Below are 72,089 nucleotides of genomic sequence, written 5' to 3'. Positions count from 1 at the left end.
GGGGTGGGCACACCCCTCTCCTTCCTTTATCTCTGGGTCTCTTCCTGCAGGAGTGAGGGCCCCTTTCCTGTATGAAGGGTGAACAACCCTAGTGACTCCATGGGGCTGTTACCCTCAGGAGCCAGGAGCTGCTGCGGGGCACACCAGGATGCTCCGGTCTACACTGCTTTCCTTTGTCTCCCATTTTAGGATCAAAATTCTTCTATTGAAAACCCTCTGGGTTTTCTGCTTTGTCTTTCAGATTTTCTTTGTCTTTCTCGATTTCCTAAGCTTATCCCTTGTGTCTGTGTCCTGTGGAGTCAAGGGCAGGTGGAGTCCCACTCTGAAGTGAAAGACCAAGGGAATTCTGAAAGAGGCTTCAGAACTCAGGCCGTCTTCCTGGGCTTCTGAGTTCACAAAAGTCTTTGGGAATCTGGGGAAAGTGTGGGGAGAAAGGCACACTCACACACTGCTGGTGGACTGCAAATGGGTGCAACCACTCTGGAAAGCAGTGTGGAGATTCCTCAGAAAATCTAGAATGGAACCACCATTTGACCCAGCTCTCCCACCCCTAGGTTTATTCCCCCAGGACTTAGAATCAGTACACTACAGGGACACAGCCACATCAATGTTTATAGCAGCTCAATTCATAATAGCTGAACTCTGGAACCAACCTAGGTGCCCCTCAATAGATGAATAGATAAAGAAAATGTGGTACATATACACAATGCCATATTACTCAGCCTTAAAGAAGAATGAAATTATGGCATTTGCCAGTAAATAGATGGAGCTGGAGAATATTGTGCTAAGTGAGATAAACCAATCCTCCAAAACCAAAGGATAAATGTTTTCTCTGATATGCAAATACTAATTCACAATAAGCAGGGGGAGAACAGAGGTACTTTGGATATGATAGAAGGGACTGAAGGGAGGGGAGGAGGTGTGGGGGTAGGAAGGATAGTGGAATGAATCAGACTTTATCACCCTCTGATTCTACGCCACGTACAACCAGAAGAATGAGAAGTTATTCTCCATTTATGTATGATGTGTCAATGTGCATTCTACTGTCACGTAGAACTAATTAGAACAAAATTCTAAAAAGGTATTTTAAAAAAGATGGATATTTTAAAGCACCAGCCACGAGATGCCGCAGTCTCAGTTTCTTATCCTGGTCATGCAACAGTTTGCTGTGAAGAAAACCCCGCCTCTGTTTCCCCATCTGCAGAAAGGGAGACCTTGTTAGCAGGGACGATCTAAGGCACGTCCTTGCTTGGGGGTGGGGTGGGGACAGAGCCATCCAGAAGCAGGCTTTGGTGTTGGGGATGTTGAAATCGTGCCTGAGCCCGGGTTCCTGGGTCACGTTCCCACAGCCCTCCCCTCTGGATCTTTCCGTCTGGCTCTGGGGCCTGCCCAGGGAGCGGGTTATGGAGTTCAGGGCTGTTTGGGTTCTTGGCGCCTAATGACAGTTTTCCACCAGCCGCTGTTGTTGAGCGCGGTCTGGCCGGGGGCGTTCACCGGCTGATGAATGTGCTCACCTGGCTCCTTCAGCTGCCCGGAGATGTGGGGCCAAGTTCACCGCCGGAGACTGCGAGCCCTGCTTCCAGACTCTTCTCCAAGTGCGGCCTGGGTCCGTGGGAAGGTGTGGTCCTCTGATTTTTTCCCCAGGCTACTGTAGCTCCTTACGAAAAAAAAAGAAAGAAAGACGTTAACCCCAGGAATGAGGTCCCTAGGACAGTGCTGAGGGCCACAGGGCAAGGCAGGATGAGCCAGATGTCACCTAAACACCCTGGGTCTCTGCAGATGGAGCCTGGCTGGGTCCCTGCCTGCCTGGGTCAAACCCAGCCTGGATGGGGCTGGATGGGCAGGGAAGTGCCCAGGGTGGTCATGGGGGTCCCCTCCTCCTGACCAGCACAGTCCTGCCTCCTGTGGCCATTTTGAGTCTTCGAACAGTGGCAGAGTGTTGGATGGGACCTACAGGAGCAGGTGCAGCTGAAGGCCACCTGGATGGTGGGGGGAGTGTGAAATGGATTCAGAGAGCCGGCTTCTCTGGACCCATGCCTACTGCGGCCTGGAACCCCACGGGGGATTCTGAGTCCAGCTCTGCCCCTTCCCCTGGCAGGACCTGAGGTCTGGCTCTCCTGAGATCATGGGGGGTGGGGCATGCTTCTCTTGGTGGAAATGGCTGGGGAGGGAGCTGAGGCCCGGGACTGTGAGTGGGAGGTCAGGGGACCTTGGGGATGCTGGGTTCACAGAGGGCGGGTGGTTGGGAGTCAGGCCGTGGCAGAAAGGTGAAGGGGAGCATGTCGGAGGCAGAGGCCAGACTGAAGAGGGCCCTTCTGCTGGAGCTGCCGTGATCCCTGAGTCTTGGCCTGGGGGGTCTCCCAGGAGGCCGGCGCTGGCCCAGTCCAGGCACAGAACAGGGTGCTCATCCCACCCTGCGAATGACTCCAGACCGTGGGTGACATGGCGGGTGGACCAGTGCCCAGCTCTGGAGCCCTTGATGGAATGAGCAAGGCACACATTCTCAGGCTCCACCAGAGGGGCTGCATCCAGGTCCCTTGCAGGTGACATGCCCCTCTGGGCACCGTCAACCAGGGCTGGGCCCCCAGGCACCCCGACCCGCTCACACTGGAGCTCTGAGCTGTAGCAGTGTAAACCCAGGATCTCCCCTTCCAGAAAGCAGGTCCTGTGAGGTTGCCTGGTTCTCATGCAAGGCCGCGGGGCCTGGGGTTTGGGCAGTGGAGTGGACTCCTGCAGACTCCCTGGGGGATGTGGAGCAGCCACCGTGAGGCCCGTCCTGCCTCTTGAAACCCAGCCGATGGAGGAGAGCTGGCCCCACTCCAGTCTCTAATTCTCCTTTCCTGGGGAAAGGCGGGGCCTCTACAGCCATGACCAACCAAGGCCCAGAGGTCAGCATGCAGCCCTGCCCGCCTGGGCCTCCAGTCCGGGAGCCTCTATCTGAGCCTCTCAGGGTTAGGGTAAGCCAGGGCAGAAGAAGCTGTGTGTCTGAGGGAGTGTGTGCACATGTGTGTGAGTCTGCCTGAATGTGTGCAGGTATGCACACACGTTTGTATGAGAGAACATGACTGCACGTGCAAGCGTGTATGGAGGCAGGTGCACGTGTGTGTATAAGCAGGTGTGAGCACTTGGGTGGTGTAGGAGTGTGGGATCGTATCAGTGTGTGAGTACGTGGCTGAGCGTGGGCGTGCACATGACCACACAGCGTCTGATCTGGTGAGTGTGCGTACGGGGTAGGAGCACGTGTGCGTGCATGAATGTGTGTTCACGTAGGTGCGTGAGTGGGTGCAGGTGTGTGGGGGGGGAGTGGCAATGTCTCTGTCTCCAGCACTTGCCCCCCACTCTTCTTTAGACCCCTGCACAGCTCCTGTGGTTCTGGAGAGCTGGTCAAGGTGGCCTGAGCCCCTGGGAGACCTGAGTCCCTGAGACCCCGCAGGGCAGCACAAGGTCTCAGCCGCTGTGGCAGAGGCGGCGAGACCAGAGCCTCCCCATGTGATCCCCGGGCCCTTCCTGAGACAGAAGCTTCCCACTGTTGTTTTATAAATTCCCTTCCTTCTTACATCAGCTAGAGTAAGGTGGGTGGTTTTCAAATATTGACTCTATTAAGTGACCGTGGTGAAGGTGTCCCTGAAGGTGGCCAGGAGCAAAGGGCAGGTTAGGTCCTAGTCCCTGTGGGGGATGGGCAGAGGCTCAGCTTGTTGCTCAGAGACAAGCTTCAAGGACAGCGGTCAGTAAGATTCCTCCCTAGGACTGGGGCTGGGGCTCAGGGGTAGCACACTTGTCTGGCATGTGTGAGGCACTGGGTTCGAGTTTCAGCATCACATATAAATAAATAAATAAATGCCCATCAACAACTTAAAAAAAAATCATAAAAAATAAAAAGATTTCTCCCTAGATGTATGTATGGGGCCAAGAACCAGGGAAAGGCTGGTGAGGACAGATAAATGGAACAGCGGCCCCCAGGGCATCCAAGAAGCACGTGACACTGTATACAGCCAAAGCAACCACGTTCGGAGCACTTCCTCTGTGCCAAGCCAGTGTCACTCCATCACTGAGCTCTCCAGCTCCTGCAAAGTAAGTGAAAAAAGCCATTTGTGTCCCTGGACTCCAGGTGACACCTTGAGCTCCAGGCCCCTCAGGTGCACACTGTCTCGCTGTGACAGTCCGGGCCCTGGTAGAGCCAGGGGTCAGAGAGGGTGGCCCCTCTCCACAGGCTCCAAGTCTGGATCCCTGGGGGGAGAGACCCAGAAATCTGTACCCAACCACCACGCACAACAGAGGCTCCAGTGCGCACGGTTTATGTGGAGAGCCTGATCTCCACGTGGTGAACTATCTGTGGAGAGTTCTTGGTCCAGGTCTAACAGGGGGTTTATGTACGTGGTGGACGTCTGAGGTCTCACAGTGGAGCTTCTCTTTCTGTGTCTTCGCACCTGACTTCCCAGGGATACACCTGGCATATTAAGGAGCCTAAGCAGGCTGTCCTGCCGAGCAGCGAGGCCTTGCCTCCCCTCCCAATCCCAGAGGCCTGGAGAGGCCTCCCCAGCCAGGCCTGCAGCCCCTGAGCAGCAGTCTGGGCCCCCCCAGCCTTCCCCTAGAAGGAGTTCTCGCCCCACCCAGGCTGCCTGCATGGGGAAGTCCTGCCTGGGAGCTGCCCACCCTGGAACATGTAGTGTGTGGTCCAGCGTTCCCAGTGCCAACCTTGAATGGACACCCATGGTCCAGGGTCCCCCATGCTGAGCCCTGCACCCGCTGTGAGCCACCCTGTGACACCTGGACAAAGAGCCCTCTGCAGAGACGGCCCACGGTTGCACTGTTTGTTTAGTTTCCAGAGCCAAAGGATCAGAACACACAGGGTGAACAGGACATTCGAAACTTGAAGATGTGACATCCGGAACGGTGTCACCTCTTCCTATTGGCAGAGGTCCCTGAGCCTTTCTTCAAGCCTGTCTGTCTGGCCCAGGAAGGAAGCATTCCACAGACAGGTGATGAGATGGAGGTGGGGCCTCTACGGTGGAACTTCCGCTTCCCCTCTGCTACCTTCGGCTCCCACATGTCTGAGGGGCACACGTGTCAAAGGCTTGGTCCCCAGCACAGTGCTATTGGGAGACGGTGGAATGTGTAAGAGGCGGGCTTGGGTCTTCAGGCTGACGGGGCAGTGTCCTGGAGGGGACCGTGGGACCGCAGCCCGCTCGTTCCTCTCTCTTTTGCACCTGGCCAGGAGGAGAGAGCTCTCCCTCTGCCGTGATGAGCTGCCTCTCCGCGAGCCCAGCCTCCAAGCCTGTAGCCCAGGTGAGCCTCTCCAGGGATCCTGGGCTCGCGGTCCCAGAGCTGCGCTCAGCCTCTCGCTGGCATCCTCCTGGTTCACAATCGTGCTTGTGTTTGGGGACTCTTCTGCTGAGGTGATTGGAAAGGCCAGGCGTGGGGGTTGGGGGGGCACAAGCAAACAGTAACCTCCAGAAGCCCTTTGGATGCGACCTTGGGCTCCTTGAAGGGGCCCTGATCAGTTTTGACTGAGGACAGGGCGGGGGTGGATAGACCTTCTGTCCATGGCTGTCTGTCACAGCCGCTGGAATGGACTCCCTGTGGGATGTCCCTGTGTACTTGGTCTCTTTCGCAGATCAACCTCAGCGTTTGGCCTTGGCTTCTGCCCTGGACCTGCCCCTCTGCTCCTGAACCTTGTGGTCAGTAGGAACCTGCTGGGAGTGGCCCAGGCTGCAGAGTTGGGAGGGAGGTGCCGGAAAGACAGGGTAGGAAGTGCAGTGTCCCGGAGGCCAGGGATCCACGGCAGGGCCCTGGGGACCCGTGAGAAGGGGCTCCTGAGCTGGGCCTGTGGGTTGGGGGCATGGGTGGGGCACCTGGGAGAAGCAGAGGAAGGGCAGACCCAGTCTGCCTGGGAAGGACACAGCTTTGCAGACCCATCCGTGCCTCTCTGGGGTGACACATGCTGGGGGCGATCCCGGGACCTGACAGGCAATGGGATGGATGGATGGGCAGAGCTGCCTTCCACAGGCAAACAGAGAGTGTAGTGGGCACCCTTGAATCCAGACTTCTAGAACAACAAGGCACATTGGCGTTCTCAGAGGGGAGAGGGGACAGTCCTGAAGTTGTTCCAGACAATTCTCAAGTCCCCAAAAGTGTGTCCCCAACTCAAATCCATTAGCTCTGCAGGTTAAGGGCTCAGAGCCCAAAGATTCCCTAGCGAGCTTCCCGAGCCCCTTCCTCGGCACTTCTGCACAGCCAGTTATAAATCCAGGTTTCCCCCAAATCCCTCCCATTTGGTCACTTGCTGGAATGACCCGCAGAGCCCAGGAACTGAGCTTCAGTATAGAGACAGGACTCAGGAACTGCCCAGGAGAAGAGATGTGTCGTGCAAGTCCTGAGGAAAGAGGTGTGGGAGGTGTGGGGCTCCCCTGCCTTCTTGGGGCACCCCCCCATCTGACACGTGGATGTGTCACCACCCCAGAAGCTTCCTAAGGTTTCCACACAGGTGTCATTGTGACAGCACGATGGATGACGTCATTGGCCATGGTGACCAACTCAGTCACCAGCCCCTCTCTGGAGAGCAGGGTGCATCCTCAGCCCCCACCCTGAACTGTCTAGGGCTCTGGCCACAGTCACCTCAATGGCACACAAGAGACAGGAGATCCCTAGGGTTTCAGGATCTCTCTTTCCGAACCAAGGACAAATCTCAGCTCTGGATCCAAAAGCCACCAAGAGGTGAATGAAGAAGCGGATGGTGGTTTTCTGGTCTCATCCCAGCACCAAGCAGAGATCCCTTGTCACCAAGAGGGGGGAGCTTGGACCATCCTCAGAAGCAGTGTGGCCATGGCAGAGGCAGAGCTTGGCTGGGCATCCTTCCCAAGCCACCCATGCCACCAGGGGGTGGGGATTTCAGGAGATGGTGTCCAGTGGCTGCTGTCTGCCCGAGGGGCCTGGGGTGCAGGGCTGCCCTGTTCAGAGGGGCTTCGAGTTCTCCTGGCCCCTGGTCAACCTTGGCCTCCATCTGCCCAGGGCCTCCCATCTCTGGATGCTGGGTGAGACCCTCCAGCTCCTCTCAGATCCTGGGGTCCCTCAGACCTCTGGTCATGAAAGTGGGCATGATGGACCCTGGCTTCTAGTCCTGAATCTTCAGGGGCTTGAAAAGGAGCCGGTGGTGTGGGGTATGTGTATATGTGAGTGTAGTACATATATCCTCTGAGTGTGAGATATGTATATGAGTGTGTGTGTGTGTGTGGTGTGTGTGTGTACGGTGTACATAGTGTGGTGTGTGTTTGGTGTGTGTTCATGTGTGTGCACATGTGTGATGCGTGTATGCATGCGATGGAGTGTTTACGTACTGTGCTTTATGCATGTCTGTGTGGCACATGTGTGGTGTATAAATGTGTGTGGTGAGTGTGTGTAGTGTACATGGAGTGTTTGTGATATGTGTATGCATGATATATGTGGGTGGTCTAGGGTGTGTGTAGGTGTGTGGTGTGGGGGCTATATTTGTGGGGTTGGTGTATGTGGCTGGTGCCAACTTCTATGACGTGAACACTCCATCTGTGTGTGTTTGGTGTGTAAATGCTGCATCACACTTAGTGTTAGAAAGGGCCCTGCAGCAGTACCAGACCTTAGATTATATTACAGAGCTATCCTAACAAAAACGCGTGGTACTGGCATCAAAGCTGACATGACAGACCAGTGGAACAGAAGAGAGGACATGGAGACCAGTCTCCTACTAGACAAAGGCACCCTCAACACACATTGGAGAAAAGAGAGCCTTGTCAACAAACGGTGCTGAGAAAACTGGAAATCCGCACGTAGCAAAATGAAATAAACCCCTCTCTCTCACCCTGCACAAAACTCAAGTTCATGTGGATCAAGGACCTAGGCATTAAACCAGAGACCCTACGCCTACTAGAAGAAAAAGTAGACCCAAATCTCTTGGCTTGGGACCCAACTTCCTCAATAAGACTCCTAAAGTGCAAGAGGTAAGATAAAGAATCAATAAATGCGGTGGTATCAAACTAAAAAGCTACTTTGCATCAAAGGAAACTATCATTAGTACACCAGAATGGGAGAAAATCTTTGCCACCTGCACCTCAGAGCATTAATCTCCAGGATCTAGAAAGAACTCAAAAAGCTCAACAACAAAGAAAAAAAAAACCAATCAATAAATGGGCAAAGGAACTGATCACACATATCAAAGATGAAGAAATACAGTATATAAAAAATGTTCAACATCTCTAGCAATTAGAGAAATGCAAATTAAAACAACACTGAGATTCCATCTCACTGCAATCAGAATGGAAACAACTAAGAGTGCAACTAACAATAGGTGTTGGTAAAGATGTCGGGAAAGGCACACTCCTACTTTGCTGGTGGGACTGCAGATTGGTGCAACCACTCTGGAGAGCAGTATGGAGATTCCTCAGAAAACTTGGAATGGAACCACCATTTCACCCAGTTATCTCTCTCCTAGGTTTATACTCAAGGGACTTAGAATCTGTGTACTACAGGGACATAGCCACATCAATGTTTACAGCAGCTCAGTCCTCAATAGCTAAGCTATGGAACCAACCTAGAGGCCCTTCATAGATGACTGGATAAAGAAAATGTGGTTATATACACAATGGCATATTACTCCGCCATGAGAAGAAGGAAATTATGGCATTTGCCAGTAAGTGGATGGAACTGAAGACTATCGCCATAAGTGAAATAAGCCAATCCCCAAAAACCAAAGGCCACGTGCTCTCTCTGATATACAGATGCTAACTCGCAATGCAGGGCGGGGTGGGGGTAGAAAATAGAAGTCCACTGGATCAGACAAAAGGGAATAAAAAGAAGGGAGTGGGGATGGGAATAGGAAAGACGGTAGAAAGAACTGAGCTTCACTTTCCTAGGTTCATATAGTTTCATGGGAACTTACGTATGTATGGTATGTCAAAATGCATTCTGCTATCATGTATAACTAAAAAAATTTTGAAATTAAAAATAAGAAAGTGATGTGTTGTTACCAGACCCGACCAATCTGAAAAGCACGGAGATCAGTCTACGGTGGTGAAATGGAAGAGAAGGGTGGAATTTGCTCCCTTCCATTTTAATACAGCTTAGCCTGATGGCAGGGTCCTGTGCTTTTAATTGTTAATGCTGTGCCTGGTCCCCACATTCATGAAATTTTGGCAATTGTCTCCGACGAGGGGGTACGAGTGGGTCCATGCTGCCCACACGGACTCCCACTGCGGTGTGACCGGTGCCCCCACTTCTTGGAGATGGTGGGAAGCTGGTCAGAGTTGGGTTTTATTGGAGTCCCTGGGAGGGAACACTCAGGGATCCATGGGCTCACGTGGAGATCAGGTATGGCTTTGAACTTCAAGGAACTAAATCATGGTCCTAATCCATAGGTGTCCTGGCTTTCCCAGGGACGGCCTGCAAGGGGTGGGAGCTTTCATGTTGCTCTGAGCCCATTGTAACATCTGTACACATCTGTACTCATGGGTGTGTACACGTGTGTGTGATCTGGGGTGAGGGCTTACTGACTTACACATGTAATAAAAAAAGGAAATATAGGTAAATCTAGGCATACCCCTGCACCAGAATGCACACTTGGGTAATAATATGTTAAAAAAAATAAAAAGAGTGAAATGATGACCTTAGAATTCAGCTCCAAGGGAGCAACTTGGGAGTGGGTTCCTAGGGGCAGTGAGAGGTACCCTTCTGGGTGCTGGGGGTGACGAATACATCTTCCTTATAAGGCTTCACTAGGCTACATGTTTGCTTTATGCAGCTTCCTGTCCTTGTGGTATATTTAACAGTAAATCTAAACACCCATTTATCTGTACATCCATAAGTCCTTCTTAGTACCTACGTGCACGTATGTGTCTGTGTCTGGACACACGTGCAGACGTTGTGAACATGTGCTTTCTCTTTCTGATCTGCGTTGGCAGAAGCTTTTGCAGCTGGGATCTGCCAAGAAAACCGGTTTGTCCAGGGGGTTCTCCACCTCTCAGGGTGGTGCTGGGCTTCATTCTTTGATGCCAGGCGGGTGCCACTGGGGTTAGAACCGGTCTCGGAAATTTAAGGTTTTTCTATTTTTATTTTTGCTGTGCTGGGGAAGAAACCCAGGTCTTCTCAAATGCGACCTAAGTGCTCTACCACTGAGTTACACCGCAGCCCCTGCTTCGAGAGTTAAAGGGAACAGGGTGATCTGGTGCAGGGCCAGAGCATCAGCCCTCCCACCGCTCAGAAAGGAGGTCAGCTCAGAGTTACCAGGTGCTTCCCTGTCTGCAAACTCACTAGGCCACAGCTGCAAAAGGGTTCTGACCAGAAAATCCCAGGGGATTTGTGGTCTCCCCCGGCCTGAATGTGGGCCTGAATTCCTGGGAGGTGCGGAGGAGCTGGCTTGGGGACAGTCTCCGCAGACCTGAAGAATTCTCTTAAGATGAGGCTGGACAGAAGGCATTGTAGCTGGTCCTCAGCACTTCTCAGGGCTCTCTGAGTTCATCACCCTTCCCAGGAGAAAAACAGGGCTGAGCCTGCCCTTTTCCTCTCCCAGGGAGGCCGCGCCAGGGCCAGCCAGCGGGCACATGCACATAAACGCACACATGCACACGCTCGAGCATGCACTCTGCAGCCTGTTTCTAGTTCAGGGCTTGGGGTGATACAGCTCCTTCCTGTAGGTGGGAACAGTTCTCAGAAGTACACTTTCACTTTCTAGCCTGGGAGTCACTGTGGACAGCTGAATGAAGGTCAAGGAATAGCATCAGATCTCTTAGGGTCCACGGGCTCCACCTAGAACATGGGCCAGAGGATAATGTCGGAAATCCAGCTGCCGACAGACCTGGCCTCAGCCAATGCTCTGGACGGCAGCATTTGGATTAGGAATCTACTTAAGCCACCTAAAAAACGTGAATGAGCCAAATATCCTTTAGAAGGAACTGTCGTCTGAATTGCTAACTTCTCAGGGTTCTTGTGGAGGTGAACAGAGAACTGTTTTGACTTTTTCAAGAGGTGAAATGAATTATAGCCTTGTTGTTTTAATAAGTCACAATATTTACAAGGTCCTTTCTTGGAATCTTTGGGCGGGGGGGGGGGGGGGGAAGGGTGCTGGGTTTATTTTGTCTGTAATTCTGAAGGTGACTAATTTTCTGCGACTTCTGAGGTTGTTTTTTTTCTTTCTTTCTTTCTTTTGAACTCGGGGTGGAAACTAGGGGTGCTCTATCATGGAGCCACATCCTTAGTCCTTTTTATTTATTTATTTATTTTATTTTGAGACAGGGTCTCACTCCATTGCTGAGGCTGATCTTGAACTTGTGATCCTCCTGCCTCAGTCTTCCAAGTTGCTGGGATTACAGGCCTGCACCACCAGGCCAGCTTGGTTTGGTTTTGAAAAGCAAGAGAGAGGATAAATCAAAAAACATAAAGGGGTGATACACTTTGCAGGTCATCTCGAAGCACGTTAGCTGGGGTCCCTTCCGACTTTTGGAACTTGAAATATTTTGCAAGGAAGAAAAGTGCAGACAGAAAATTCCTATGCATGGATTCAAAATAATTGTCACAGCGTAGAAAGAGGCTGCATGCTCCCCGACTTTTTATCCCTACAGATGCCATGGGGTTGAAATTCCCTTTCCCCCATTACACGGTTAGTCAATATTTGAAGGCCTATTTATGTAAATCTCAGGAACCATCAGAACTCCCTGCAACAGGAAACCTGACCCCCAACATGCATCGTTATAAACAGTCACTTGCCAAAATAACAAACCAACTTCCTGGAACAAGGCTTGCTCAAAACCAGGGAGCGACCTCAGCCTGACCTCTGCCTCGTGCGCAGGAAGGCCAACCTCCCAGATCAAACATTGTCCAAAACACCTTGCCACCCGCTCCCTGCTATCATGGCCCTGGGCCACGGCGTCAGTTATGTCAGAAGACGGTGGGGACAGTCCCCTGGCTCTTTCACCCTGTGCTGGTCTACACACTGGGTGTTCCGCCAGGTTGGCCTATTGAGTTTCCTCTTGCATCAGGACTTTGCCAAAGTAAACTAAGACGGACTTGAAAACAAAGCAAAATGTTTTATTTTTCTGTGCGGAGCTAAAGATACACAAGGGTGAGGGAACAGCTTTTTAAAAAGACAGGAGCCTTTTAGTGCTGGATCGTAGTAGCCGTCCTAGGGACAGGACTGATAAGACATCGAGGTTAGCCTGTCACTTGCTCTGTGGGACATAGGAGCCACATCTTGGTCACGTGTGGAGGCAGCCGAGCTGAGCTCTGGCCACCCCAGTGCTAGGATGTCATGTGGTGTTGAGCGTCAGCCTCTGGGGTCATTTCCAGCACGGCTTTACCATTTGGTTCTTTCTGACAAAAAGCCACTCCCCACGCTTATCTGTATCTGCATTTGAGTAGCAGACCAGATGCTGATCAAAAGAAAGAACACCCTGGGTCTCTATGGGGTCCGTTGGCAATGCTGCTCTAGATATGTCTGAGCAGAAGAGGCTCAGACATTCTTTTAGGAAATTCCATAATAAAAACCTTTTCCATCAGGCAAGTAATCCAACAGAAAGACCCACCATGGTGGAAAGCATGAACACGGTGACTATGAACCCACGACAAGCTGGTTTGGGTCCAGTACTGACCCCCTCAGCCCTCCCCAATGTGCCTTCAACTCCAAGTCTTTGCACCCTCCTTTCTGGGAAGAGGAGAACGCAAAGGATCTCAGTGGCTCAGCAGTCTCATTCCAGGGCACATTCCTCATATCTCAGCCTCCAATGCCAGGGGAAAGCATGAGGGTGGAGGATGGGTGCGCAGCCTCTGATGGATGTCGCAAATCGGTGTTTGTTCTACACTTAGAATGAACATCGTCACCATAGAAACTCCAGTAGAGAGAGACGTCCAAGAGTCTGGCCGACCCTGTCAAATGAATGTTTTGTTATGATGATTTGCAGCAATCCTATTAAATCATGTGGGGCTTTTCTTTCTCTCTCTCTCTCTTTGCTAGGGCAGCAGGAACTGTACGAAAATACATTTGTTATCCTCTCCTCGTGCATCCGACTAACCAGGTCCTCTGTGCAATTGCTCCCTTGCAACAGGTGTGTGTTTTAAGAGCCCAGCCCCCAGAACCTGGATGGGCGGGGGGAGGGGGCCAGCTGCTTCCTTTGGGGCTGGCTGCTTTTCATCTGTGGGTAGGTACCCCCCTAAAGAGACTGGGGTCGTGGAAACCCTATCCTTACCCAAAGAGCGCTGTCATGATTTTCCTTTTGCTGGAAGCTGTTGAGATCAGCCAGAGAGAATAAGAAGGAAAGGCTTTGGACCTCTTGCCCTGCTTTAAGTCTGCAATGCCCCCGGCCCCTGCCCCCATCCTGGGAACGGCTGGCATTCCAGGAATTTGTCAGCTGAGAGTCCAAGTGTTGAATGGGTTGGACCAAGAAATGTGTCCTTACCTCCACTGGCAGAGTTTGGGTTACAAAACACAGAATGGCAAACAGATCAGGCCTTTTTTGTGCTCAGCTTTGCAGAAGGGAGGACATCAGCTCAAGAATGTCAACAGGGAACATCGTCAGACAAATGTTCTCCCCAAGAAAAATATTGTGGGCCGTTTCTATTCTGGGAGAAACGTTTGGTGAACAAAAACCTACATTTGGTGCCACCCATGACTATATCGAAGTCAGAGGGGAAGGTTTTAATAGCAAAACAGCAGCATTTTGTAATCTTGTGACTGATTCAAAACCAGGATTCTTTAACAAGGTTTGGAACAATGGTCAGCCACTGTCACTGTGCACTCTGGGGACTTCCTAACAAGGGGCCATCCATGCCACCAGGACAGAGCTGAAATATGTATTTTTTCTTTTGCAAATATAAAAATGACTCAAACTTTGAGAAAGCCCAGAAAGCATGGGAAAGTAGTAAAATTAAAAAAAAATGTGTAATATATACATAAACTCCCAATCTGAAAATTAGGCTTCTAAAAATTGAGGGATGTTAACTTCTCTGGGGTGGGGGACACTTAGGGATCAGGAGGAGACTTTGGGAAATTAGGTTCCCATCTCAGTTAGGGACAACTAGGGACAGAAGGAGTGAGGGCAACTTTGCTGGACACTTTCTAAACAGCCTGGGGCTACCTCAGCTTTGCTTTATCAGTGGACCCTGGAAAAAGCCACAAGAAGCACTGGCCTGGGAAGGCACATCTGGTCCCTGGGGAGCTGGAATCTCAGGGCCTCTGACTCCCAAGAGGGCATCCTTCCCTTTGGATAACAAAAGCCTTGGGAATTACATGAGAAATCACACCTTGGCTTCGGATTTGTTTTAAATCAGAGACCCAGAATAGCTAAAGCAATCCTTAGCAAGAAGAATAAAGCAGATGGCATCATATACCAGGCCTTAAACTACACTACAGAGCAATAGTAACAAAAATAGCTTGATACTGGCACCAAAATACGCTGGTAGTCCAATGGTACAGAATAGAGGACACAGAGACAAACCCATATAAATACAGTTATCTTACATTAGACAAAGGCTCTGAGAACATACATTGGAGAAAAGATAGCCTCTTCAATAAATGGTGCTAAGAAAACTGGAAATCCATATGCAACAAAATGAAATTAAACCCCTATCACTTATTATGCACAAAACTCAACTTGAAATGGATCCAGGACCTAGGAATTAATCCAGAGACACTGCTTATAATAGAAGAAAAAGTAGGCTCAAATCTCCATCATGTCAGATTAGGCCTTGACTTCCTTACTAAGACTCCTATAGCACAAGAATTAAAATTGAGAATCAATAAAAGGTATGGATTCATACTAAAAAGCCTCTTCTCAGCAAAAGAAACAATCAGTGAAGTGAATAGAGAGCCTACATTTTGGGAGCAAATTTTTTACCACATGCACTTCAGATGAGCTAGGATATATAAAGAACTCAAATATATTAACACCAACAAAAAAACCCAATCAACAAATGAGCCAAGGAACTAAACAGACACTTCTCAGAAGAGGATATACAATCAATCAACAAATATATGAAAAAATGTTCAAAATCTCTAGCAATTAGAGAAATGCAAATCAAAACTACTTTAAGATACCATCTCACTCCAGTCAGAATGGCAGCTATTATGAAGACAAACAATAAGTATTGGTGAGGATGTGGGGAAAAGTCACACTCACACACTGCTGGTGGGACTGCAAATTGGTGCAGCCAATATGGAAGGCAGTATGGAGATTCCTTGGAAAACTTAGAATGGAACCACCATTTGACTCAGCTATTCCTCTCCTCGGTCTATACCCAAAGGACTTAAAACCAGCATACTACAGGGACACAGCCACATCAATGTTTATAGCAGCACAATTCACAGTAGCTAAACTGTGGAGCCAACCTACATGCCCTTCAGTGGATAAATGTATAAAAAAATGTGGCCTATATACACAATGGGATATTACTCAGCACTAAAAGAGAATAAAATCATGGCATTTGCAGGGAAATGGATGACATTGGAGAAGATAATGCTAAGTGAAGTTAGCCAATCCCCTAAAACCAAATGCCAAATGTTTTCTCTGATATGAGGATGCTGATCCATAATAGGGGTGGGGAGAAGCATGGGAGGAATAGACGAACTCTAGATAGGGCAAAGGGGAGGAAGAGAAAGGAGGGAGCATGGGGGTAGGAAAGACAGAGGAATGAGAAGGACATCATTACCTTAAGCACATGTGTGATGATAGGAACATTGTGACTCTATTTTATGTACAACCAGAGACATGAAAAACTGTGCTCTACAGGTGTAATATGAATTGTAATGCATCCTGCTGTCATATATAACGAGTTAGAATAAAAAATAAATAAATAAACTGAGAGAGAGCGAGAGCGAGAGCGAGAGCGAGAGCGAGAGCGAGAGAGAGAGAAGGCAGGAGACCTGGGAAGGGTCCCCCCATGCCATGAGCTCCTGTGGGTCCAGCTGGAGGGCCCTGTGGTTCAGGACACCAGACACAGGGCCCTTGGCGCCCAGCCAGCAGGGAGGAAGCTGCCCTGGGCTCCTGTCCCCCTCTCCCTGCCAGGGGCCCTCTCCCCCTGCCAGGGGTCCCCTTACCCAAGGGGAAGGAGTGTGACACCTGAGCTATGGATGAGGCAGGTGTAAACTCAGCTGCACACAAGAAGGTGCAAGAGGTGTCTTATAATCTCTCTCTCTCTCTCTCTCTCTCTCTCTCTCTCTCTCTCTCTCTCTGTCTCTTCTATACTGGGGCTCAAACTCAGGGCCTTGCATACACTGTGCTGTACCACTGAGCTACACCCTGGCCCCTTATTTCTATTTCATGAAAAACTAAATTGCAAGTCTGAATTAAGTCTCCATCAAACTGGAGGATTCCTCTCTGCACACACTTTCTAAGACTCTGGGTTTGGACAAAGTATTTGGAACCATAAGCCCACACTGGGCATCCTTGAGAGACCCCCCACACTGTACCCTCAGAGGGACTTAAAGCCCTCCAGCAGAGCTTCTATTTAGTCACAGGAAAGGTTTTTCTAGCTGGATTTCTGTGCGCAGGGACTCCTTTTCCGCAGATCTCGGAGACACAAGGTTGAGTAAAAGGTAGGAAGGGCCTAGGCATTTGGAAGACTTTCTATTGAGGGGAGATAGACTGTGACACAGCCAAGGGACAGCAGCTTCCTTGGGACCCCGTGGTGTGGGGAGGGAGTGCTTTGGAAGAACCCTCACCTGGTCTGCCTTCCCCAGCAGGAGAGAGTTCGTCCCCAGCCCCAGGATCTCCCCTCACTTTTTCTGAGAGGTCTTCTGGCATGGGCAGAATGTGCCAGAACCTTCTGTCACCTTCTACTGTCTTCTCTGTAACCCCAATTGTCCCCTGGGTAAGGGAGCCCAGAGAACTGGTTTGAAATGGAGGAGGGACAGGACTGCCACATCATTTGCAGGAGCCCTTTTGATGAACATTCAGCCAGTGGATTAATCCACCAGGAAGGTCAGAGTTCTCACGAGGAGCCAATCACCTTTCAGAAGTTCTACCTCTAGACATTGCTGCCTTGGGGACCAAGTCTTCAACACAATAGCTTTTGGGGGACATTCCAGATCCAAATCATAACAGAGTATCTGGGAGGGAAATATACAGTGAGGAAAAGTCAACCAACACCACAGATTAATAACCCCATCAGTTACACTGACATCTATTTCCATACGAACATACAATTTTAGCATAATTCATCTAATTTTCATTCCCCGTTTTAAAAAAAGAATGAATAGAGTGTGATATTGTCTGTGGAACCTGAAGCCAGACTCAGTCGAGTCACAGCTCTGTGGTCACCCTCTGTCGGACTTTAGCTTCCCCTGGGACCCCTGTGCCATCTGTATCAGGAAGCCGTCCCTCCTGTGATGAGGTGGGCTGCAGGCAGGTAGGTAATGACACCTGCTGCTTTGGACCCAGACTGCCTGCAACCGAACCTTGAAGTTGACTGTGGTGGAACGTTGAGGAAATCAACCTGCAAGGCCTGGCTCCCTCATCTCTAAAAGGCAGTGATGTGAGTGGCTAGTGCCAACCCAGGACTAATATGACTCTGTCCTAGAAGCAGTTTACTCCAGAGCTGACCCTCAGTATTGATGATTATTCAGAATGTCGCCTGATCATGGCCCCAGTCTCCCATGACTTGCTGGGAAGGTTGGCAGTGGTACTGAAGAAGAGTAGGTTTGGGGTCTTGGAATCCTTTGTTAATCTAATGAGTATATAAATTCTCCAACTAGAAAAAAAAAAGCAAGTAAATATGGTTTCTAAATTCATTTAAAAGATTCAAATTCTAATGAAGAATCTGTGGCTGAATGGATTCACGATTCACGATTCCTTCTTCTCCATGTCCAGATTTTAGGATGACTCTGCTCCTAGGGTCCCATCCCCTGGCACTCTGAATCGGGAACAAGTACTGCATGTGCTTTGATGCACTTGAGTCCAACTTCCTCTCTTGCTAACTTCATCTTTGTGACATGGGACACCCCTGCCTGACTTCTTCTGCTTTGCTTAAGTTCCTCATTTCTCTTTTGTTCTCCCTGGAAACATGGTTCACCGTGTGTAGAAGCAGTCTTCAATCCCTTTGTGGGGACTGAGAGTGACCATGTGGGGTATTAGACAAAATTCTCAACATTCCGCAGCATCTGTGGGCAGGGCAGGTGGAGCTGACAGTTGTTCCCTTTACCACGAGACTGGGCAGCTCGAAGCTGGGCTTGGCAAATCACGGAGCTATTTCTCCTGCCTTCCTGCTGCTGCTGACACCACTTGAGCTGCCCAGAAGCAGCCGCTGAGGATTCTGGCTGCTGCCTGGCTTTATCTCGTGTTTGATGGGGGATTTGTGCTGAGATCCCTTCAGAGACCAGGGCCTGCGGGCTGCATCCCTGCACTGGTTTGGGGGTTTGGGGGTCCTACCATTTGTCCCTGGATAAAGGACACACAGGTCGGATGAGATGTTCCCAGGGGTTGGCCTTTAGTCAAAGCAGGCTGAAGAGTCGGATGGACTATGGGTTTTTCTGGTCATAGAGCAGCTTTAGAATCCAATCATTCCTCATGTGTTAGTTGGGTTCTTCAGAGCGACAGAGAGGCAGATTAGAACGAATTGACCTGCATGATTTCGAAGGCTGAGATGTTCTGTGACCTGAAAAGCTGATGGTGTAATGCGGTTCAATTACAGAGTCTGAGAACCAGGGCAGCCAGGGTCATAAATCCCAGTCCAGGGCGGGAGAAGACTGATGCCCCAGCTCAAGCAGGCGGGAAGCAGAAAGGGTGAATTCCTCCTTCGTTTGCCTTTATGACCTATCCAGAGCCCCTAAGGATTGGATGATGTGCATCCACAGAGGAGAGAGAATTTTGCTTTAGTCAGTTCACCCTCTCCAATGCTAATCTCCACTGGAAACACTTTCACAGACACATCCAGAAATAATGTTAAGTCAAATATCTGGGCACCCCGTGATCCAGTCAAGTTGACACGTGCAATTACCATATCTCACTTAAAGTCTTCCTCCATATTCCAGGCCGTCTCTTTAATACTCTATGGTTTAAAAACATGTGATGACTCATCTTGGTCACAGAGTTAAGTATTAATTGAAAACAAATAGTTCAGTTAGGTATTCAAAGCCACAGAGGCTCCAGTCTGCTCTCCAGTGAGTCTGCTGTGCCTTTGGCTACTTCTCACTCCACTTTAGCTGCTTTTGCTCTGGGAGTGTGGGGTGGGCATTTAAGACTGTTGGCTTCCCTTGAAACGGTCTTAGGGAACCTGATAAGTGCTTTCTTCAGAAGTGTGGTTGTTCTTTTTCAGAATACAATGACTTCCTGAAAATCCTTGGGATGTGAAGCGGTGCCATGACTTCAAGGATCACCGATAATTCTATGCCAATGGAAAGTCCTCCAGAGTCTCCCCCTCCCCATCATACCTGCTCCATGGATCACACAAGTTCACTGTCCACACACAGAAGGGGTGACACAAGGAATTGTTGGAACAACTCTCATATTCTTTTTGCACATTTTCCTGGTATAGTAATATTAACCCTGTGTAGACTGCAAATGCTTCCTTTTCCTAAGCTGGTTCACCATGCAGGAACCCACTTTGACTTAGCACGTGATGTGGCTATGATGTTGCCTCTTCCAGTAGCCAATGGAGGGTCATTGCATTTGGAAAGTGTCCTGTGGAGTGACAGCCCTTTTCTTCCCTTGGGGCCCTGTACATGACCCAGGTATGGTCAAGAAGACGCAGACAACGAGATGTGAGGACATGCAACACAGCCAGGCCAGCTAGTGTAGAGGGACGTGGCTCTGAGCGAGGTCTGCAGATAACTCCCTGTAAATACAGGTGAGTGTTTCCCAACAGATGAGTGAAGTCAAGTTTGGGTCTTCAGCTAGGAGGTGCGAGGCACAGAGTCAAAGAGATTCCACAGAGAATTCAACAGTGGAAGCAGCCACCCCCTGCCCAGTGGACAGCTCATCCCACTTTGCTGGGGCCTGCTGCTCCCTTTTCTGTAAGCAAAGTGGGTGAACCATGTCCTCTGACAGAACACATTATAGAAAGAGTGTCGCTTCAATTGCCTGCAGCATTTTGTTACGAACATTTTCAAACATGCTACAAAATTGAAGTAATTTTGCAGGGAGCTCCCAATTCCCCACATCCTAAATCTCCTTGTTATTCGTGCACGGCCAATTCCCCACATCCTAAATCTCCTTGTTATTCGTGCACGGCCAATGCTCTCTGACCTTGGGTGGTTTGACTTAGCATCTTTCAGTTCAACGGGAGAACAAAAGTGACACCTACCCAGTTGAAACCAGGCTGCGAATTTTGAATTCGCATCTTATCCCTGGATAGAAATGCATGCTACAGTGTCTCTCACCAGGCTGGGCAGTGGCAGTGAACGGATGTCTCAGTCAGCCACAAGGTCCTGAGGGATCACAGCAGGTGAGGAGGGCCTGACCGCATTCCACGGTGGGAGGTGGTTTAGCCAGGGTGGATTTGGGGGATAAAAAACAGATGTCAGAGGGACCATCCAGGAGGGGACCCAAAGGACAAAAATCATAAAATGAAAATCAGGCTGGTGATCCAGTGAGGTTTCAGTTTGGAGGGCATGAGCCAAGAACAGGGGTCTGGTGTGAGAAAGAATGAAGGAAATAGGGTCTGTGACCCTGGCCTGAGACCCAAATTAAAGGGAGGACTGGGAAAGATCTGGATCCTCCGGACAAGCCATGCAGAACGCCTGGGCTCCTGAAGCTTGTGGGCAAGCACTGCACCAGACACCCGTGTCCAGGAGTGGCTGCAGTGTCCTGGCCTCTTAGCGGGGAACATGGATTTGTGGTGGCATCGCATCCTCTGAGCAGAACGCAAAGACCACTCTGCATTTGGGTCTCTAGGGTGAAAGATCTGCTCGTTAAGTGGGAACCAACACTATACCAAAGAAGGTTTCCGTAATTATAAGTCTGAGAGCTTCTCGGGTAAACAGAACGAGTTTCTTTACTATGGAATTTCTTAGATGCTTGAATCAACATTGTGTGGGTGCCTTTGCAAGAGGTGACCAGGAAGAGGGAGAGATGAGCTCCAACTGGTTGGTGCAGAGGACAGCTGTTCTGGAGGGAGACTGGAACTCCTTAATGAAAAATGGTCCTGGGATTATTTGTGTATTTCAATCCCATGTTACCCTGTAACATTCCAAATTCACCTCTACAATTTCTTGTACACAGGTTTGTTTTTTTTAAAGAGAGAGAGAGAGAGACAGAGAGAGAGAGAGAGAGAGAGAATTTTTATTTATTTTTTTAAGCTTTCAGTGGACACAACATCTTAGTTTGTATGTGGTGCTGAGGATCGAACCCAGGTCACACGCATGCGAAGCAAGCGCACTACCGCTTGAGCCACATCCCTGGCCCTGTACACAGGTTTAAGTAGATAAATATTTGTTGCCTAAATGAATGCTTCCAGGATCAAAAAAAAAAAAATTGAAACATGGCTAGCTACTATTAAAGTAGTGTACCTGGGCTTGGTGGCCCACACTTGTAATTCCAGCTACTCAGGAGGTTGAGGCAGGAGGATCACAAGTTCAAAGGCTCAGCAACTTAGGGAAACCCTGTCTTAAAAATCAAACAAACAAACAAACAAAAGGATGGGAATGTAGGATGGGAACACCTCTGAGTTCCATCTGCAGCGTCACACACACACACAAAAATAGCATGAATATTTTCTATTATTCCCTTGGTGATGCAAAGTTGATACAATTTCTTTAAAACAAACAAATCAGACCTAATATTCCTGGGGGCAGGGGCAAGGATAGGAAGAGATCGTGAGGATCAGTCATCTTATTTTGGGCTCTAGGTATCTAGAAGAACATTAAAGTAGTGTCGTATATACAGTTGTAGATGGACACAATACCTTTATTTATTTATTTTTTAATTATTTGTTTATGGTGCCGAGGATCGAACCTAGTGCCTCATGCGTGCCAGGCGATCGCTGTGTCACTGAGCCTAGCCCTAGCCCCTCAAGTAGTTTCTTTGAGGGATGATCCCAGGAAGCTGGGTTGTGAAGACAGGCGTTAAGTTGCGTGTTTTTTAGCAATTTGAGCACCTAGGTAACTGGAGCCTAATCCCACTGGGGAGCTCTGGGAACCAGCATAGGAATTCCCCCACCACAGGGGCAGCTGGGTGTTCACACACCGGCCCCACCCATCTAGGGCTGAGGGCGGGTCCTGCCTGCAGGGTTGTTGATTTCCTGCCACTTGGCCACCTGCTGCACATGTGGGTGAAGTGGGCTCCAGATCTGTGTGGTGCAGGACGTGAGGGAGCTGATCAGGGTGCTCAGGAGTCTTATAAATCCAGACAAGACATTGCTTATTGATTGATCGATTGATCGATTGATCGATTCATTCATTCATTCATTCATTCATTCAGGTCTTGCTGTGTTGTTCAGGCTGGCAAAATCCTGGACTCAAGTGGTCTTTCTGCCTCAGCCTACCAAGTACACATTGCACGTGTGAAATGCTTCTGTTGCTCTAGATTTATAGCGTAAAATTTGGGAGACATAATCTCTTGAGAAAGTGCTCTGCCTCTCAGTTTCCTTTCTTCTCTGTTCTCCTCTTCAAAGGAGCAGTGAGGTGCAGGGGGGCCTTCAAAGGAGAAAGGAAATAGCATCAGGTCTGATAGTTTTAAGACCCCACCTGGCCTCTCATTCTTGTGTGGCCTGTGTCCAGACACGCACCTGCTAGAGTGTTACAGGGCACTTTCAGCTTCCTCAGTATGTGCCTACACCCCCCTGGGGTCCTTGATTCAAACTCCTTGCTGCTAGTTCCAAGGCTCTGGTGTTTTTGAATGTTGCTGATGGACTTACCTCTGGTGTCTATGTCCCACCATCTCCCTCACCTCTCCTGTCACCTCTCTAGAGCCCTTGGGGACTTCTGAATCCTTTTAGGACTCACACAAGCCATGAGAAGGCAGGTCACCATTCTGGCTAATTAATCTACCTATCTTAATCCAGCAGTATGGGGCACTTCCTTTCTGCCCTGGCACTAGGCTGAAGGAGCACCACCCTGGGACTCCAAATAGAGAATGAGGAGATGTTTTCTTTGTTTTGAGGTTTCTCATTCAATGCCTGCTGTGCCTGATGGCATCCCTGTCTATGCACCTCAGGGAAGAATAGCTGGGCATGTGACTTTTTGCTACATTTCTACCCCCCACCCCCATCATCACTTTAAGGAAATCTGAAAGGGTAGATCTTTACTTTGTATCATATCCTTCCCTTTACAGCCCTAGCTCATGCTAAGCTTAAATTTTGCACTGTCCAGACCTGGCTATTAATGGAAACTTAAAAAGGAAAAATTGGAAATCTTTCCTTTACAAAAGGAATGTTTGCTGCAGATTTGAAAATGCTGTTCTAGATGCTGGAGTGTAATATTGAATCTTTCTTCCTATTCACATGGTAGCAAACTTAAGTATCCCGGAAGCAAATAAATGTTTCTGCCATTGTAAGGGGGAAATCAGCACTAACAAATATAAAAGAGAGGAAAAAAACCATAAATATTGTCCCTATTTTGCTAGAGCCTATATTTTTTTTAAAAAAAGCAATTTTATGTTCAGGAAAAAATTCAATCAATCTTGTCTATTCTCTCTGTCATTCCCTCCATCCATCCCTTGAATGTTCCATAAATTCAATTTTTCAAGTAGCATGTATCAGTCACAATGCTATCCTCTTTAAGAAAGAGGAAACCAGCTCAGACTGGTTTCAACAGGGTCTGCTAGCTTCAGCAACATGGATTAAGCAGCCCAATAGATTGGCCCAGGACACAGGGTCTCTCCATCCCCTGCCATCCTCACGGGGCATCCTTCTGGGGCTCTTGCCATTCCAGGCACTATATATCCAGATGCAGAAATTCCAGAGGAAGGAAGGAGTCTTCCCTTGCTGCATCTCCCTCCGAACAGGAAGACCTCTGCTGCAGACATGGGTGCATCCCAGTTACCACCTTTCAAGATGGCGGCCTTCGTCTTCCAGATGTCAGGAGTGCTGGTAGACAGTGGCTTACTGCAGAATCTCTCCAGAATCTGCTGTCACCTGAAAAAGCCATTGTGCTGAAGGGCATGCTTGGATATGGGACATCCCATAGCCTGCCTCCTACGGAGGTCAGGTGGCTCAGTCCCCTTACCTCAATTTAGCACAGTTCTGCAGGGTCCTCCCAGTCCCTATGTGACAGTTGTTTCTGTAGAAATTGAACAGAGTTTATCTTCCTACCCTTTGCCACCTGCTTTTTTATTCCCTTATATAGGGGGCTCTCTGGCTTACTCCTCAGTTGCTCTCCAGAATACAAAACCCTGCTCCTGACTCTTTGCCTAAAGAACACTCTAAAAAAAAGTTCCTCTGAGGGGTGGTTCTAACCTGCATGTTTTAAATGGTATATTGGGTATAGAACAGCCGCTGTCATCTGATGTGAAGACTCACTGGTCATAAGGTAACGGGGCACAGTTAGCTTGTGCGAATCTGTTGAAATTTCTCCCAGTGGCAGAGTAAATGGAAAATAAGCAGGTAAATACATGCCCCTCTCGTGATCTCTTCCCTCCTCTCTTGTGGACACCAGACTAATAACCAGTGTTAAGTCACAATATAATGTGTCTGGGGAAGCCCTGGGTTGCAAAAGGAGGGAATTAACTGTGAGCTGAAGGAACTGGTGGTTCTGGGAAAACGGAAGTGCATGTGTGTGGATTCTAGGGGTGTCAACTCAAAGAAGTCAATCTAAACATTTTACAGAGCCTCACACTGTCTACACATTGGTAGCATTACGTTCATAATAAGCAAAAAGTGCAGAGTATGTTGGAGATCTTACAAGTCATGCATGATCCAAAGGATGATATAAACTCAATGAAGACCCAGAGTTTTATAAGATCTGGCATCGAGAAATCTCCTTAAAGCTTGTACATTACTGATCTGTGATCTTCTCAAAACTAAGAAGAAAGCACAAAGTTTGGAAGTCCTCTGTAGCTTTTGGTAGCAGCATATGCTATGTCTAGGAACGATTTTCTGACCCAGATATGATTTTCTGACTCTTTGTGAGGGACAAAAAAGAGTAAAGTTGAATAAGAAGAACTATTGCTATAGAATTATTACCCTCTGTCCAGGATCTAGCACCCTGAGAAAGGGCCCCAGCATATGCTACTGTTCCTCTGTAGGATGTCTCTCAGAAATTCCAGAGGAAGGAAGGAGTCTTCCCTTGCTGCACTCTCCTCCAAACAGTAATACTTCTGCTGCAGACATGGGTGCATCCCAGTTACCACCTTTCAAGATGGCGGCCTTCGTTGGAATCTCAGAAAAAGTGATGTCAACATGAAGCCAAGTGACGATACCAGAGCTGCCATAGTAGGTGGTAGAAGGGGTTGATGGGCTCAGAGAAATGGCCATGATAGGGACAAGCCATCATCTGACAATGTTTCATGGAAGAGTCTGGAAGGAGTACCTTTTTCAAAAGCAGTCAGAACTGCCTGGGGGGAAGGGCATCATGGAGGAGGCTCAGGAGAGGAGATGCTACCATGGAACTGAGCTCCCTAAAGTCATGGAAATGACAAGATAAAAAGAAATCATGGAGACCAGGCCATGTGGTGCTTACTGCAAAAAGCAAGGTGGGTGCAGTGGTCATAACAAACGATGAGGGTGGAAGGCAGCCTGTGGGGGCCCTCATCTTCAGAGAAACACGGTCTTCCTGGGAACAAGAGAGAGGGGCAGCCAAGAAGCAGATTGCTTCATTCATGAATTCAAAAGAAACCAAGGGTCATGAGAACATGACTGAGGGTAGCTGCCCAATACAAGTTATAATCCCTTGCACAGAATTTGGATCTAAATGACCCCTTAGCCCCAAATCCATGCCCAGGGACCCACAAAACCTCACGTATTTAGAATAATCACCCCCCTAGTTCGGGGATGACCAACCTAGAACCTGCTCACCAGCTCCAGCCCATGCCTGATTCTGTGTGTCCTGAGCACCTAGTCACATCGTGGGCTGCCTCGGCGCTCTCCCCATAGAGCTGGACTGGACAGCCCACACCGCCAGCAGGAGTTACTACTGGACCTTGACAGAACACACCGCTGACCCTTGTCCTCCTTCTTTCTCCAAGGGATCTGTGGCAATTCACTCAGTTGACACTACTCAGGGGAAAAGGGAATATACGTGGACATATCAGGCACTGCTGGACACAGCGTCAGATTTGACGCCGATAACCAAAACCCGAATCATCTTCCTGCCCCTTCTATTAGAGGTGAGGCATATGGCCACATGGAATTCTGGCTGGCACCCTTCTCACGGGGCCCCCTGGGGCTGCAGATCCATTTGCTAAACATTTGATGGGTCCTGAAGATATAACGGAGCCATGTAGTTGGCAGAATCCTCACAGTAGGTCTCTGTCTGGTAGAAACCGCTGCTGCCAGTCACCCCTATTTCAGCCAAGATAGCAAATATCATAATCCTGGGGAGAATGGCAGACTAATGTCACCTCTAGAGACCAAAAGGATGCGTAGTAATGATTACCGTCGTGTTTCTATTTAATTCACTAACTGTTCCCTACAAAAATAAGATGGTTCCTCACAGATGACAGAGGAATACCCCAAATATCCCCCAATAGTATCATCAGTTAAAACTATGCTAGATGTAGTTATTTTCCATGAACAAAAGAGCTGCAGTACAAGATATGCAGCCAATGTTCTGGTGAAGGCTTTCTTTTTCCATTCCTAGGAAGGAAGAAGGCCAGGAGCTATTCCCATTAACGTGGGATGGAGAGCAGCGCATGAATGAGTGGTAGGCTAGCAGACTGCTCCTGAGGACATCTGGGGAGAAGACAGATGGATGAATCAGTAGGGTGGGCATGGAGCGTGCAAAATCTCTTTCTCACCTGCCAATACCCACTGCAGAGCGTGCCCGGCGGCAACCATCAGGGTAGCAGCACGATCCTGTTAGCGTCACCTAGCTTCTAATATCGGCCACCCTGGGTTAGTGCCCTGCACGTATGAAGGGGGTGGAACTGACACATGGGACTAATGGAGCTGGCCTCTGCCTTAGTCCTCACCAAAGAGGACACTGTCCAAACAGCAAGCTGGTGCTAGAACACAGCACGCCCCTCAAGTAAATCACACAACCACTTGGTGTCAGGTTGAGTGCGTTTGACCCCTTTCCTTCACGGAAAGAGACTGTTCTTGACAAAATTGGATTTATATTCTTGTGAAGGGCTTGACTTTGCTGCCTATAACACCTTTCCCTGCATGAAGGTATGTTGGCTTAATGCCACACAACATTCTCTCAGACAAAGGAAACCACTCCACAGTGAATGGTGGGGAACCAAGGGCATAGGATCCCATCACCCAGGAGATGTGGCTAAGTCAGAACAGCTAAAGAGATTTGAGAAGGCCCAGAGAGTGCCACTTTGGAGATGGCTCTCAGCAGGAATGGACTCTTCCTCCAGACTGTGCTGCATGCCCTGAGTCAATGATCATCTCATGATGCTGGATCCCCATGAGGTAGGACACAAGTCTGGGGACCAAGAGGCAAAAATTGATGTAAATCTGCTTACCACCCCTCTCTGGACCCACCAGTGGAATGATTTGCATTTCCTTTCCTAGCATCTTTGGGTTCTGTGGATCTAGAGATATTAGTCCTACAGGGAAAATGTCTCCACCAGGGGTCATGCAGAAGAAGAGTCCCAAGAATCTTAAGCTTTGCTAGCTGTCTGGCCAAGGTGAATTTTTCCTGCCAATGGACCAGGAGGGAAGTAACAGAGTCAAATAACCTGGCAGGGGGTGATTGGCCCTGACTGCCAAAGGGAGTAGAATAACACCCATGATAGGAGCAGACAGGACCATGTTGGCATCCACATGGAACTTCCTACCTAGTTTTGATGGTAAACAGACAATGCATTGGGTGAGCACAAGTTCAGAACTCGTGGGATGCCACATGAGTCGGGTCACCTAGACTAGCAGACACAAGCAAAAAGGGTAAAGGAGTCAGGGTGGACAGTGGAGTAGGAGATGAAAAGTGTCAGTTGGGGCCTGGAGACAAGGTGTAGGGGCTGAAGCTGTGGTATTCCTTATCCTTTGGCTTCTTCCCTAGGAGGAGATTGTCCTAGACGGAGAGAACTTAACCACACAGCAAGTGAGGCTGAGCAGAGCAGAGACACACTGCAGAGCCCCGTGGCACCCAGAGCACCTCAGCACTGAGTTACTTCTTCCCCAAGCTACTGATGGTCCTAGCTGTGGATGGCTTGGAGCTGAGCATCTCCTAAGGATGGTGTCTCTTAATCCAGGTGGTGTCTTCAACCCAGAGACCCCTCACACTCATGCTTCCTCCTATCCACCAAGTGAATCCATGCATAAAACAAGACCTGGCCATAGCCATGTTCAAAGACACAGGGGGGACATGCTCACTCCTGCTTTCCATTTGTGATGGCCCGCAAAGGGTCACCACAGATCCACTGATGCTTTGGGGTTGGCCAAGGTCTTTGTAGAGATTACATCCCAGGTGAATTCTTCCCTCCACCCATTCCTACTTCCCTCACTTGTTTATGGTGGTTATTCCCAATCAATCAGCTGCTTGTGAACCTCTATTTCTGACCCCTTTTCCAGAGAACCCAGCTGAAGCCAAAAATCCCACCAGAAACATCCCCAATGAGAAGTCTCCCCCTCTCGTGGGATAGAATTGGATCATACGCCCATTCTCCAACAAGTGACCCACAAGAAGAGTAAGTTTTATTCTTGGATCAGACCAATTGTCTGGGGGATAGAACAGATGTTAGGAGGTGACCAAACTGACCAGGTGTTCAGGGAAGTGTTGGGGAGTCCGTGACTAGCACATCAATCTCTCCAGCAAAACTTCCTGCGCCATCATGGAACTGGGATGCACCACATCTGCCCTCCCTTGATCCTTTGTGGCATTGAGCAGCACAATGTGCTGCTTGCTACCGTGGAGACCGGCTCCCAGCACAGCTGAGCAGCTGCTCCAGTGGTCCAGAGGCTTGCGTCTGTAAGGGCTTTGTGCCTGCAAACCAAAACCTACGTGTGCACATTTCAATTCCTAAACACACAGCCACCCTCCGTCCAAATAAACCTCAAACATTTAATGCTTTCCTTTGAAAATGAAAAAGAAAAAAGAATTCAGGACTCCACCCTTCCTGCCCAGTGAGACCTTTAACATCACATGGGGATTTTAAGAGGACAAAGCTGGATGGATGTCTGTTGGTGTGTGACACAGCGAGTCCCACTGTGTGTAACCACCCTGGGACTCTCATGTAGAGGATGTCACGGGAGTTTTAGAAGGTGAGACAGTGCAGCCAAATGTGTGCCGTCGTGCTGGCTGACAGGATAAATGGGTTTCTTTGCTCAGGGTCCTCTGAGAGCATCTGATTTCACGTCTCAAAAATGCCTGTGGGAGACACTGCCTGCGTGACCTCAGGAAACCTCTGGTAGTGAACGCTGTGCTTCCCTCTTATTTGCAAGTGGATGCTGTGAGCTGTTCAGATGATACAGCAGAACCCAACCGGCCAATGTGCATGTCATGTGATTTGAAGATTCTAGTGTTATATAAACATGCACCAAGTGCTTCCTGCCACAGAACAAGTTTTCTGCATGGGGGGTTTGTTTCTCTTTCCAAGTAGGAATCAGAATTAAAAGGGTTTTTTTGGGTGTGTGTGTGTGTGTGTGTGTGTGAGTGAAATAGTGTGTCTTCTTGTGCTTGATGCAAGGAAAAGGAAGAAGGTCAGTGAGTCATAAGAGGTGTCAGGGCTTCTGTCAGGTGGGGTAGATCCGCCCCTGAAAACTGAGCCCGCCCAGGTCAGTATTCTGTTTTGCTCTGAATGCTTACCAGAGTCTCTATTTTAGGATTATCCTGTTTTCATTTCTTGGCAAACTGTTTCATTAGGAATATTCATGGTCATCGGTTAAAAGTACCTAAGAAGATCAACCACAGATTACTTGGAACATCTCAAAGATCTAGTGATAATACCTTCATCCCAAATGGTAAGCAATGCACTATTGACCATGCAGATTATTATCATCAGAGGCAATGAAAACTGAGTCCTCTTACAGGCAGGCTTTCGGAGGCTTAGCGTCTCCCGATGACCTTCTGATAGTTTGTGTTCCTTTTGGGGTTGTGAGTTTGCAGGCTTTAATGGCCCCGATGAGCCAGGAGCTAGAGGTGCCTCCAAAGGGTGCGATTTCATGAGGATTGTCCAGGAGGACAGAAAAATAGGCATCATGGTGGGTGTGCACAATCCAAATAAAGTCCAAAGCCCACGGGAATCAAAGAGGCTTGGAAGAAGAGGAATCCAGTTTCCAGTGAAGCTGTTCACTGACCTCTAACCAGTAGCGCCTAGGAGCACACAAGCCACGCGGCTGTACTAACATCTTGTGACCCGTGAAGGTGCCGTGTTGCTGAATACTTGAAGGTCCTTCTCAGCTCTCATGCCAGGACACTATTTTAAGAAAAGCCTAAACAGTCTTACTGCTTTGCTGTGAAGGGCACATGGCAAGATGTCCAGGTCCCACCCATGTGCATGCCAGGTCTCCAGCTTGGTTGGAACTAGTGTTGATCTAAACCTTCACCTAAGGGCTCCTTTGGAGTTAAACATTGAAAATGTTGCTTTTCCCCTCATGCTTAGGGAGTGTGTAGTGGCTGCTATGCAGGGGCGAGGCACATATTTAAGGTTACAGTGTGCTAAGATCTCCTAGAGCCAAGACTTACCAGCGATTAAAGCAATTAAGCTACAGAATGTCTCTCTCTCTGGGCATTCGCTCTGAGAGAAATGCAACCTTGAGGGAAATAGCTAGGAGGCAAGAGGTAAATATTTCCAAGTGGACAAGGTCTTAGAGATATCAGAGGCTTCAGCTATGCCTTGCTCAGGAAGATTTTCAGTGGACCAGAGAGGGAATACGGCATCAGGGTGACCAGGTACGGAGGATCAGTAAGAATTCAGTGCTGGGGTGTGTGGCCAGAACCACGACCCCTGGGATCACCCCATTCCCCATCCCCGTCAGGGAGATCTGCAGGTACAGCAAGGGCTGACAGTAGTCGCATCCCCCAACCACAGCCCGTGACCTGGATTTCCACAGATGGCCATCATCACCTATGTTGCCCTGCTTTTGCAAGTTGCAAAGATGATTCCGTAATCAAAATCCAGTTGATAGTCTTCACAGAATCCCATCCTATTCTAATAGGATTTCTAGACAAATTTCCTTCAATGATGGCTGCCTCGTTGGTCTGGAGTCCTAGAGACAAATTGGGAATTCAGTGTCACCACATAGACAAAGGTACCCAGCACTGAATAATTTAAGGGCAGTGCTACTGGGTTGTGCCGACGAATCATAGACTGTTATATCCACCTTCAACCATCCTCTAAGTTTGTATGTTTCAGCCTGATCCCAACACAATTCTATTTGAAAATAGGGTCTCTATGGAAGAGATTACAGCTGAATAAGGTCATAAGGGTGGGTTCCTGATCTAATAGCATGAGTGTCCTTATAAAAGATACCAGAGAATTCTCTCTCTCTCTCTCTCTCTCTCTCTCTCTCTCGCTCTCGCTCTCGCTCTAGCTCTCACTCTCTGTGTATCTCTGTCTCTCTCCCCACACACACATTGAAGAGGTTGCATGAGCATCTTGTGAAATGAAAACTGTCTGTGAATCAAAGAAGAGGATAAATAATGAAACCTGCTTTGTCAGCACCTCCATCTTGGACTTACCAACCTTCAAAACTGAGAACAATTCTCTGTTGTTTAAACCATTCCGTCTCGTGGTATTTTGTTTCAACACCCCAAGCAGACGGATACCTTTCCCTTCAGTGGCTGCGGTGCTCATGATAATTAGGACAACTCCGGTAAGAGATGGGCCATTTAGTGATGACTTGCTATGTGCCCGGCGTTGCTAGTAACTTCTAGTTTTTATTGGTTCCTCCTTTTATGGTGGGTGCTTTTCCTTCTGTGTGCTTGCTGTGTTGGTCTGGAATGAGCAGGGAATCCTGTGTGCGACTACAAGGACATGTGCTGGGCTCAGGTGGACTGATGTGACATCACTCGGTTGAAGCCAGGACAAGGAAATCTGGGTGGCAGCCTCAGTTTGATATATTTTAATTCCCTTTGGATTCACATACATTTGGCAGATCTTATTTCTCTTTCATTCTAGCATTTCGGAGCATGTGAGAATCATTTGGGTAAAAGTTGATGCTATAACTCTCTTGGGATCAAGCGTCTAACCATGCTGTCTTTGGAACAAGGCGTCCCAGTAGGAAGTTGTGTCATGAGTCTCCCTGTCCATGGGAACTGTGGGGCAGGATGAAGGACGTCCCACCGGCACACCTTGCATGCTGTGACTCTCTTGTGTCTTAAACCATTTTCCTCAACTGAGTCTGGAGAACCCTAGAAGATTCTGTCTTCAGTAGGTGATGTCTTACCCACTAAGCACCTTGGCCCACCTGAATGAGGAGGTGAGGTACAACAGGGACAGGATTCTGCCACACAGGCCTTGGGACAGGTGCCCAGACAGGAAACAAGGCTTCCGGGATAGGATCAGAGATGAGGGAATGAGAGAAAGGGACCATTCCAAGCCACTTCTTTCAGCAGGATTTGGATCTGGATTTGGAGAGCATCTCATGGCATTTTCCATGTGACAGGCTCATGCACAGACCTGAGTTTCCCCTGCTGGGGTCCCTCACTTCCTCTCTCTTTATTTTCTCCTATCACAGTTCATATCAGTGATTGACCACACGGTGTAGACTGCATATGTTGCTACTGGCCCGCGGGCAGAGGAAGGAGCTACAGCTTCCATTTTGGCCCTGGGAATTTCTTACCCTTAAAAGGTGCCAAGTTGGCTTCGCCTGTTGCCAAGACAAAAGGTCAGGTCAGAAAAGCAGCACACGCTGACATTCGAAGTGCAAGGTCTCTTTTTTCAGTCCAGACAAGAAAGCAGGGTACACGTGGTCCTCGCTGCGTGGAGTGTACTCTCCACCCCAGGACCACAGATGGGCACATTTGGCATGTCCTTGTAGCTGGCCTTTTATTAGGATCACACTTTCCAGGCACCATGCTGTAGAAGTCACATCTCTACACAGAATGTAAACCCACGGCCCACTGGGATTCAGGTGGTTCCCCTGGGAGAAACAGCAGTGCCAGGAATTTCCCAGGTGTGGACTGAGCTTCAAAGCAGATTCAATTTGCAGGAGGGAGCCCTTCATCTTCAAGCAAAAGAGCTGCTAATTTCCCCTTTCTTTTCTGAACATAGTCTGAGTGACAGCATGATTATTTGGAAGAAACCAGTGTGGGCAGGTCAATATTACCTCATTGAAGATGCCAAGTTTGATAGTCGGCTTCCCAACCTGGCATGGTCCTGACACTCCACTGGGTTCCGCTCCTGGGTCTAAGACTAATAATCTGTCTGCTGAATTTCAGGAGCAATTGCATGGGGATTTTTTTCTTCTCTTGATTTGCACTTCCACAAACTTCGAATAGGATCTAGAAAGGAAGAAAAAGAAATGACAAAAAATTAATTCTTAGGGAGGCCAGAAAATTGTCAGCGGTCACCTTAGGAACCAAAGAGATATCTTTCGTCCATCTGTGCCAATCACCATCATTTTTCCTTGTAAGTCTATACCCCTGACTTCCTGCCTTGCTCCTCCCCCCTCCTTCCCTCTCAGACCGTGACTTCCTGCTATTGCTCCACATCCCTGTTTGTGGCCTTCACCCCCCATCACCCAGGAAGGAGTCTTTGCATTAAGGGCTCTTTGTTTGAACCATCTGGGGTGAATTCTGTGTCCTGCCAGAAGTCTGCCCTGCAGTCTTTATTAAAAGTTGGGTGGATGTGTCTACTGCCTATTTTGCTAATTAAAATATTTAAGGTTATGTCCATATAGATGCAGTCAGTGTTTATGACATTCCTAGGAATGCTGGGAGACAGGATGGGAACGGAGGAACGTTTCCACCATACACCTGTGTACCTTGAAATGAACGACCCGACGGAACTCACCTCTGCCCTGGTCTCCCCAGAGCTGTGCTACTGCTGTGACCATCGACCCTGTCTTGACTTCCCTGGAAATGCCTCTCTCTCTCTCTCTCTCTCTCTCTCTCTCTCTCTCTCTCTCTCTCTCTCTCTCTCCAGCTTCAGCAGCCCCATAAACCTAACTGGACCTAACTGCATCCTCTTAGGTGCAGTTAGGTTTATGGGTCAGCTAGAAGGCTCCATCTCCTGAAATGCACGGATCTGCTTTGTGACACTTAAACCGTCTCACTCTCTGCAGTTCGAGGTGTGACTTACAATGAATATTCACTTGAGAGGTGCATCCTGTTTTCAAATGAGACGGAGAAAATGATTAATACAAGATGCCTTGAAACTGGGAAACAGAGAAAACACAACATGACTGACTTCTAGAAGGTTCAAATATAAGGAAGCAAATTAGGAGAAGAGAGACTTCAGCCATGGGGGTGTGGGTTTCACAAAGACCACGTCAGATGGGCTGGGTGGAGGGTGTGACCATGCATGACACCTGGGTTGGGTACAGACCAAGCTTCTCCAGGCTTCTTCTAGTCATTTGATCCAAACAAGGGCTTCCACCTCAGTCCTTGCAGTATCCTTCCCGTGAGAACTCTGCTAAGTCGGGTCAATCAGAACCCTCTACCCTCACGTACCTGATCCCCCTCCATACCTGAGCTTGTTCCTTATCTCACCCCCACCCTGGGTGATGTCTGGTCACCCTGACCGCAAGAATCCTCTTAGGTGCGGTTAGATAAAATTCCTCCTCCCCACACCCCATGTCTCCTCTTACTCATTTTCTAATTGTTTACCCCATTCCCACCCTGCTCCTCTGCTACACATTCCAACTTTTCCTTGTTGCAGTCAGAGTTGAGCCCCCAAATCTCTCTCCTACTGCCAGACCCCATTACAGAAGCACCTGGAATAAAGACTGCCTTACTATTCTTTAACAAATGGTAGAATATTTTTTTCTTCAATAGTTGCCCATTAGTCCAGAAGCCCCCATGGAGCATTAGAAAAACCAAATACGAGGTATCTTTTATGGTTTGGACGTGAGGTATCTGCAAAACTCACGTGTGAGACAACACAAGAGGGCTTAGAGGAGAAACCGTTGGGTTGCAAGAGTCTTAAGCCAATCAGTGAATTGGTCCCTGATGGGATTAACTGAGTGGTAACTGAAGGCAGGTCAGCTGTGGCTGGAGGAGGTGGTCATTGCAATGGGCCTTTGGGGTACATATTTTGCATCTAGTTAGTGGATTTACTCTCTTTCTCTCTGTCTGCTTCCTGATCATCATGTGAGCAGATTCCCTCCACCACACTCTTCCACCACGATGTTCTGCCTCACCTCCAGCTCTGAGGAATGAAGCTGGCTACCTTTGGACTGAGACTTCTGAAACTGTGAGCCCCCAAATAAATTTTTACTCCTCTAAAATTGTTCTTGTCAGGTCTTTTAGTCACAGCAACAGAAAAAAAAATGAATAAAATAGTATTCTTATTGCAGCTACATGCCATGCAAGGTCGGGCCAGCCATGCTCTTTGGCAGTACTGAGTTTCTCCAAATCTATGTGCCACATCAAGGGACTAAGCTTCAAAGTCAATTAATGAGTTAGTTGATGGTGTACATATCATGGAGCTATTTTTGAATAGTGCTTCTGATAGTGATGGTAATTAATTGACTAAGTTATATTTGTATGTTTAAATGGTCATTATAATTATAGTGACTCATAGAGAAGACAATGTGACAGCAGAATTGATTTAAAAATTAAAATAGTGTTAATTATCTGAGCCAGGTGATGAAAGTTAACATTCTTAGCCATGTATTATGGATATTGTGCACCCTGCATGTGATGAAATGGAGAAAGGCACCTCTTTTTCCAAAAGCACAGTCCAGTCATGAGAAAAACATCAGACAGACACAAACTGAGGGGCATTATACAAAATATATGCCTTCTCAAAACTGTCAAGTTCATGAAAAACAAAGCTAAAAACCTCACCGCAGATCTAAGGAGACTGGGAGATAGAACAGCTGTATCTGACATGGATCCTGGAACAGAAAAAAATACATTAATGAACAAACTGCATAAAGAATAAACACAGAGCTGGGCACAGTGGTGCACACCTGTAATTCCAGAGGCTTTGGAGGCTGAAGCATGAGGATTAGGAGTTCAAAACCAGCCTCAGCAACGGTGAGATGCTAAGCAACTCAGTGAGACCCTGTCTCTAAATGAAATACAAAAAAAAGGCTGGGGATGTGGCTCAGTGGTCCAGTGCCCTGACTTCAATCCCCTGTACCACCCTTCCCTCAAAAAGAAAAGAACACACACAATCTGGGGATTAGTCAGTAGTAATGTGTAAATGTCAGTTTCTTAGTTTTAACTAACAAGCCAAGGTGACATAATATATGACAACATTAGTGCTAACTGAAATAGATTGAAGGGTGTAAAGGGACTCTCTGCACTCCCTTAGAAGTTTTCTGTAAATCTAAAACTTTTCTTTCCAAAAGTTTACTTTAAAAATAAATCCGATATGACTTTCCTATGTTCATATATGAATACATGACCAGGGACACTCCACTCATGTACAATCACAAGAATGGGAAGTTACACTCCATGAATGTACGATATGTCAAAATACATTCTACTGTCATGAACAAATAAAAAAAGTTTAAAAATAGTATTTTCTGATTCAAATGTTTGGTATAGCATAAATGAGCTTAGAAATCTTCACTCTGTTCTAACAACTGAAGAGCAGAAGTGGGAATAAGCTCTTCTATAGATACCTAAGTGAACTGAAGTCACAAAATTGGAGAGATAGGAAGATACAGAGAATCACACCCTACAGGTGCAGAAACCCCCAAGTATCCACCTCTGTGGGAATCGCCGTGGCGGGGCTCAGTAATATGGAACAAGTCTGAGAGTTAAAAACTTCCGGGGAACCCAGCTATGGGGGGTGTGGGAGGCACTTCTGTTTGTTCTACCGGCAGGAGTTCAGCCAGGATCTTGGAGTAAATATCAGAGGAAAATCCCCTCGTGATTGCTGCCGGGAAGGAAGAAAAGGAACGATTTTGGAAAATGCCGAGCACTGTGTTCTGCTGAACAAGGCCTACCCTCAAGCTAGTCAGCCAGAGCCCAAACTATTGAGGATCAGCAGAGCAGAACTTACCTGTGATGAGGGAAATACTCAACTCCAATCTCTTACAGCATTTTATCCCACCTAAGAATCACCTGTGAAGGCCACAGGCCGGGGGTACAAAGCTTACCAAAAGACTGAGATGATTTGTAGGACTACAGGGTGCCTTCATATCTCCCATAATTCAACACCAAATCACCCAAGGCTTATTTACTGGGTTTCCTTTTACCCAGTCCATTATGTTTATTTTTAAACAACAACAAAAATAAAAATTACAAGGCCAACTCAAAGGCAAAACACAGTTTGGAAAGCCTGAACAAGTATGAGATTCAGAGTCAGATAAGGCAGGAATGTGAGAATAATCAGGCAAGAAATTTTTTAAAATCTATGATTAATACACTGTAGACTCTAATGGAAAAGTAAGGCAATATGGAAAAACAGAAGGATGATACAAGCAGGAAAATAGAAATTTTAGGGAAAAACAAAAAAAGAAATGGCATAGATCAAAAACACAATAATAAAGAACATGTCTTTGTCATTATTCAGTTTTGATTACTGTATATTGTGGAATGCTTTGAAGTCACTTAGTGTGACTCCTCTCCGTTTGTTCTTTTTGCTCAAGATGCTTCAGCTCCTCAGCATCTTTTGGGTTCCCATGAATTTTAAGATGTTTTTTTCTGATTCTGTGAAGAATGTCATTGGTGCGTGGATGGGGATTATACTGAATTTTTAAACCACTTTGAGTATTATGAACATTTCAGCAAAGTGAATTATTATGCTTCACAAATATTGGTGAACTTTTCTTTTTGTGTGTGTATCCTCTCAAATTTTTTTCATCAGAGGAATTTTTGTTTGTTTGTTTAAGTTTCATTAAATTTCATTAAATTAAATTAAGTTTCATTAAATTTCATTCTTTGCTTCCTTGGTTAAATTTTTTCTCATGTTTGTGTGTGGGGTCCAGGTGTGTATTTGTAGCTATGGAAAATTAGACTGCTTTCGTGATTTCTTTCTCAGCACTATTTTGGTTATTGTATAAAATGGTACTGAGTTTTACATGTTGATTTTTTTTATCCTAAATATTTATGGGTTTATGTATCAGTTCTAATAGTATTTTGATGGAATAAGTTGTTTTTTTTAATATACTGAATCATCTGCAAACAGTAATTTGATTTCTCTGTCCTTATTTGTATGCCATTTATTCCTTTCTCTGACCTAATTTTTCTGGATAAAGCTCCCAGTAGAATGTTGTAGAAAAGTGGTGACAGTCGACATCCTTGTCTTGTTCTGGATCTTAGAGGAAACACTTTTGGCTTTTCCTCATTCAGTACGATTTTGGCTGCAGATTCGTTATACATGCTCTTTATTATGTTGAGGTACGTATATTCTTTCTATACTTAATTTGCTCAGAGTTCTTAACATAGGATAATATTTAATTTTAATAGGTGTCTTCTCTATGTATTTCGAGACAATCATGTGGGTTTTCTTTGTCCTTATGTTGCTGAGACGGTGCATTACATTTTTGCACAGACCAACAGAATATACTAGAATGTCCAGAAACAAACCCATGCATTTATAGGCAGCTGATTCTGAACAAAGGTGCCAAAAAAAAATACATTGGAGAAAAGACAGTTTCTTCACTAAATGGTGCTGAGGAAACTGGACATTCACATGCTGAAGATTGAAACTTGACCCCTATCTCTTGCCCTGCACGTAAAACTTGAAACTCTGAAACTACCAGAGGAAAATGAGAAACACTTCAAGATATTGGTACAAGCAATGACTCTCTGGATAAGACTCCAAAAACACAGAAACAAAAGAAAAAATAGACAAATGGAATTATAATAAACCAAAAGACACTTGTGTACAATAAAGGAAATAATCAATAGAGGGAAAAGTCAACCTAAAGAATAGGGAATATATTTGCTAAAGTTCATACCTGGATTATATAAGGAAATTAAAATCTCAGTAACAAAACCCCAGATAATTCAAAATGGGAGAAAGGTGTGAATAAACACATCCCCCAAAGAAAGAATAAGTTCCAATGACCAGCAAAAGCTTTGGAAAAATGCTCAACCTGTCATTAGCCATCAGGGAAATGCAAAGCAAAAGCACAAAGAGATTTAATCTCACTTCGGTTAGTATGCCTATTACCAAAAAGACAAAAATAACAAATGCTGGCAAGGATGTGGAGGAAAAGGAATGCTTCGCGACTGTTGACGGGAATGTCAATAGTACAGCCATGTTGCAGAACACGACGGAATATCCTTAAAAACTCAAATTAGATCTACTGTATGGTCTGATCTAGCCATCCCACTTCCGGGTGTCTATCCAAAGGAAATGAAATCAGCACATCACAAAGACAGGGGCACACCCACATTTATTGTTGCACTTTGCACAGTAGCCAAGATATGGAATTAACCTAGATGCCCACAAGCAGATGAATGGATAAAGAAATCCCTTCACATATATATTCCTTTATATATGTTTATATGTATGAATATTATTGAATCATGAAATGTTGCTATATCACTTGCAGCAAAAATGGATGGAACTAGAAGACATTATGGTAAGTGAAATACCTCAGACTCACCTAGCAAATACTGCATGGTCTCACCCATATTTGGCAGCTTACAACAGTCAATCTGAATGTCGAAGGACAATAACTAGAAGCTGATAAGAGAGGGTAAGAAGGAGGGGAGGAGACTGGATTATGAACTTCAAAGCACATTCAGATCAAATAACTTCTACCTCTGTTCTCCAGCGCAGTAGAATGACTACCGTTCATAATGACTTACTATATATTTAGGAATCACGGAAAGAGAGGAGCTCAAAGTCTCCTAATGTAAGGTGATGATACGGAAGCATTGATTACCCCGATTTGATCATGTGTTGAAATATCACACTGTACCACATAAATATGTAAATTATTGCATGTCAGATTTTAAAAATGTTTAAGGAGATGAAAATATTGACTATCCTGACTTGATAATTGCATACTGTATGCATGTATTGAGTGATTACACCGGACCCCATAAACACATACAATATAATTTTTTTTTTTAAATTCAAAAGAGGGCTGGGGTTGCGGGCTCAGTGGTAGAGTGCTTGCCTAGCACGCCTGAGGCACAGGGTTCCATCCTCAGCACCATATAAAAATAAAATAAAGATAGTGTGTCCACCTAAAGCTAAAAAACAAATATTTTTAAAAAATTTAAAAGAAATAACAAACACTTTCTTGGTAGGACTGGAGATTGAACCCAGGGGCTTGTGCATGCAGGGAAAGCACTCTGCTGCTGATCTACATCCCCAGAGTCCTTTCACTTTTAATTTTTAAGACAGAGTTTCACTAAGTTGTCCATGTCGAACTTGTGGCCTCCTGCTTTAGCCTCCTATGTAGCTGGAATAACAGGCATTCACCACCATACCTGGCATCAAAGGAGATCTTTGATATGTTCATGAACACACTGGCATAGCTAAAGGGAGGTTCGTAAACCTAAGGCTTTGATTATATTAACTTTTCAAATTGAAAGGCAAAAAGACAAAACACACACTGGATTTTTTTTTTTTAAATCTAGAACAGAATATCCAAGAGCTATGGAACAATAACAGAAATTGCAACATATATATAATGGAAATGCCAGAAGAAGAAAGTGAAAAAGCAATATCTGAAAGAATAATAACCGAGGATTTCCCCCAAATTAACAACAGACACCAAAATATAGTCTCAGAGAACACTAAGCAGAATAAATGCAAAATTATGTACATGTAGGCAGACCATATTCAAATTTCAGAAAATACAAATAAAGAAAAAAAGTTTAAAGAATCTGGAGCAGAGGAGACAGGGGCCAATCCTTAGCTAAAGAAGAGCAAATAGAAAAATTGCATCAGACACTTCTCAGAAATCATGCAGAACTAGAGTGGACTGGTATAGTGGTAGTGTGAGAGAGGAAAAAAAAAACTAACCTAGAATTTTGTACCCCGACATTATCCTTTAAGAAAGAAGAAATCAGTATTTTCTTAAATAAGAATTTGAAGGAATCTTTTCCTATGGAATTCCCTGAGAGAAATATTTAAAAAAAACATTATTTGGAGAAAAGAAAAATGAATGATATAGACCAGAAACTAAGATCTACGTAAAGAGTGGAAGGTCATTTGGAGAAAAAAATAAGTGTAAAATTTTAAAAATCTAATATTTTTATTCTTCATTCATCTAACAAATACCAGATTGTTCAAAATATTAACAGCAACAATGTGTTTGATTGTGTGTGTGTGTGTGTGTGTGTATACATACATACATACATATAAAAATTAAATGAAAGATAGCAATAAGATAAGGAATGAGAGGGAGGAATTAATGATACTTAGTGGTATTTTGTTGTTCTAAGGTTCTCATACCACCTTTCATGTAGTACAGTATTATTTGAAATTAGACTTGGATTAGTTGTAAATACATATTGCAACTAAATTGAAAGCCAAAAAGTCAAAGGGCAACCGCTTAAGTAAATAAAGAGAAGGATGATTGGTATGCTGAGAAGAACAGCATCTTACAGAGTGCTCAACTAAAACCACCCAAGACAGCAAAAGTCCGGGAGGCAAAAATAAGAGCAGAGAACAAGGAGAACAAAGAGAAAGGAGTAATAAATATGTTGGATATTAATCCAACTTAAATATCATGCATCAAAATGAGTGCGATTTACCTCAGTTGTTCAAGCTCTGTTCAGCACTTGAAGTCAATTAATGGAATCCAGCGCATCAGCAGGTTAAGGAAGAATAATCACATGATCGTATTCATAGATCATTGATGAAATCTGACGCCATTGATAAAAGGACACTCCGTAAACAGGGGCTGGGGGAGGGGCTTCCTCAACCTGCTAAAGAAACTCTACAAAAAACTTCCTGCTAAGATCAAGAATAAGGCAAAGTGCCCCCTCTCACTCGTGCTCTTTAATATCACACTGGAAGTCCTAGCTGATGCAGTAAGACAGAAAGAGAAATAAAAAGTGTACATATTGGGAAGAAAAAAATAAAACTCTTTTTGCCCATAGAAGACATGATCATCTATGCAGAAAATCTGAGACAGCTGACAAACTCTTAGAACTAAGGAATAAATACAACAAGATGTCTGGATACAAGGTTGATATACAAAAGTTGATTGCTTTCCTCTACACTAGCCATGAGCAAGTGGAGTCTGAAATGAAGAACACCTTCCTCTGATGAATGGTATCGAAGAAAAGCCAAACAGAAAGAGAGGCGTCCCGTTTTCATGAAGACCTAACAGAATCAAGATATCGGTTCTTCCTAACTTGATCTAGATTCAAGGTATTCCCAATAAAAACTCCAGCATGTTATTCTGTGGATATCAACCAACAGATTCTAAAATGTATCTGAAGAGGTTAAAAAAAAAAACACAACTCAGAAGGGCTAACTCAGTGTGTAGGGAGAAAAACAAGGCTCTAGGACCGACTCTATCTGATTTCAAGACTTACCCAGAAAGCTACAGTGCCTTAGCCTGGGTTACTGTAACAGAATACTGTAGATGGGGTGGCTTAAATAGCAAAACATGTATTCTCCTAGTTCTGAAGCAGGAATTTCAAAATCAGGGTGCCAGCATGGTTGAGTTTTGGTGAGGGCTCTCTTCCTGGCTCACAAACATCTCCTCGTTGCATGGAGAGCAGAGAAGGAGAAAGCAAGCTCTTTCACGTTGCTTTTCATAAGGGAACTGAATTCACCATGAGGGTTCCACCCTATGAACTATTTACCACTAAAAGGCACCCTCTATCTCTTGATAGATGAAGATTTCAACATAGGAGTCTTAGAGGGACACAAAGCACAAATATTTATTCCATAGCATATAGTAATCAACAATGTAGCATTAGGGAAAGAATGGATTAGCAGATCTGGAGCAGAATAGAGACCAGAAATAGAGCCACATAAATGTCATCAACTGAATATTCATGAAAAGCAAATGCAATAAAATGAAATAAAGATTTTTTTTGTTTTGCTTCTGTTTTTGTTTCTTCAACAAATGGTGCTGAAATAACCGTACATTCACATATTCACATGCAAAACACAACAACAACAAAAAACAACACCTAGACACAGATCTTATGCCTTTCATGACAATTAGCCAAAAAGAGTCATAGATCAAAATGTAAAACACAGAACATAAAACTAGAAGACAACACCGGACAATCTAGACGACCTTGGTTTGCACAGTGACTTTTAGATTCAACAAAAAAGGTACCACCCATGTCAGAAATGATTGATAAATTCATTAAAATAAAACATGTCTCTTCTGTCAAAGACAATGTCAAAGGAATGAGAAGACAAGCCACACACCAGGAGAAAATATTTGTAAAAGTCAAATCTCATAAAAGACCTTTACCAAAAGTATAAAAGGAATTCTTAAATCTCAACAAGAGAACAAAAATAGATTAAGAAGTAGGGGGAAAACGTTAAAAGAAACCTCACCGAGGAAGATAGACAGGTGGCAAATAAGCCTGTGAAAAGATGCTCCCTATCATTTGTCTTTAGGGTATTGCAAACTAAAACAGAATAATACACATGTATTCGAATGGACAAAACCCAGAACACTGTCAATACCACAAACTGGTGAGGACGTGGAACCACAGAGACCTCCATTCACTGCCAATGGGAAAGCAAAATGGTACACAGCCGCTTAGAAAGGGTGTGAGCAGTGGCCCCCAACACTGAACATACTCTGATCACACAATCCAGCAATCAAGTAAAAACATGCACACGGATGTTTATATTTATTGTATTCATAACTGCCCACACTTGGAAGCCAACAAGATGTCCTTCTGAAGGCGAATATAGATAAACAAAGGGTAATCCATTCATTCAATGAAATGTTACTGGAACTAAAAAGGAAGGAGCTATGAAGCCTGGAAAGACATGGGGCAAACTTGGATGCACACTGCAAAGTGAAAGAAGCCAATCTGAAAGGGTCGCCTGGTGGAGGAGTCCCACTACATGACATTCTGCAAAGAAACATTGTGAAGACTGTAACATGATCTGTGGCTGCCAGGGGCTGGCGAGGAGGAGCCGGTGGGGCACACTCTGCATGATACTATCATGGTGGATACGTGTCATGACACCTTGGTCAAACCCAAAGAATTCATAACACCAAGAGTGAAGTCTAATGTAAACTATGGCCATGTGTGTCCGTGCGGGTTATCAGTTGAACGAATGTACCATTCTACTGTTGGAGATTGATAATAAGGGAGGCTGTGCAGGGGGCAAGGGGTTATATGGGACCTCTCTGTACCTTTCACTCAATTCTTCTATGAATCTAAAACTAAAGTTTATTAATTCCTAAAAATATAATATTTTGGTTAGTCAGTTTTGGTTACTCTAACAAATACCTAAGGCAATCAACTTATAAAGAGAAAAGGTTTATCTTGGCCCAGCTGGCTAAACTCTCTTTCTACTAACTCAAAGTCAACTCTAGGGCAACCTCAACCTGAAAGTGATGTCATCATGTTCCCAGGTCAAGAGGAGGGGAAGAATTCTGCCTACCACGTGGTATCTTTCTTGTAACTCTACAAGACCAGAAATCAACCAAGCCAAATGGAGTCCAGTCCAGTAGCTTAAAGCTTTGCCCTGGTGTCCACTGGCCTCAGCCGCTGGTACTGAGCTGCCCATTCAAGCTACAGCTGTAGGACGAGGAACACGATAGTTCCTGTTTCACGGGGTGTATGGGACAACCACTGAGCTCCCCTGTGCCAAGCATTTGATTCAGTGCTTGGCACAGGGTGACGAGGGGCATGTCTACAGTGACTTCAGGGTCCCAGCGGCAGGTGCGAGGTTGACTTGTGCTTGTGAACACCACCATACTGTGGTCAAAACTGAGGGCCCCAAAGGAGCCGAGGACTGTGAAGTGTTGGGGATGTGAATCCTGCAGGTCAGATGTGACCTGCACAAGGGCTTGCAGCAGCCAGCTGTGGAGAGCATTCGGGACCTCAGGGCTCTTGAGATGGGACACATGTTCAGCCACACCCTGGTGTCCTGGGTTGGATGGAGTGGAGCGCTTCGTCAAGGGCCGGGAGAGAGGTGGCAGAGCCGACCCACTGGGTAAGACTGATCCTGTCCTTACTGATGGCTTCGGACTTTTAGGAAGGACCCGAAATATTGAAAATCAGTTTTCCATTCCTGGGCTATTGTTCTGCTTCTAATACTAGCTCCCCTGTGACCTGATATGAGCCCCTTAAACTGCTTTCCCTCTGGGAAACAAATTGCGTAAACCCAACTCCCAGGATGGCCCCATGTGAGTTACTTAACAGCTTCGCTGTAAGTCAATCAAAACAGAGCCTGCCTCCCAGGCTGTGATTAGTGAATGCTGGCACAGCACCTTCTGATGGTAATTATTGTTATTGGGAGGAGCTCAGCAAGGGTGTCAGGAATCATTTTGCAAGAGCCCGTGTTTATTAAGATGCAGACTGGCCCGTGCCACCCTCTCCCCACCAAGCTTTGGAAGTCAAAGGGAATCGGGGAGTCTATGTTTATTTTACGACAACTCTTCCCACTAACCTGGTCCCCTGGCTTGCTGTGGAAGTCCTGGATAGAAAACATTTCAATTTGATCAACTATTTGGAAAAGAAATACGGGTAAGGATGAGGTTTAGTCCAAGGTTGAGCAGAGGAAAGACTGGAGACCTGGGTTGGCCCACATAGCCACGCTCACCACCCCCCAGGGACTGTTCTGAATGGAGACACGTTGTTCATGTGAAATATACACCACACACTGACGACTTAGTGTGTGTGGGTGGGGGAGAATGAGTGCATTTTGGTATCAACTACTGTGGAAATGATAACATTTTGTCTGTATTGGGGGAACTCACTTCTATTATAAAAATGCATTCCAACTCCTTCTCTTTACTTTTTTTTTTTTCTTTTTAAATGTGACTTCTGGAAAATATACGTTACAGGTGCATAATGTGTCCTATTTTGGGCCTCAGGACTGCTCTGGATGGATCGAGGGTCCTGGCTCAGACTTTTGCCCTCTAGCTCAACCTCATCACCTCCTCTTGGTCATTTGGCTTCTGATGTTGGCCCTGTAGCCCCTCTAAGCCCTGGAATCTGAGGACTCCTGTGTGCATGCTGTTGGTGTTCCATCCTCGGCTCCCTCCCTCACCGTCTGGCTCATCCACCTTGTCTGATGCACCTTCCCCCCAACCCAGCCACCTGCATGGCCCATTTCCCCAGGCCTGTGTTTTGCTTGAGCCACCATGGAATCTGCCCCGTTGCATGGAATCTTCCAGCACTACCACCCCAGGGACCTCCTGACCTTCCCCAGGACCACATTCCCTCTCCCCTCCTTTATGCAGCCTCCATGAGTCCCTTGCCCATGGATTGACCCAGGAGGTCCCTCTCTGCATCCTTGCTGGGTCTTGTCTGTGTTTGTTACACCCCAGACCAGTGTTGCAACCATCTGTTGATATGTCCATCTCCTCATTAGACTGGGTGCTCCTGGAGGGTAGGAAATCACATCTTTTCATCTTTGTATCCATGGCACTTGGTAAATATTTGTGAAATGCACCCAGACTGAAAGAGTCTGTGGGTAAACAGTCCTTGGCTATTGACATTGCACAATGTCAAAGCCCTGGCTGTGGTGGCTCCGTTGTGGGCTTTATTTTTAATTTTATGTTTATTATTATTATCATCATCATCATCACTATTTTAATAATGAAAAGCACCCCAGGGAGTAAACCCAGCGGCTCTCCTCTGGAGTGAGGAGGAGTCCAAGGTGCACTTTCTTCTCCTGCTAGGTGACCAGCCTCCTCCCCCGGGTCCCCCACGCCCCCAGCCAGCGGGCATTCCTGTTGTGTTGTGGTGGGATGATGGCTGAGGCTCCACAACAGGACCATCAGCCTCTTGCTGGGACAATCTGATCTTGCAAACATGAGGCTCGGGAGGATGATTGGCTGGCCGCCTGTTTTCACAGGAGATAACCATCTCCTCTGGGCCGTGCTGGGCCGTGTTTGTGTCCTCCAGACAGCAGGGCTGTTTGGGGTTGTGGAGGACACATTGCTTCACACAGTCCACCTTGCCCTGACGCATAGGAAGACTTGTCAGCTCCTGGAGCCACCTTGGGCTGATCTGCCCTCCTTGTGCGGGGCCATGAACCAGGGCTTCCTGTGCAGGCAGTGACCACCTTTCTACCACACTGTGCGGGCTCAGATGAGCTATCTGGTCCCAGGACACCCCCTTCACAATGGCTCCATGTGCACAAAGCTACGTCACTTTTCTCTATTTTTTTGCCTGTTTTTTAAAATTAAAATACTGATTTTTGGGTTTTTGTGAGGTTTTTTTGGATTGAACATTGATTGCATAGAGTCAACCCTCAGAGCAGGAGGGGATTGCAGAAAGAGTACTGAGCTCATAGCTGGTGAACGGATTTTGGATGCATGGATAATGGATAAGGAGAGATCGCCTCCCTGAGAAAGGCACTTCCTGGGCATTCCCTCCAGGTTCTTGTAAAAAAACCAGTCAATACTCCTTGCTTAAAAATCATCTTTGATTTATAATTTAATTGACTCATAGCTTTTCAGGAATCTGCCTGTTGAGACAGGAAAACTCAGCTTCTTTTTTGGTTAGAAGAACAAAGAAATTTTTTCCTATCTAGAAAAAAAAAAACTCATAGGGAGGAATCTACTCACTCACCACCCCACAAAACTACCAGGGGGACCCCCGGACACGAGATGCAGAAGTTGAGCCTTATGCGGCTGCGCTCTTCTGTGACATGGCTACAGGGAGTCAACAGGCCCAGGCACCTCACCTCACCTTTTGGCTGGAGGGACCGGGCTCCTGTGCAGTGACACAGGCCTGAATGGCCACACCAAGTCGCTGCTGGGTTGCCCAATCCCACACAGCACTGCTTCATGGCGGAGATCTTCCCCCAGGACCAACTCTGAGAGGTTGCTTTTGCTCAGAATTGAAGCTTTAAGACATGCACCATCTCTTTAGAGGGTCCATGGGTATTGTCATGGTACTGGAGAGGCTGATTGGTGACAGTTCCAAATTGCCAACCCAACCGGCCACGCGTAGGCCGTGAGCACACCTGGCCGTGTTTCCCGGCGGCTCTCTTGGCAAGTGGCATGAGGAGCCTGGCTAGCCCAGCACCCGGGGACCTGGGTCTGCTCCACCAGCTTCTGCAGAGGAGGTCCCCGTCTCAAGAAGGATGCCTGTCCTCTGTCCTTCTCCAGGAAACCTTGGCATTGAACCCGAGGCCGCCTCGTCAGCTCTGTACCTGGGTGCATACTTGCCACTTCATCCGGGCATTTCTGTGGCTCAGCTTTTCCGGGTTTTTCTTTCTTTTCTCTATTTTTTTGTGCCTGTTTTAAAAATTAAAATACTGATTTTGTTTGGATTGAACATTGATTGCACAGAGTCGACCCTCAGAGCAGGAGGGGACTGCAGAAAGAGTATTGAGCTCATAGCTGGTGAACGGATTTGGGATGCATTCTGGCTGCCAGGTGACTAGGTGACCGCTGTTGTTGTGGTTTGAGTGAGTCCCCCACAAGCCAATGAGCTGGAGGCTTGGTCTGCAGTATAATGGTGCTGAGGAAGATTTAAGAGATGGGGCCCCGACTAATAATATCGCAACTGCTAACCCTAGTGGGTTAAGTCACTGGTGCCCCTGGAAGGGGTAAATGCAGGTATCTGAGGATGCTGGTTGGTTCTCTCGAGGATAGGTTGTTATACCAAGAGGAACCCTGGTTCCTGAATCCCTCCCGCTCCTTGTCTTATATAATTGCTCCCTCTTGCCTGTGTTCCCACCATGAAGCCATCCACCATAGTTTGATAGAACCAGAAAGCCCTCACCAGCACCATGCTCCTGAACATCCAGAACTGTGAACTAAGCAAACCTTTTTAAGATAAAGTACCAAGCCTCAGATATTTTGGCAGAGCCACCGAAGACTGACGACAGTCACTTTACCCCCAGGCCACAGTTGAATCACGCTGGCAATGAACACATGTCCCTAAGTACTGTGTCAGGTTCAGCTCCTCCAACCGTCTACAAAGCCAAGGAACATGGAGTCACCAAGCTGAATCCACTGTCAGTATCCTCAGTCAGCTCTGTGCCTATGAAGTGGAGCGAAGGGTGAGTGAAGTGGAGGAGAGAAACCCCTTCCTCTGTCACAGCAAAAGAGGTGTCCTGTGACAGATGCTCACAGTCTGACATGTTATACCCTTGGAAAAACATGGCAACTTCCACAAAGTTTTGGTAGTTTGGGAAACTTCATTTTAAACAGGAAGGTGCTTTTCAGTCTTGTGTCTTTAGGACATCAACCGTCCCACTGAAGAGGGTACCGCTCAGACACACGGCCCCGCTGTCTTATCTTGGAAAATCAACACATCCAGCCTGAGCTTCTTTCCTCCTGTAAATTAACTGAACTGGTTGTTGTCACCATGTCCAATAAGACAAGAGGGAGGCGTGAACCTTTGTGCTAAATGCAGGCTTTGTTCCGATTTTGACTTCAGATCTAGTGAGGCAGATCCTCTATCAGGACTGTTTTTACCACTGTGGCTGGCCGTTTGGAGTGGGAGTTAAACAGATCACATTAAAATGCAATTGTTAACATCAACCCTGGGGTATCAACTAATATTTTTGATAATACAACTAATAATATTGATAACACATAATAATTTCACATTCCTCATCTGACCTGAAAATTTGATGGGAACATCATTTCTCTTCACTACGTGGATCCTAGTACCCAGTGTTTTCCAAAGTCACACAACCTGCTGGCTCATGAACCAGGTTTTTGACTGAAGACTCTGCTCACTCTGATATGTCATATGCCTTTAAAATATGTCTGATAAGTGGAGAAAAATGTGATACACACACACACACACGCACACACTTACACACATACAGGAATATTACTTGGCTATAAAGAAGAGTGAAATTATGGCATTTGCTGGTAAATGGATAGAACCGGGGAACATTATGAAATAAGCCAGACTCAAAAAGCCAAAGGTTGGATGTTTTCTCTGATAATGTGGAAGGCAGTCCAAAATGGTAGGTGGGGGAGAAAATAGCAGGATCAGATGAGGGGAGGGAGGAGGGACCGGATGAGGGAAGTACCTGGGAATGAATCTGACCTAACTTTTCTATGACATATGTGAATGTACCACAGTGAATCTCACCATCATGTACATTCACAAGACCCTGATTTAAGGGGAAAAAAAAATCTATAAAAAGCCAAAAGATCAGCAGAGTCGAAGGAGGGAAAGAAACAGGAGGCAGGTGGGGAGGGAAAGGGGGCTGAATTAGAGCAAATTGTATTCCATGCTTCTAAAATCACGGCAAAATGAATCCTGATGTTCTGTGTAACTCCAAAGAACTAATGAAAAGAAACAAAGAAAAATACATGTGCACATCTGAAACAGTTTTAACTGGCAAATCAAAGAGCAGGTTGACATGAAGAATAGAATCACCTCCATGAAGCTAAAGATTTTACAATCTAGCTAGTGAAACATTTGTGTTCTAAGCCATTATAAGTCAAGATAGTGCCGCCTGTAGCCAGCCCTAGTCTCTGGCTCTTGGGTTCCTGAAGATCAGCTATGGCCATTCATTCATTTGAAACCTTTATATTTAAAAAAGATTCCTTCTACAGAGCATGGCACTGACTGGAAATGCTTCCCACTAACGGGGACTCGCCCTTGAGAAGTGCTCATCACCAAGAACAGCCTTCACGGTCGTCTCTTCTTTTCACAAAAACTCCTTATCCTTGGCTTTAAAATCCCACTGAACTTCCCCCACTTCCTGACTTCCGTGAAGAGTCAACATCCACCTCATTTGGCTTCTGCATCACAACATGGTCCAAGCTGGGAAAGTAGTAAACCGCACGCATCTGGCTGACATTCAGAGCAGCACAAGGTCCCCGCCTGACATGCTGCTGAGCACCCACAACAAGGTGCTTTCTCAGGCCTTGGGATGTGATGATTATGAAGTCCTCTGCCACAAGGCTCAGGCCAGCTTTCTCAGCTGGGCGTTAAGAGAGGATGAAGGTCGGCACAGAGGCCCTCCCCAGACCAGACCCTGCCGTCAGTGACGGTGACACCAGGCTGGGCAGAGCACGGAGCTTCCAGCAGGCCCTGTGCCTGGGCAGCGTGTACAGATGCCTGTCACATGCCAAAGCCTCTGATGTGCAGGAGGCTCACCTGGTGGCCTGTGGGAGGAGGGGGCTGGGAGCTTCCCGCTGAGGGTCTGGATCCCAGGCATTTTGTAAAATGAGTCAGCATCACCAGTGGCTAAGGGGACTCTTGCACAAGGAACAATGACTCGAATTTAAAAGTAGATTTTTTTTTTAGTTTTATTGACTTTATTTTTTTAAATGCCTGACAGCAGAATGCATTCCAATTGTTATTCCACATACAGAGCACAATTTTTCATATCTCTGTATATAGAATATGTTCATGCCAATTCATGCCTTTATACATGTACTCTTTTTGCATTACAATTCTTATTGCACATATATACCACAATTTTTCATATCTCTGTTTATATATAAAGTATGTTGACACCCAGTTCAATTCTTCATACATGTACTTTAGATAAAGATGTCCATCACATTACACCACCCTTGCTCATCCTCTGCCCCCTCCCTTTTAATAGAAGATTTTTAAGAATAAGAGATGTACTAAAATCAGTTCTCATGTGAGATGATTGGGTTTGTAACTGAGTACTGGAGGATGAAGTTCACACGGACACAGGAACACATACACAAAAATATTCTCATGCACAAAGATGTGCACACTCCTACACATAAGCACACAGGTACCCAGGCATGTATACACACATATGAATGCGTGTGCATGTAATGCAGATATGTATACAGACATGTGAACCCAAAGATGCACGACCATACAGATACACATGTGGCACAAACATACAGACACAGTGAGTGCACACACACACACCCATGAACTGAAATATACATATTCATAGGCACAGACACACAAACACACGTGCCTAGACATGTACTCACAATCACATGCACAACACACACTTATGCACACCAACACACAATTAGTCTCTCTTATTGAAGTCTCAATCAAAGGGAAGGGTTTGTTTTGCTTTGTTTTTTAAGCGCTTTCCATAGATATTCATCTACATCTCTCACGGAGGACTGATGCTCTATGTTTTTAAACTGTGTAGAAGTTTCCAACAGGCCCCACAAGGACCAGCAGGAGCACTGTGTAATTTTATCCTCGTGCCTTTTTTTCTGAAGAACTCCAAACACTTTGTTGACTATGTCTTTGGTGGCTTTCCTAGGAAGGAATCAACACTGTTACTCTGACCTTCCCAGAAGGAAGCCGAGATGTTGGATAAGCCAATCAGTCCTCAGAGGTAAAGCAAGGGACAGGAAACCTGTCATTTGCTAACTCAGGCCAAACTGGACACTTTTTTAAAAAATTATTTTTGTTCAAAACCATGGGTAGAGATTCCATCGCGGGCTGGAACACCTCCTGGGTGGGAGCAGATATATTTCTGAATATGAAATGGTATAGAAACCAGGTTTTAATTTGACCATATCATAAGTACCTTGGGAGAGATTTCTATAGGAAATTGGCCGAGGTGTTTCATGGAGACAACGAACGACTGAAAGATCAATATATTTCCATAAATGTTTGCATTTTCACACAGGAATGACCCCTCAGGTATCTTTTAAAATATGAGAGAATGAAATATAAATGAACATTATCCCCAATCTACTAGTGACCTTTCTGTTCTTTGGACACTCCTTGGGAGGGAGTTCAACCAGGAATCTAGAGAAAGATCTGTATTCCAGGGCCCTCTGTTCCCTGCTCGCTGCTCCCCGCCTGCCCCATCACCCCGTCTGCCTCTAGGGTGGTGGAACCATCTCACGATTGCTGTGGTTGTGGATGCAGAGGGCTGGTTCTGCTCCTGGGTGAAGATGGCCCTTAGCCTATTACCACGGAACTGCAGCTGGGCTATTTTTAAGTCCTATCAGAGCACCTGTTCTGGTTTAGATGTGAGGTGTCCCCCAGAAGCTCATGTGTGAGACAATGCACGAAGGTTCAGAGGAGAAGGGATTGGGTTACGAGAGTCTTGATCTAATCAGTGCATAATTCCTCCAATAAGGATTAATTGGTGGTGACTGTAGGAAGGTGGCCTTTGGGAGTATATATTCCTCACCAGGGGGTGAGAAATTCTCTCTTTCTCTGCTTCCTAGTGCCTGGTACAGGTTCCTTCCTTGACCACACACTTCCGCCATGATGTTCTGCCTCCACCTTAAGCACCAAGGAATGGAGTTGGTCGCCTTTTACTCCTTCCCATTGTTCTTGTCAGGTCTTTTGATCACAGCAGTGAAAAGAACTGACTAAAACAGCACCCAATCCTCAGGATCTTTCAAAGAAGTAAGCTCTGAGTACTGCTGATCCTCAGAGATACAAGGAATTCAAAGCCACTTGGTTTGACGGGAAGCAGCAGTAGGCACAGAGCTCTGTGCCCTTTTGTGAAAGTTTTGCAAGAGGGACTTCGGTATTCGTTGACGGGGTGCTGTGATTTAGAAATGCTCTTCTCCCTATGGAAGATGACTGTTTCTGAGGTTTGAAGTAGACTGGCCTCTCACCTCACTTGTTCATTGCCTGCTGCGAAGACTGAATGGCACTAACCACCCACAGATTCCTCAGTTTATGATTCTCCCTTCCCTGGGGAAATCCGGTCCCCAGTCCTTCTTGCCTTCTCCTGAGATCTCCATACATGAGAGGAGACCCCTGGGTCTTGCACCTGCTTCACTCTTCCAAGCTCTGCTGCTGGTCCCACCTTGAACTCCCCCCAGCAGGGGGTGGATGGGTTTTCACAGCCAGTTTGCTATTGTGTGGGAATCACTCTTGTTCTTACGACAGTGATGTTGGAGATAACTTCTAAGATGCTAAAGAAATCATCACAGAGGAGCAACCCCCTAGGGCAGAGGCACTGGGTTTTACTTTCCAAAAGTTTGCAATCCTCCAAAGGATTTTGCTGACTCCACATTATTTGTCTCACGTCAAATTGGTAGTGGAAATAGGGTTCAAGTCCAGTGCCTAGGGCTGACCAAGGAGTTCACAAAGAGCTGGGGGCGTGCTGGGGCTGCCGGCATGGCCACATCTCCAAGTCCCAGCTCTGGGTCTACCAAAGGGTCCTGGAAGGAACATGATACCACTCAGCTAAAGAGAAGGTGGAGCCACTATTCCCTAACCATTCACAAATTCTGTCTCTCTGCTATTCTTTTCATTCATTTTGTTGATGCGTGAGATCTCAGTGAGCTTTCCACCGTGACACTCCCATGTATTTAACCTGGCCCTGTGGGGTGCCATCCTAGGAGTATGCAAGTGTGACAATATTGCACAGGATCCATTTTGTGGAGTTAGTGATACTGAGGAAATGGGATCATGGTGGCAATTGACATCCAGGTCACTTTATGCCAGTTTCTGTTAAAAAAAAAAAAGTGGAATTTACATTTGTGTCAGTAAAAATATAAAAATCAACCAAAGATGGAAGAGATACTAACTAGATAGATAGATAGATAGATAGATAGATAGATAGATAGATAGCAGATGATTAATGATAGATGAATTGATAAGCAGGTACATAGATTGGTAGATAGATGGATGGAAGACAGAAGATTGATGATAAATGGATGGGTAAGTAGATAGAAGATTGATAGAGTAGACGATTTACAGAGATAATAGATGGATGGATAATTGATGATAGATAATACAGAGATGATGGATAGATGATTGATGGAAATATGGATAGAAGGGTAGATGGATGGAAGGATGGAGAGCTTGGTAGAGAAATAAACATACAAACATACACACACTCACACATGCTTTTTTAAAAAAAATTTTTTTAAAACCCTCTCATATGAAGTTAAACATGGCCACACATGAGAGTTTGGGAACTGCTTTCCAAAAGCTTTGGAAGGCTGTTGAGCACCAATTTCTCTCTGTGGAGGGTTCCTATGGCAGAGACTGACTGACAGATATGTGAGAGTCCAGGTGTTGACCCAGTCACCAGCTCCAGCAGGCCACTGATGCGTTCTGGGATGGCACCATGATTGACCTAAGTGGGATTTATCATCTCCCACGTATACACCCACTTCAAATCACTCTCCTTGGCCTGGTGGGTGTTTTAAATGGTACCTGGGATAGTCTGGGGAATCTAATGATCCACCAAGCACAGAGCCCTGGTCTTTAGAAATGTCACCAGAAGTGGGACTTGGCCCCAGAACAATGCTCCCAAGCTTCCATCCACAGTAAAGTCTCTCTGAGCAGAGGGCATGGAATAAGGGGGGGCCCAGGGGTCCCTATGTATCTGTCTCCTTTGCTTTCACCTGCCTACTCCAGGGAAGGCAGGGAATTCATCTTTTAAGATCCTATAACTAGGATTCTCCAAACTTGATAGATTTACACTTGAATTGGAGAATTATTACCAAGGGAGTATAATTTAAAAGTTAAATGATTGGGCTGGAGATGTGGCTCAAGTGGTAACGCGCTCGCCTGGCATGCGTGGGGCGCTGGGTGCAATCCTCAGCACCACATAAAATAATAATAATAATAATAAAAAAGATGTTGTGTCCACCGAAAACTGAAAAATAAATATCAAAAATTCTCTCTCTTCTCTCTCTCTTTAAAAAAAATTTAAATGATGATTCTATGGAACGTGGAAGCACTTTCCATGAGGCTTGTTATTTTATTATTATTTTTTTTGCCTGAATTAATGCAACAGTCTCCTTGGTGTCTTACCAGGCCTCCCTGCACCACCAAGTTAGTCCTACACTCAGGTCAGAGAAGAAAGGCCTGGAACATCTGTTCAAGAACAAATTCCTCTTAATTGTTTCTTCAAATTAGTACAACCATATTGGAAATCAGTATGGAGATTTTGCAAAGAAAACTAGGAATGAGACCATCATAAGACCCAGCTATTCTACTCCTTAGGATTTATTCAAAAGAACTAAAATCAACATACTATAGTGATATGGCCACTTCCATGTTTATATCGGCACAATTCACAACAGCCAAGTCATGGAACTTAATGCCACTAAACTGTAGGCTGAGAAAGAGTTACGAACTACATTAGAGTTGAGCTGCTGTGAACATTGATGTGCCTCACTGTAATATGCTGATTTTAAGTCCATTGGGTATAAACCAAGGAATGGGAGAGCTGGGTCAAATGGTGGTTCCATTCCCAGTTTTCTGAGGAATCTCCACACTGCTTTCCATAGTGGTTGCACCCATTTGCAGTCCCACCAGCAGTGTGTGAGTGTGCCTTTCTCCCCACATCCTCACCAGCACTTATTCTTGCCTATATCCTTGATGATTGCCATTCTGACTGGGGTGAGATGAAATCTTAGTTGTGATTTGCATTTCTCTAATTGCTAGTGATGTTGAACACTTTTTCATATATTTGTTGATCGATTGTATTTCTTCTTGTGTGAAGTGTCTGTTCAGTTCCCTAGCCCGTTTATTGATGGGGTTTTTTGGGTTTTTTTTTTTTTGTGTGTGTGTGTTAAGTTTTTTGAGTTCTTTATATATCCTGGAGATGAATGCTTTTTCAGAGGTGCATGTGGCTCTCTCCCATTCTGTAGGCTCTCTCTTCATGTTATTGATTGTTTCTTTTACTGAGAAGCTTTTTAGTTTAAATTCATCCCATTTACTGATTCTTGATTTTATTTCTTGTGCTTTAGGAGTCTTTGTTAAGGAAGTCAGATCCTAGGCTGATAATGGTGGAGATTTGGGCTTACTTTTCATTAACTGTGGTAAAAGAATCATTTTATAATGAAGCATCTCCTCACTGAATATATAGCCACCAAGAAATAGATATAATGAACAAAAATGTACTTAATAAAACCTTTTTTGGAAAAGAAGCTTGTCAGAGACCATGAGAGCAGAAGATTGAATCCCGCATCCTCAGGTTCTGACAGGTGAAGTAGATAATAAATAAGTACGAGACACTGTAAATAATCACACCCTGACCCTGAATTAACAGACACATGTCATGGGTTCCCTATAAGAATAGGCCTTTGTATTTTATTTTTAATTGACAAATAATAAATTCATTTAAAGGAAAAAAGAAGAACATACATTGGATGGCACGTACGTTTCATGTGGTTGAGAAACTTCAAACGTCTGTGGAAACAACGTCTCAAAACTGGTTTACCAGGTGGCTACGTCCTCTGATCCCGTCCTCCTTTGTGACTGAAAACTGAAAATTAATCATTTCACATCTCTTAGGGCTGGACCCCCAGGAGGGCAGGGGACACAAAAGAGAGCAGGGTGACTGGTACCATTTCCATTTGTTCCGGGACCACACAGAGGAAGTGGCTGAAATGACAAAAGGTAAACTGGGCCACCAGCGTCTGGGGAGCACAATGGAACCATGTCTTCCCTGGCGTTTGGTCCCCAGAGGCCACGGCCTCCTCCCTCTGCCTCTGCACGGGGGACAGGCCATTCAGCACCTGCACAGCCATCCTGCCGCCCTGGGGTGACTCACCCAGAGCCTGAGCCGCCTGGGGACCCACACACCTCAGTTCCCAGCCCTGCCACACACATGAAATTGGGGTTTATTGAGAGCTGGTGATATTGTCAGAGGTGCCATCTGTCCCCCAACCCAACAGCCGAGCTCTCTGAAAAGAAGAAAGGCAGAACATCATTTCAGGAAGCAGTGGGTGCCTTGTGGGTCCTGGATGAACTTTTAGCCTCACTAAAAATGTTGGGTTAAATCACCTGCAATCTAGGTGTATGAGATGCGTATGCAACATAAACGATCTTCGTACTTAATCTTGGGTCCCATCCACAATTTTTTTCATCGTGTATCTACACAAACCTTCATAAATCTAAAAACTCCAAAGCACATTTCTGGTTCCAAGCACCTCAGATAAGAGATGCTCCACATGTGTTCCTTTTTTTTTTTTTTTTTCCCCAGTTCTAAAACCTCTATTTGGGTCTTCCTTACAGCTTCAATTTTTTTTTTTTTCCTGAGACTTTCCAATTTGTCCTGTGTTAAGCACGTTTATCATCGCTCATTTTGGTCCTTTGTGACTTGTTTTATGAGTTTGCATTTTTATTCCTGCTTTGAAGTTTTGAGGTTTTTTTTTTTTTTCTTTCAGCAATTCTAAAAACATCTCTGTCAAGGTTGCCTGGAGCTTATTGATGGCCTTTTTTCCTTTGGTTTGAAGTCTTCCTGGTTACTTTTCTGAGGAGTCATTTTTTCAGTCAGAACCTTGACATTTGGGGTTCACAGTATGAGAATTCGGATCTTATTTGAACTTTCTCTTTTAATTGGCATGAACACCACCCTGGCAGGAGCAGGGGCCTAGAGAGTGGAGGGTTGGGGGCACCTCTGTCCTGCCAAGAGCAGGTAGGAATCCAGACTTCCGTGTGGTTCTGCTGCCGTGGCTGGGACTGGACCACCAACCTCCAGCAGGGTTTATCATCTAAAAGTTCCTGCCTTGCTAAGCTGTGTCTCTCCTTGTCGTTTGGCTAGAGAGACCTGGCTGTGTGGTGACACTTTTTGCCTGTACTTCAGCTGCAAATCAGAGTAATGTTCAGCAAAAAGAAATCCCCAGAAGGTCTGCCATGCTGAGCCTTGGATACCAAGGATCAGAGCTGATCTGCCTTCTCTCCCTTTCTGAATCAGTTATTTTTTTTTATTATGTGTAGGATTTATAGTCGTGCTCAGTGGGAGGAAGAGGGAAATGTTTATCGACTCCGTCTTCCCAGAAGTAAAAGTCCAATAAGCTCATTTTGCAATCAAACAACACCCATGCGAGGCTGGGAATAAAGTTCCTTAAAGGAGGAGGGAACAGCAGCAAGCACAAGTAGCAGAAGGTTGAGCACCCTTCTCCAACCCAGCAATCCATCACCCTGAGGGCACTTGCTCCAGTGGCTGGACCTCATATGAAAGAACAAGCAACCCTGCAGACCGGGAGGAACGTGGGCTCTGTGGAACCAACAACAAAAATCAAGCTTTTGTTGGACAAGAGATTACAATCGCCAAGGAAGCTTGCTCTGTTTAAGGTGATGTTCCCAAATGACTGAGAATTTTTTTGGGGGGTGGCTTCTATTTTGTCTGCCACCCCCGCCCCCTCCTCTGGAGAGTTTTATTATTTCCTTTATCTGAACAATGTGTTCCAGGAGTTTGAGATTTCTTTGCTTTACTTAATCAATAACTGGTTGTTTATATAACACAGGATAAAAACAACAGTTTTATTGATCCAATAAAAGCTGGATATTCTGAGCTTAAATAATCTTAAACATGTGCTTTAATGAATGCAAGGTGGTGTCCTGAAAAGACTGGCTCTTGCAGGAGCGGGGTGGTATCAGCTCTGATCTTGGAGGGCCACCATGACATGTTCCACTCCATGGGAATCCATTTTCTCACAGTCCTGGAGGCTGGGGCTCTGAGACCAAGGTGCCAACTCTGCTGATTTCTTCTGAGACCTCTCTCCGGGGCCTGCAGGTGCTGTCTTCTCCCTGGGTCCTCCCGGGGTCCTCGCTCTGTGCATGTCTGTGTCCGAATCTCCTCTTCTCATAAGGACAACCGTCAGATTGGATTAGGGCCCAGTCTAAGGACTTCATTTTACCTTAGGATCGCCTCTGTACAAACCCTGTTTCCGAATGTCCTCATATTCTTAGTCACTGAAAGTTAGGATTTCAACCTATGAATTTTAGGAGGTATGATTAATGTTCATCAGAGAGGTGTCCCCCTGAAGCCACCCCTGGCATCCGACGTCCCCTCCTTGCTCATCTTGGGCATCACCAGACTTGCCTGCTGCTAGTAATTCCGCTATCTTTCTTGCAAAGTGTTTAGACCTCAGCCTTTGCAAGGCCCGATCTTTGCCAGAGGACAAATGACTTACATCATGATATTTAGGAGAGTCTTTTATTGGTGGTGGTTTTTGGGCATCTTTTTAAAGATTCATACACTGTCACCACCTCGGGCAGGATCTTTCTGTAGTTGCAAAGGCAGCCTGTGGCTTCTCTGGAGCTGGACACCAACATGTCAGTTCTACCACTCCAGCCCTAAGGAGCAGGGCCTGTCACCGCCCGTGAGCCACCAAGGCCTCCACTCTGTGAATTTGGTTGAATATCTTTCTATCTCACGCTTTTATTTTTCCTTATCAGGATGCACTCTATGGACTTCTTGCTGCCAAGTTCACATGGGGCCTGGGTCTTGGTCACTGCTGGAAAGACAGCCATCCTGCCTACCTCTAACTCTCAGACATTGCTGAGATGGTCCCTCTTCTGATGAGGTTAGACATTTTCCTCTCCCGCCACACCGTGAGCTCCATGAAGCAGCACATCTGTCCTCCTTTGTCTTATCACCCCCAGGTGCTTTGGGGTAGAGTTCTGCCACAGGACAGGGCTCAATGAACGTGGGCATCTTCAGAGTGGCCTGGACGCTCTGCCTCCAGGAAGTGGCAGGGGGACAAAGCCATGTTGAACACCTGGGGGAAGGGAGTCCACCTGGGAAGCAGCCCAGCTTGGGAGACAGGGTCTGCGTAGTGACCGGATGGGGCAGGGTCTCTTCACGTCCATGTGCACCTGTTGGTGTGGTCATGGGAAGGACAGGGCAGTAAGCAGTCAACGCCGGGCACGTCTGCTGGTCTGACCGACCGCCACCCAGAGCTCTGACGTCCACCACTGTCCTCCACGCTGTGGCAATTCTTAGTTTGTAAGTTGAAGGTTACATTTTCACACACCTGGCACCCTTTTCTACCGCACCCTGTTTTCTTACCTCGATATGACAGTTTTGTTTTCCCTCCTTCCCTACAAAGCCCAACCTCCGTCTGTTCTCTTCCCCCCTCCAGATTTCCCCCAGAGGATGCAAACACCTGTCTAGCAAATGAGGAGTGTCTGAGACACTACAATGTCCCGCCTTCAGGACTAGAGTTCGCTGGTGGGGCAGACCCCAGCCCAGGAGTGTGCTGAGGCTTCAATATGGCCCCTGAATCCTCAAAATGTCCCTGGGTATTTTGACTGGGCACTGTGACCAACCTTATCTTATAGGTGGGGAAACTGAGTCACAGAACAGTCACTCAGGCTGTAAGTGGAGCCCATTTGGCCACCAGCTTCTAGAGCAATGTTGCCTCTTTCTACAAGGACCCGTCTGAGCCAGGGTCCCTGTCTCTGTCTGCTTTCTGTTGCTATAACTAAATGTCACAGGCAGTAATTTATAAAGAATAGAGGTTTAGCTGGCTCATGAATATGAGGGCTGGAAAATTCAAGATCGGGTGGCCCCACCTGAGGAGGGCCTTCTTGCTCGTGGGGACTCTGCACAATTGCAAAGTGGCCCAGGGCATCACATGGCCAGGCATCGTAGCCCAGGTCTCCCGTCTGCTTCTCATAACATCAGTCCCATTGGATGAGGATCACACTATAGCCTCATTCGGCCTTTATTCCCCCCACAATTCCCACCTCCACACACCAGAGCCAGACGGTTTCTACCCTCCTGATGCCTCACAGTGACAGGTAAACTTCAGTTAAACAGCAGGCCCATCTCCCCACGTTAAAAATCCTGCTTTGCCAGGGGTCCCCCCTGGGATAGCCAGGGATTCACTTTACTTCTCTCTCCTCCTCCATCCGGAGAAGTGAACTCAGTAGGAATTCTGGGGTCTTGGACATGTCTTCCAGGGGCAGGGGTGACCCACTGGACACGAAGCCCTGACCAAGAGGAAGGGATACACACCAGAACTCACGGGAGACTGAGCTGGTTGAGGCAGGATGTGGCCGATCTGGGGTTGGCAGCTGCGAGTCCTGGGCCTGGTAGGTCACACCTGGGAGACATGGGTGGATAGCTGTGAAGGGAGACAGGGGACGTTGGGGCACGGTACAGAGAGACACAACAGGCCAGGCAGGCTTCAGACCTAGAGGACAGCTGTGAGATGGGCTGGACTCGACTCGACTCACCCAAGGAGATAAAGTCAGTGCCAGGAATTCACCCCGAGGTGGTGTCTGTGGCTCAGACTCTTCCCAACGATGGGGTCCCCACTGTGTCTCAGCCACACTGGCCTCTTCTTGCTCCATCTCCATAGAGCCCTGTGCACCTGGGGACCCTTGTAGTTGGGATTCCCCCAAACCTCCTTCCCAGACCTTTACCTGAGCACCTCCAATTTAACTCTCCTGTTCAGCTTCCCGTGTCAAGCTTCAGAACCCCCTTCCATGATTCCTCCGTGATTCTGCACTTGGCTGTGAGAGCACCGCCCGGCATGTACCACTCCTCCCTCCATCCTGTGACTAGTGTGAGGCTGGTCAGGTAAAGAATGGTGACAGAGGACACACAGGGGCCAGGAACCTGGCTGGCCTGCAACCTGAGCCACCTTGGAGGAAGGTCAGCCTCTGAGAACTCAAGGACAAAGGTGGTCAAGCAGCAGAATGTGTCACAGGGTAAATGACTAAAGTGAGACACCTGGGTCCCCTCCTCACCTTCATCACTTGCAGATTGATGTGCTTTAATAAGTATTTATTTCCCTCCCTCCCCGACACATGTTAGTGTGACCCCATCTGTGACATGCTCCATATCTCTGCTGGCCCTGGGGACGGGGCAGAATGCGTTCTCTGTCCCACTTTTGTCCTTGGGATCTGAATAGTGAATATGTGGAAGCCCCAGGGATCTGGAGAGTCCATTGTGATCGGCTTTCACCCTTCCTGGTGGGCTCCATGGACTCTGGGGTGCGAGGAGAGGAAAGGGTATGTCCCCTCAGCTGTCCTTGTCATGTCTTGGGGACCTCAGAGGTAGCACAGTTATATTTAGTAAACACGCACACAGGATTTCCGACCGACAGGGCCGTGTGCCTGCGAAGAGTCGGTCCCATGTGAAACCCGAATTGACACCAGGTGGCCTGTGCGTGGTGGGGGCCCTGGCAGAGCTGCTGGCCGGCTTTCTCCAGCCTTAGAGGTGCCAGTCACCCACGAAAGGTGGGCATTAACTCCACGTGCTGAAGGGCGACAGGTGGCCCTGCCCTCTGTCCTCTGGGTGGTCAGCTGCTGGGACTCTCACCCTGGCCCTCCTTTCTCTGCTCCTTTTCTGTTCAGAGATCCTCATCTCCTGGGAACCCTGGAGCACGGGAGCTCCACTCCGGTGGATGTCGCCCTGCTTGGCCATGGTCACCTTGCCTCCATTCCTCTCCTCCCCTCTCCTCCACCCCTGTGAGAGTCATGGTTATTAGATAAACACACATATACACACATATGCACGCACACACACACACACGTGTGGGCACACAGACTCGCACACACACACACACACACACACACACACTGCCCACCCTGTTTAACTGTGAGCTCAATAATTACTGGAAGCCACCAAGGTAAGTCACATATTCAGATGCCCCAGGCCTGCACCCAGCTGACATGGCACATACAGGATTGCCTGGAGCCCTTAGTTTGGGCAATGAATTAGCAGATAAATCTACACATGACGTACATATTTTCTCCACAATAGAAGAAGCTATAAATTTTCATAAAAGGTTCCATGTCAATGCTAATACTTTACAAAAGCGTTTTAAAATAACTAAAGAACAAGCCAGACATATAATAAAACAATGTCAAAATTGTGTGACATTTTTACCACAAGCTAATCTTGGAGTCAATCCTAGAGGACTGATACCTAACCATATTTGGCAGATGGACGTCACACACTTGCCAGAATTTGGAAAATTAAAATATTTGCATGTTACAGTTGATACTTCTTCCGGATTTTTGATGGGCTCCCTTCATGCCGGAGAAAAAACTAAAGATGTTATAGCTCATTGCTTACAAAATTTTGCCACTGTGGGCATTCCAAAACAGTTAAAAACAGATAATGGTCCTGGTTATGCTTGTACCTCTTTTAAACAATTTTGCTCATCATTTAGTATTACTCACATAACAGAAATCCCATACAATCCACAAGGACAAGGCATAGTTGAAAGAGCTCATCAAACTATTAAAATGTACTTATTAAAACAAAAGGAGGGAATTGGAAAGGGGTATATATCCCCCAAAGATAAACTTAAAATAACCCTTTTTACTCTAAACTTTTTAAATTTGGATTCATCAGGGCTTAGTGCTGCGGAAAGACATTTGTATCCAAAAAAATGTACATAAGCCTAAGGTACTTTGGAAAGATATTCTAACAGGACAATGGAAAGGTCCCCACCCAGTGATAGTCTGGAGTTGGGGCTCTGTCTGTTTTTCCACAGGGAGAACAGCAGCCGATTTGGATTCCAGAGAGGTTAACCAAAGCAATTTCTATAGAAAAAGAAGATCATTTGACTCAAATCCATAACAGCTGATATCCAGAACTCCAGCTTGGCTATTCTTACATCTGCGACAGTGGACAGTGATTAACGAGGATGCTTTTTTCAATATCTATTTTATTATTGCTTTTTCCCACATCATAAAGTTCTATTTTATTTTTGAGCTCATACAAACCTAGGTTAATGTTTTTCTGATCAGTTTTATTTTTTGACTGTGGAGTTTTTAAACATTGCAATGGAGATTTCACCTAGGTAAAGCTACAAGGTTTTTACTATTGTCTTATGTGTTGTATGTTACGTGTGCACACTTCTCTTTTGTGTTGTATGTCTGCATGCACGTATGTCCATATATCATATATGAGGAGTGCTCATGAATAAATGGATCTGAATTTTTTTATTATTCACGTGATTTTAATGGTTTAATTTAAATTGGGTAAACAGCTGTTGAGGATTGTTTTAATATGTGTACAAATAAGCAGGTTAACAGATCTGTTTGTTTACTTTCACCTTTCCTTCTCATTATATTTAATAATTCTGTTCAGGATAATGTAAATAGTTCAAAAAATTGTTTTCTTAATACCTGTTGGAATGTTACATAATTTTTTATTTAGCATTATTGTCAGAATTCCTATCTTCATCCCAGTGCCGACAAGATGAAACCAAACTACAGTTTCTTCGATAGTTATCACAACAAACTGTATAAACTGATGCATCAATGAATAATAACTCAACAAGTAATGCTCAATCACTGAGTCGATTTATTTTGGGAGGAAATGGACATATTGATAGATTCCTCCGCTTTGAACTGCTTACAAAACTGGCCTGGACTATGTATCACTTGTATGCATTGTGCTCTATCTGTTGATGCAGCGAATTGTGGTAGTGCTGGCGTATCTTTGCTGATGTGTCACCAGTGTTGCAATTTTTCCTAAAGAGCCGTCAATTGACTTGGTGTCGTGGCATTTCTGTATCCTCCTCCCTTCTACTAGTGATGGTCTAATTTTGGGGGCCTACAGAGGTGAGGCAAAGAACCTCACCCCGCACCGGCACCAAGGCCAAATTTGGGGTCCAACAGAGGTGAGGCAAAGAACCTCACCCCCCCACTGGTGCATAGGCCTATCCACAGCATGGCTGAATGCTGGACTGGTAGTCAGTGGCGGGTATGATCCAATTGCAGTGGTATCAACCTAAGACAGGAGGCTAACGCCTAGAGGTCAGTTTTTCCGATGACGGGTAAGAACCATATGTTGAATTGGACAAACCTAACAGGCAAGGTCCCTAGCCACATTGCTTGTTGCTTAATTAAACAGAAGGGGGCAGATGCTAGGAGCCACAGCCAAGTAATATGATGCATGGCACTTTTGGTTGAAAGGTGACGCCAGCTAGCCATTGAGATGATATGATTATGTTAAGATTTGCATTCATATGGATATTGGACTCCTGCTGTTCACCTCCGGCCTGCTACAGGACTCCTGGAGAGTTCCCATTGGTTGGGGAAGTGCAGTAGGAGGGAATTCCGGGGGAGGAACTTGCTCCAGGGTTCCGCGAGAACGCCTGGAGAACGCGCGTGGGTGGATCGGCAATCTTCCTGGGCGCGGATGGAGCATTGGCGGCAGTTTCAAAAAATAAAGTTTGTTCCTGCTTGAGTGGCTCGTGATTTTGTGCCCAGCCAGACTGGGGCACCCAGCAACAGGAGTGACTACCAGTACGGCTGCTGCCATCGCTGGGACTCAGCCCTGAGCGTAGGACATAGTCATCCTGAGTGACATTGGCCACGTGCCAGGCCTGGGGACAACAAGGGTCTCTTGCAACGGGAGGGATTCTAATGCCATGGGTGAGGCAGATCATGGGGGAGAAATGCTAACTTGCAGCACCAAGTGCTCTTGGGGCATTTGATTCCCTAGATCCAGGCGGAGTCTGACATTTTCCTCTGATGGTGATGATGATGATTATTTATTTGGTCCCAGGGACTGAACTCAGGGCACTGGACCACTGAGCCACATCCCCAGCCCTATTTTGTATTTTATTTAGAGACAGGGTCTCATGAGTTTCTTAGCGCCTAACTTTCACTGAGGCTGGCTTTGAACTCATGATCCTCCTTCCTCAGCCTCCTGAGCCACTGGGACTATAGGCTTGTGCCACTGCGCCCAGCTCTCTATTCTGATGATTATTATGATCATTTCCCTTATTAAGTGCTAGAGTGCGGAAACCACTACCCCTGGGTCCATAGCAGCAGCCCACGGCCACTGCAGCCCTTATTCTAGACTCTGGTCTACGTGCCCAGGGCAGAAGTGGCGGAGTCAGTGGGGGCTCTGACGGCCTTCTGCTCAAGGGGCAGGGTTCAGTCTCAGTAGCCACCCCAGGGTTCCAGTAACACCAGACAGCCCTGGGTTAGCAGAGAGCTCATCTTGACCTTTGCCTCCTCCTGCATCTCCCTCTAAAAAAGGAAAACAGTAAGTGGAATGAAAGACACAGAAAACAGCTACAAAGTCCGACTCATCCACACGGCCCCGTCTTGCTTCTGCGGAGGAGGTGCTGGCCTGAGTCCCCAAGGGTGCTGGTAGGTGGCTTTGCCGAGGGGCCACAGTGGTTCCTATGATCTGGCCTAGTGTAGACTGAACTGCATCTCCTAAGAGATGTGTCCTAACCTCGAGTCTGTGACTGGGACCTGATTTAGAAACAGAGTCTTTGCAGATGTAATCAAGTTAAAATTGAGGTCAGATGGGATTACTGGGGTCCTAGATCTATAGGCTGGTGTCTTTATAAAGAGAGCTTTGAAGGCTAAAGACACACAGAGGAGATGGCCACGTGAAGATGAGACAGAGATGGAGTGACATGGCCAAGAGGAACCTCGATCGTCACCAGAGGCTGGAACAGGCAAAGGAAGATTCTCCCCTAGAGTCTCGAGACGGGGTGCGGGCCTGCCAACACCCGATTCCAGACCTCTGGCCTCCGGAATGTGGAGAACAACGCACCTCTGTTTGAAGCCTCCCAGTGTGTGATTCCTTGTCACCGTGGTCACAGGCAACCGACAGATTGCCTTCAAGAACCAAGTCATCATAATCGACCACTAAATGAGGCCCTTGATCCAGGTGACCCAGAAAGCCCCGGGCTAAAGTTGGCACATCTGACAGTGGGTTCCTAGGAACTAAGCTCCTGTTTTGACACAGTAAACGAGGCGTCATCTGACCCTCAGGTCAGGCAGGAGGCAGCCGGTACCATTTGGGTCATATGTCAGAAAAGACCCCTGGGTTCAGGAAAACACAGAGTCCTCTGTGGCACGAGAGGACTCCTAGGTGACTCTTTTGGAGAGAAATGTCATCGGGCACTGCTGCCTGCCAGGGGTTCACGGAGGTGGGGGACAGGGGTTCTGGGCAGCTTTGGGAACAAGAGCTTTGCAAAATCAGGGGCTAGGCAGAGTTTGAAGCCAAAAACCTGTAGGCAGGATGATATTTAAGAATCAGTATCCAGAGTCATCCATTTTGGGGGAATGAGGGTACCGGGGGTTGAGCTCAGGGGCACTCGACCACTGAGCCACATCCCCAGCCCTATTTATTTAGAGACAGGGTCTCACTGAGTTGCTTAGCGCCTCACCATTGCTGAGGCTGGCTTTGAACTCTCGATCCTCCTGCCTCGGCCTCCCAATCTGCTGGAATTACAAGGGAGTGCCACCGTGCCTGGCCAGAGTCATTGGTTTTCTATTCTGAAGTACATGCACTGATTAATCTCCACAAGGACCCTTGATCCATCCTGACTTATAAAAGGGTATGTCGTCTTTGGCACACTTTGGCTTAGTGCTTGGCATTTTTAGCAGGCAGAGTAGTGTCTCCGGCTGCCTGGAGGTAAACGTGGGTCTCAGGATTGCTATGGATGCTTTCTCCTTTCTGTTTTGCTAAGGACTGAGCAAGGCTCGTACATGATGCACTGTATAAAGGACACCCCTTTCTGCCCAGGCAGAAGCCCCCTGACACTATCAGAGAGGAGCAAGGTGACTGACCACCTGGTCTTGACCACTGAGCCGCACAGCCTGGCTGGCACAGAGCCTGGGGAGGAGATTTTGTGTTCACGGAGGGTGGCGGCTCCCTAGTCCCCTCTGGGCACAGATCCACACAGAGAAAACTCAGGGTAGTGCCTGCAGCGGGTGGAGCTGCAGCTGTTTACTAGCTCCAGCAATCTGAACCTCCTGTGAGTTAGTTCCCATCTAATCTGGGAGGTTTCAAGCCCGCAGAAGTAAATATATCCACCCTCCATCCCCGCCCATAAGTCACCAGTCTCACCTCCACCCCTTCCAACTCCTCTTCAAAACGCCATACCCTAAGTCCATGAACATTTTTGATTCAGGACCTTCAGTAAAGTTTTTTTTTTTTTTTTAAAGAAACTTAATCCCTATCTTCATAGAGATTATCTGTTCTATCTTCTATCCCGGTAAAAATGATCAGTTCTATTTATAAATGTGGGACTGAAGTGAGTTGCTGGCTAATTCAGCAGGAGCTTTGAAGAACATTTTTTAAAGAGTAGGTAAAGATTTTTGAGGTCAAATTAAAAAAGAAAAGAAAAGAAAAAGTTCCCCTGAAAACATCACTTATCTTTCTGTTTTCCTTTACGGTCAATGTGTGTTTGTGACCACAAGGAAGTCTCACTTCAACGTTTTGGTTTTAATTTCTGCACAAGTAAATTGTCAAAAAGAATAATAATAATAGAACATGGCTATTGTAAGGACAAGTGATGTGACCTGGGGCTCTGGAGACTGATGCTGTCAATTAGTTAGCAACTTTCTTTTTTAAAAACAATTGTTCTTTTTAGTTGCACATGACAATAGACTGTACTTTGGTAGATTGGACATACATAGAGTGTAACTTGTTCTATTTTGGATACCACTCCTGGGGGTGTCTGTGATGTGGAGTTACCCTGGTTTTGAATACAAATACAAGGCTAGAAGAGTTACCACCAATTAATTCTACAGTATTTCATATTCCCCTCCCTGATCCCTTCCCTTCATTTCCCTTTCTCTAATTCAATGGATTTCTATTATTCTCCTCCCCAGCCTCTCTTGCTTTGGGTTAGCATCCACAAATCAGAGAGAACAATGGACCTTTAGTTCTTTGGGATTAGCCTATTTCATTTAGCATGATATTCTCTGGCAAATGTCATAATTTCATTCTTCTTTATGGCTGAGTAATATTCCATTGTGTATATATACCACATTTTCTTTATCCATTCATTCTTTGAAGGACATCTAGGTTGTTTCCATACTTTGGTATTATAAACTGAGCTGCTATAAATATGGATATGGCTGTGTTACTATAGTATGTTGTTTTTAAAGTCCTTTGGGTAGACCAAGGAGTGGGATAACTGGGTCAAATGGTGGTTCCAGTCCCAGTTTTCTGAGGAATCTCCATACTGCTTTCCAGCATGGTTGCACCAATTTGCAGTCCCACCAGCAATGCATGAGTGTACCTTTCTCCCCATCTCTCGCCAACATTTATTGCTACTTGTATTCTTTATCTTTGCCGTTCTGACTGAAGTGAGCTGGACTCAGGGTAGTTTCCATTTGCATTTCTCTAATTGCTAGAGATGTTAAACATTTTTTCATGTATATATTTCACCATTCTTATTTCTTCTTCTGTGAAGTGTTTGTTCAGTTCCTTTGCCCATGTATCAATTGGGTGATTTTTTTTTTCGGTGCTAAGTTTTTTGTGTTCCTTCTGTACTTAGCCACTTTTTCTTACCTAAAGAATATGTTTGTTCTCAAATCTCAAAAGTATTCCTCTTTTTTTTAAGAATGAAAGACTTAGCCTCTTTCATTTTATGGTCTATAATATTCAGAATTCTGTGTGCCAATAGGAGCTTGTGGATAAGCACGAAGAGCTGAGCCCTGAGCCGAGTTTGCACGCCAGCGTGTGGATCGCTGTGCACTGCCTGGCCTCCTGACAGCCTCCAGGTCAACTCTGTCCTAGCCACAGGGGTGGGAAGTCACTGAGCCCCTCTAAACAGTAGAACCCACCTCATTCCTGTATCCGATGTCACCAAGTTCAATGGCCATTTTAGAAAATTCTAGAAAGCATTCTTAGATGTCCTTAATCGTCTTTATTTTCACAGTCGGAATCCTCATCCATTCGTGGTTCAGTTATTTTCTACTTAGTATCTGTCTCTATTCTACTTCTTGCCAGTGGCTCCTAGGCACTTTGACCCCTTTGTCCTCCAGCTTGATACTCTGGTGCAGCTGGACCAGTCCAGGCCCACTTCTTAGGAGGCCCCGGCCCCTGGTTTTATCATGCTGACCTCTCACAGGAGTCTGCCCTAAGCTCCGTTGCAAGCATCAGCTTTAAGCCAGAAGGCTCACTGTGGCCTGGCAGGTGGTGCCTGCACCTGGACAGTCCACACCCCTTCAGGGATCAGCAATGGCGGGAGGTCTTCAGCCCCATGTTCGAGAACCAGCCTCCTTTCCTGTGTCCACGTGAGGGCATCCTGTTCTCAGCATCTCCTGGAGGCAGCTGGCCGTTCCTGACACCTGCTTCTTCGCCACCCACCCCTCTGTATCATCTTTCCCAAGACAGGACTTCCCTGCTTTGATTTGACTTCGGATATTCTACCTGCAAATCAAAGGCTCCGCCTTCGAGGCCGAAGCCTTGCGTTCTCTAAGCGTTCCTGCATTAACTGTATTCTCTTTTTTACTATATTCTTGATGCTGGGACTTCTGGGATCTTGCTGACCAAGGAGGAACACACCCTTCCAGGCTGAGCTGATTCCTGGAGAGAGCAAACAGCTTGCCCAGGAGTGGCTCTCAGGGACCAATCAGGGGCCTGTCCCCCACATCTGGCTCTATCGCTCCAGCCAATATTCCCCTCCCCTCCTCGCCCCAGGGCCAGCCACCCCTACACCTGGACTCCACTCAGGTGATCCAAACTGGCCAATCTAAGCCTGTTCAGCCGCTCGCTCTGCCTGGCCCATTCCTTTCCACCGAAACCATAGCAAAGGCTCTCCCCCACATTTCCCTTGCTCTTTCTGTCTCCGGATGGGCCCTGGTGCTTCCTCCATGGGGCCCTGCAGAGGTGTGGCCTGGCCCCCTCTCTGGGAATCTGTGAGCCATAAGCTACGTTTCCATCGGCATCTCCTGACCTGCCCACACCTAGATCATCTATTCTATTCTCCCTCTCTATATTCTATTCTATAATAGAATCTGGTTTTTGAAACACTTTCCAAGTACCTGTAGTGACCATGGGAACGACACGATTTCCCTTGATGGCGTGGCCCTGCACCCTACAGTTAGGGAGCTGACCTGACCTTGGCAGAGAACTTCGAGGGCAGACAGGACAGTGGACCCAGGTGGCAGTGACCACCAAGGGTTCAATAAACGGAAGGATGATCCAGGGGACATTAGTACCGTGACCACAAGTAAGTACCGTGCACCACAGGATCAGCTTCTTGTTAGACAGAATCCCCAAATAAGAAAGTGGGGAGAACTATTAAATCATCCTATAAAGACCGAATAAGAGCTTTCCTAGAAAAGCCACATAAGATTCTTAGGAGAGAGCAGAAAAGAACCAGGAGCTCACTCCGATCTGTGAATCTCAAACTGTGGTACGAAAACCAAGAGCTCGATTCTTGGGATAGGGTTTCCAAGATCCAGGCTCCCAGAGGGAGGGCTTACTTATGAAAAGGGAGTGGGATGATGAGTCTGTTACTCAGACACCACATGGGCCAGACCCGAGGGTCAGACCGGCATAATCCTCTAG

General features: G+C 46.6%; 1 long non-coding RNA gene across 4 annotated transcripts; it reads left to right on the top strand.

Annotated features, from left to right (window-relative positions):
- Nucleotides 1-29,611: 29,611 nt before the first annotated feature.
- Nucleotides 29,612-59,299, top strand: LOC308631861. 4 transcript variants are annotated; one of them, XR_014018358.1, is made up of 8 exons: nt 29,612-29,763; nt 29,852-29,949; nt 33,476-33,560; nt 34,928-35,132; nt 35,251-35,345; nt 52,380-52,454; nt 57,347-57,451; nt 58,775-59,299. It is a non-coding gene; the product is annotated as an uncharacterized lncRNA (long non-coding RNA). The 4 variants fall into 4 exon arrangements; XR_014018357.1 differs by lacking the exon at nt 33,476-33,560; XR_014018356.1 differs by lacking the exons at nt 33,476-33,560; nt 34,928-35,132.
- Nucleotides 59,300-72,089: the final 12,790 nt, after the last annotated feature.

Source organism: Spermophilus citellus (genome assembly GCF_964194105.1).
Source record: "Spermophilus citellus genome assembly, chromosome: 12".
Lineage (NCBI taxonomy): Eukaryota > Metazoa > Chordata > Mammalia > Rodentia > Sciuridae > Spermophilus > Spermophilus citellus.
Note: the sequence above shows the minus strand (reverse complement) of the source record. Positions and strands in the feature narration are given on the sequence as shown.